The sequence below is a fragment of the Puma concolor genome, chromosome C1 (genome assembly GCF_028749965.1).
Source record: "Puma concolor isolate L17-30 chromosome C1, mPumCon1.1.hap2, whole genome shotgun sequence".
In the NCBI taxonomy this organism is placed as follows: Eukaryota; Metazoa; Chordata; class Mammalia; order Carnivora; family Felidae; genus Puma; species Puma concolor.
In genome coordinates this window covers 202507965-202579169 of record NC_141674.1, presented here as the reverse complement: position 1 = coordinate 202579169, position 71205 = coordinate 202507965, and the positions used below count along the sequence as shown (strand labels likewise).

The window sequence follows — 71205 nt, the reverse complement described above, 5'->3', positions numbered from 1 at the left end:
CTGCCCCTCCCTTACTCGCACTCTCTCTCTCTCTCTCTCTCAGAATATATAAATAAACATTTAAAAAAAAAAAAGAAATGAAGTTATTAGGGAAGAGAAAATCAGTATGGGATGCCCGTTTAACTGGAGCCGGCTGTGGCTGCGGCCTCCTGATTCAGCAGGTAGGTTTCCGAGCCGAGCAGAGGCAAGAGCTCCCGCTGGGGCCCAGTTCTGCCGTATGGTTGCAGGAGCCGTTCCCGGAAGCTCATCCTAGAGCGTTTTCCCTCTGCCCTCCCAGTTGGTCTGTGATACATCCACACCTCTTAACAAACCCCTCAGCCTACACTAGCTGAAGCGGACTCCATTATCAGCAACTGAAAGCGGGACACCCTACCCAGAGCCGACCACCCGTAACAATGTAATTATGATTGAACCAAGGCCTACACCTAATGAGAAAACTATAGTCCCTAAGGTGCCAGGAAGAAGAAGCCACCAGTTTCCTTGCCACTTGGCCGGCACGAACCGCAGGACCAGCCGTGAGAGTCAACAAAGTCCTGCTGGGCAGTTTTTCTCTATAGGAAGCTTGGCAGGATCACCAGGCAGAGACAAAGGTTGAAAGGTTTTGGCCGCAAGGCCACACGTAGGAGAGCAGAGGAGACAGTACACTATATGCTTCGCTGCCTTAGCCCTCAGTCAGACAGGACTTCTTTCTCTCTCTCAAACACAGCAAGTGCATCCCTGCCCCAGGGCCTTTGCCCTTACTGTCCTCTCCGCTGGGAAGTGACTTTCTATCACATTTCCCTATTCTATCTTCTCACCAGCATTGATCAACTATTTTCCTGACTTCTTTGTTTATGTGCATATTACCTGTTTTCTACCATTAGAGCATAAGCTTTCAGAGCCCAGGTGTTCTGACTTGTTCACGCTGACTCCCCAGACTGTAGAACATGCCTGGCACATAGTAGGGGCTCCAAGAAATCTGTTGACTAACTTGTTCGCTGACTCTCATTCTTCAAAACCTACTTCCCGAGATCAGAGGTTTTTGAGCCCACCAAAAAGGCCCGGCCTTTTGGGTACAAATGAAATCCCAAGTACATTTCGAGAACAGAAGGGGCTCATGGGTTAAAACCTGGAGGTCAACGGCAGGGAAATCTTTCTCCCCTGAGAAATTAATAAGTTAAATCAGATGGAAATAAATTTAATCTTCTCCTTCTTCCCCTTATTACCCTAATTGGTTTAATTTTGGGGCAAACTTTTCAGCATTTCTCACAATAGAAAACAACTCCTGTTGCGTTGGTAGAGCCCAGAAAGTAATTATCCTGTGGTTTCGTTCTAATCCACTAACAGACACCCTCTGGCTTTGAGGACCCCTCAGAGTGAAAAAGTAAATAATAAAGGTCAGAACTTGCTTTTTCCATTTCTTATGTTGTTTTTTTTTAATTAAAACCTGTGATAAAATGATTAGGCATGACAATGATCTTCTTTTGCAGTTAAAAAGAAGGTGTGTGATTTAGAGTGCAATGTAAGACACGAATAAACAGAAGCAAAAATCTAAATACAACCGAGCATCTCATTCACTAACCTTTAACTGGTTTCAAATATTGCTGAATGCAGCCTTGGTTTTATTCCAGAACTGACTAAATTAAACTCTGTTTGATTATCCTAACTTGGACATCAACTTTCCCCGGGGCTTAGCCCAAGTCTAATGTGCTTTGTGTCTTTTGTAGCAGTTTTTGTTTAAAAAAAAAAAAAAATTGCAAGGAGCTTCTATCAAGCTTTGATCTTTTCCTAACAAGAAAGACCTTTAATGTCTTACTTGCAATTTATTAGAGAAAAGTCCAATTTGTCCTTTTATGTCCCCAAGCTCTTTTTCTGCTTCCTCTCCCACTTTGCTGCCCACCGAAACCCAAGGAAAAAAATCAAACGTTTTCAGCCTTTATACAGCCTCACTCACTGTGAGGTTTCCAACCCAAGAGGTATCTGTAAGTTTGCAGAGTCAAACCAGCTCTCCCAGGAAATGTCTGCCGTGGATACAGACTGTCCTGTTGAGAGAAGCATCAATTATTGCCCCTTGACACCAGACTTATTTTAAACAGGCGAAAATGCTATTTTCAGAAGGTATGGGAACCTATCCATTACACCCAAATTGATGTGCAAAACCTTTTGAAAGTCCGGAACAAAGAGACAAGATAGAAACTAGCACAATTGCCAACAGAAGGGGAAGGTACTGGGGACGGTCACCCAGGTGACACAGGTGCCTCTCCCCCCTCCCCATCCCCTTTGTTCTCCATTTGGTGGCATGAATATGAGATAGAAGCCTCTCCTCTGTCCCCGGGCACCGAAGTTTAATCCAGCACTTGTCAAGCAGCGGAGCAAACTTTCCCAGCTGTCACCATGAGTCAGCTCACTCGAACAGATGTTGACAGTTTGGTTTACAGAGAAGAGAGCCGGAGAAAGAGGGGAGGTGAGGGAGTGGGGGACATGGAAGGGAGAGGGTTATTGCTCAAGGAGTCTGGCTCTCAAGGACCCACAGAGGCTCCAAATTCCCGGGCATCCCTGCGTCTGACCTTTCTCCCTCTCCCTGCACTGGAACATCTATATGTGGTGAACCTTCTTTGTCACGTGGCCTCAACTCTCTGCTCCCCACTCCGTCTCAGCTCTTCCTCCTTCCTGGTGCTTCCTCATGCTTGGACAAACCTCTGAGGATCATCCAATGCGGTGGTTTATAGATTATTCAGGACAGTAAAGTGTCCTCCAAAGTTTGGGGCCAACGTGGGAATAACAACCCTTCATTTTCCAAGAGGGATATTGTGATTTATGAGAAATATATATTTGATCTTTGGGCCCATGTCTGGCGCGATGCTCCTGAAACCTTTGGAATTTCCTAAGCAGTGAGAATGATAAAAGGTGTCCTTTGTTAGGTCAATGAAGTACATTTTGGAAAGAACCTAAGGGTGAGGGCTGGTTGCCAGGAGAACCAACTTGGTATTTAGAGGTCACCATTGACCTCTGATGAAGGGAGACGGGTGGGGGACTGGGGAGGAAGTTCCATCACTAATGGCCAATGATTGAATCAATTATGCCTACTGCGCGAAGCCTCCATAACAACCCGAAGGGACGGGGTTCCGAGAGCACTGAGGCCAGAGAACAGGTGTCGAAGTGGGGAGAGTGGCACGCCTGGAGAGGCCGTGAGGCTCTCAGCCATTTTCCCCATACCTTGCCCTACACATTTCTTCCTCTTGGCTGTTCCTGAGCTACATCCTTTTAAATTTCTTTTTTTAACGTTTATTTATTTTTGAGACAGAGAGAGACAGAGCATGAATGGGGGAGGGTCAGAGAGAGAGGGAGACACAGAATCCGAAACAGGCTCCAGGCTCTGAGCGGTCAGCACAGAGCCCGACGCGGGGCTCAAACTCACGGACCGCGAGATCATGACCCGAACCGAAGTCGGACGCTTAACCGACTGAGCCACCCAGGCGCCCCAGCTACATCCTTTTATAATAAACAGGTGATCTAGTGAGTAAAATGTATCTTTGAGTCCTGTGAGCAGGTCCAGCAAATTAATTGAACCCAAGGAGGGGGAGGGGGGCACCTCCAATCTTTGGTAGGTCAGAAGCACAGGTGGTAACCCGGGCTTGCAACTGGCCCCCTGGAGTCAGTGGGGACAGCGGTCCGGTAGGACTGAGCGCTTGACCTGTGGGATCTGAAACTACGTCCAGGTAGCGTCAGAATTGATTTCATTGCTTGGTGGCATCGGAAGACCCACACGCATGCTGGAATCGGGTGTAGAATTATACCAAGTAAGTGTTATATCAATTAAGGGGGTTTTCAGAGGCAGGTAACAGAGAACCAACTCGAACTGAACCCAACATTGAGGAGATTTCATTCCTCTTGTCTCTGGAAGGGCCCAGAGTGGCTTCATACAAGGTCACTTCAGCCTCCAGACCCTGAGGCCCTTCCCTTTCCCCGAGAGCTACCCACAGCATCCATATTTTCCCACATGGTTGCAAGAGGCTACCAGTGGCAACGGAGCCTACGAGTTTTCACATCCGATGAGAAAAAGCAGAGACATCTCTGCCCCAGACCTGAAATATAAATCTTTCCGTGAGCAAATCTGATTGGGTTAATTTGGGTCACTGACGTAACCGATAACGGTCACCGGATTCAACCAGTGGTTCTCAAATTTTTCCAACTTGGGATCCTTTTAAAATTCTAGAAGTTACTGGGGACCCCAGAGAGCTTTTGTGTAGGTGGGTTATCTACTTATGTGTATTGCATAAAAAATTAACACTAAGAAGTTTTAAAAATACGTATTTATCAATTCATTTTAAAATAACAATAAGAAACTCACTACATGTTACCATAAATAACATTTGTTATGAAAAATAACTATTTTTTAAAGTTTAGTGAGAAGTATGGCATTGTTCCATGTTTTTGCAGATCTCTTTAATTTCTAGTTTAATAGAAGACAGCTGGGTTCTCATATCTGCTTCTGCATTCAATCTGCTGCAAGATCACATGACAGTTAGCCTCTGGAAAAATCCAGTGTACTCCATAAAAGAATAAGAGTGAAAAAGGCAAATAATGGCTTAGTCTAAAAATAGTTTTGACCTCCCAGACACCCTGGAAGAGTTTCATGGCCACACTTTGAAAACTTCTGGCTTAGACTTATCAGAATTGCCCTCTAATAAGGGGGATGGGGTGGACCCCTGCCCAAAACTGGATCCAGACAGAAAAGGGCAAGGGGTCTGGATTTCAGGGTCAATCAATTGTGTCACCTTCCCTGACACTAAAAGCATACAAACAGGAAAAAGAAAACAACCGCCATCTATCATCTCCTACATTTCTTTGTTTCTTTTAAGAGCATTCTGATACAAAAGACATCGGATGAGCATAATTTCAAAATGAAGGGTACTAGTTTTGATTGACTACATAAATTTTTATAAAAAATGTACCACGCTGATTGGACATGGAAGGAGGGGCGAAGAGACGGATGATCTATAGCCTGAGAAGCCGGTGGAAGAGAATGGTGTTTCCTGAATGAAATAGAGGGCCAGATGGGAGGAGCAGGTTTGGGGCAGAAATGATGACTTCCACGTTGGCCGTGTTGAACTTGACGGGGCCTGGGAGGCAATAAGTGGAGAGATCAGGGGTGAGGGCAGAGATCTGGAGCCCAGGAAAGGGTCACGGTTACAGGAAAAGCTTTGGGAGTCCTAGGTATGCGAGTGGCAACTGAAGGCCCTGCAGGAAAGGAGGTGGCCCTGGGCTGGGGGGGGGTGGGGTGGGGGGGTGGGGCTGGATAAGCAAGAGGTGAGAGGTGGCCAAGGGGGAGCACTAAGGGGCACCTGTCTTTAAAAGTGGGTAGGAGAGGAAAAACAGGCAGAGGATACTGAAGAGGAGTTGCCAGGAAATCTAGGAAAGCATGTTCCAATCGACCGTCTTGAGAGTTTCAGGAAGAGAACAAGGATGGTGAAGCAAATGTGCGCGAGCTGGGTTCTAGAAGACTGTGTATGGGGGCTTGGAGCTGATTCGCCGGCGCCGGCTGCCTTCACGGCTAGCCTCTTGCCTCCAGGGCCTGCAGCCTCAAGCTTTCTCCCTACTTAAAAACAAAAACAGGGGCGCCTGGGTGGCGGTTAAGCATCCAACTCTCGATTTGGGCTCGGGTCACAACCTCAAGGTTTGTGAGTTCGAGCCCCACATTGAGCTCTGCACTGACAGTGCAAAGCTTCCTTGGAATTCTGCCTCTCCTTCACTCTGTCCCTCACCTGCTTGTGCTTGCTCTCTCTCTCTCTCTCTCTCTCAAAACAAATACACTTAAAAGTAAGTAAATAAAAACGAAAGCAAAAACAAAGAACAAGAAAACTAGAATCAGAAAAGAATCTCTAAAAATTATTTTTAATGACTATATAGTATTCCCCCATTTGGATAAGCCATACATGATGGTAAGTGCTCATGGTAGGTATACTGGCAAAAAAAAAAAAGCAAAAAAAAAAAAGCAAGACACCAAACAGAATATGAAGCGTGATTCCATTTGGGGAGGTCTACCTGGGTGCATCAATATGAACTTGTACATGCATGTAAATTGACCTACACATGGTTAAATGAAATGAGGCCCCCGGGGTGTGGTTGGGATTTGGCTCTTTAGTTCTACTGAGTGCAGCTGCTAGCATTGTGAGCTGATGAGATTCCAAAGGGGTGGGAAGGTTTCAGTGCCAGGTGGCTGGAGAGGCTGAGGAAGAGTTTCTTGGGAAAGAGAGAGAAGAGACCATGAGACAATTTCCACCAGGATTAAAATGTCAGAGAAAGCATACAGATGTTTAAAGCGTATGGGAGAAAGACAGGATTTGTTGCATAGAGTGATATAAACATCTCCATCATCTCCCAAGAAATTCTAGAACAATCTACATTGCCCAGCAAGGATTTAGAAGTTGGAATGGGTAGGACTAGGGGGCCCAGGGAGGCTTAGCTACTTATGAGTTACCAAACAATACCAACAGCAGTAATAACCTGGATGGCTCTCATTTCTTGAACTGGGCAGTGCTCGCTGAATCTTCAAAACAGCCTTATAGCATAGGCACCATGATTATCCCCATTTTACAGACTGAAACAACTGAGGCAGGGAGAAGTCCATCGTTGTCGAAAGTCACAGAGCTAGTAACTGGTTGGCACCTGCCCAGAGATCTTGCTTTTAGCCTCTGCACACCGCTATGCCTCTCAGTAAACTAAGCATTACACCTATTTGAAACCAGAACAAATGCTCCACAGTTGTCTCTGAGTTATACAAGCACAGGGTGGTGTGGGTTTCCTTGTTGATGCATTTTCTATATATTTCATATTTCCCGCAGTGACCAGGTGTTACTTTTATAATCGTATGAAAATAACAAAAAAGATCTTATTACATCATCAGTTATATAAACATCAGTTACAACTGATCAGAGCATAAATGAGACCTCTCTTAGAAGGATTTACCTTTTGGGTCACCTGGGTGGCTCAGCGTGTCAAGCGTCTGACTCTTGACTGTTGCTCAGGTTATGATCTCAACCGTTGCACGAGTTCAAGCCCCATGTCAGGCTCTGTACTGACAGCTCAGAACCTGCTTGGGATTTTCTCTCTCTCTCTCTCTCTCTCTCTCTCTTTCTGCTCCTCCCTTCCTTAAGCTCCCTCTTTCTCAAAATAAATAAATAAACTTTTAAAAATTATTTTAAAAAAGAAGGATTCACCTTTTAATAAGAAGCAAATTCCTAGCCGAAAGGAGACAGACTTCTCATCAGCAAGCAGACTGGGACACACTCTAGCACTGCAGATTCTGAAGTCACCCTACCACTCACTCATACCTGGCCACAACAGTGCTCCCTAGAGCAGCACCCTGGAAAGAAGGGAACTGGAGGGATAGTGACCCCCCCAAACATAAGTCAGAGCTTAAAGAATGTGTGAGCCCCTGACTTCTTCTTCGAGGTGCCCCCCTGAAATTAGCATGATATTATACAGCAAGTGCTCAACAAATGCTTATTAATTCATGCGATTTTCATGTTCCCACATGACCTACCAAAAAAAAGGAATGCAAACTGCCCTCAAGAAGGAAGTTTAAGAGGGCTTCTGAAACCAAGGCATGGGGCCCCACGAAGACCAAATTTGCTACCCTGGAGATACTGCCCAACATGACAGACTTAGTTCAGCCTAGGAACATTAACGAGGCAGAGGGATGGCCACGGGGACTTTTGAGGACTTTAATCACCTTAGCACAGGCAGCATGCCCCACCTGAAAAACACCAACACAAATGACACAACACCTCCAGGCCTGAGTTCGAGTCCCAGCTCACAGAGGTTTGTAGAATCCAGGGTGTGATGGGACCTCACGGATCTTCCCATCCCCCCCAGCCACGTGCAAAGCCCTCCTACCATCTCGCCTCCTGGTGACTGGCCACTCTCCCTCTGACCACTCCTCCCTGGGTCCCCAAAGAGCCCACTCTATGAACAATCCTCAGAAAGACACAAACGGCTCCAGAAATGTGGATCACATGAGGGGCAGATGCCCTGAGTTACCCTAGGATGTGGAACATGGTTGATAGCCAAACCACAATGTTCATGAGACTCAACTCTGCCTTCTCTCACACCCTCCAGGCCACAGTTTGTCATCAGAATAAACCGACCCACCCACCAATGCCCTCAGAATTCTGGATTCCTTTCTTCAAGCCGTATTTCCAGATAAGACAAGTCACTGCTCACTCTGCGAGCCTGATCATATCTCCAACTGTTCTTAGGCCTCCATTTGCTCATCTGGAAAATGAGGAAGTTAGATAAGATGATCTCTCACTGAAATCTAAGGCTAACACTGCGATCCTGTGATTCCTCTTGAGGGTAACTTGGCAGGTGGGGAGAAAGTACTCAGGATTCATGTGGGACTCACACATGAACACCAGGTAGAAACAGCCTTGGCAATTAGCAAAGGCTCAGCCATGAAAAGTGGATATATTCACACGTGAGAGCTAGACGACTCCCAAGGTCCAGGTACACAGAGCAAGGGCAGAGTCTTAAGTCCCCTGAGGGGAGGGCCCCACCCGCCCAGCATCTGTGGGCTGCAAGAGATCTCAAGCCAAATCTCCAAAAGCACACCCACCTAGCATGGCTCCGGGCCTACTGGGCGTGGGGAGATGGGGTCTTTTCCAGATAAGGCTTCCAAAACTAGCTCGCAGGGCTGGGGAAACCCCCGGGGTAAGAGAGAAGGGGTAAGCCAGCAGAGAAAGCAGGCAAAAATAAGAATGTGTATATCCAGAGTCACTGCCCAGAAGGACTCTTCCGTTGCATAGACAGGATGGGGTGGTACCAAGATGTTCCCACTGTATTCCTCAGCCCTGTTCTGGCACAGGCAGGCTGGCAGGGTGGCAGGGTGAAGACACAAGCTGTGGCTAAGACTGCCTGGCTCCCAGCCCCACGCCACCCCCTGATTCACAGCTGTGCTCCTTGGATCCAGTAATTCACCTTTTAAGCTCGGTGTCCTCATCTGTATAATGGGGACACTACTAACCTTTTCATAAGGTTCTTATGGGGATTAAGTGAGTTGATTGGTTTTTAAGCAAGATGATATTAGTAAGTGCTCAATGAAGAATCCGGAACCTAAGACACAATAGGGTTACTTAGCAGCAAGTACTCCTCGCTGTGCATCCTTAGACCTGCCCTCTCCCAGCCCCGTCCCAGTGATGGAGCTACTGCCCTCTCCTGAAGTTCCTGAGTTTGGGAGAGACGGCGAAAGGGAGGAGGCAGGAAGGAAACCGACCCCCAGTGATAGAGCAGAGGAAAAAGTTTTCCCTTCTCTGTGGTCCACCCCCAGGGTGCCCCTGTAGCTCCTGGTGGGGGGAGCGGGGGGGCTGCGAAGGCAGCAGCTGTACCCACAGGTCAAATGGACTCTGGCCCAGAAGCACGGGTGGCAGATAGGGCCTAAGGGACAGAGGTGAGCAAGTGGGCCATGGCACATGGTGGAGAGACAGGGGAAGGAATGTTTCACAGTGATGCGAACGGGGAGAAATGGGATAATCAGGGGCCAAACCCCAGTGGGGAGAGGAGAACAAGGAAAATTTTCACACGACAAGTATGTGCAAATACTGTATGGGGCACACGTACACCAGAAAAAAATTGTTGTTTATCTGAAATGCAGATTTAACTGGACGGCCTATATTTTTATTTGCTAGATCTCACAGTGTTGGTAGGAAGGACTAGGACAGCAGGCTGGAGAGGCTCCTGTGGACGGGAAGAGGGGAGCTGGGCTCAGCTGAGGAGGAGGAGGGAAGGAGGAAGAACGCGGACAAGCAGGGCATACAGGAAGGGTCGAGGGAGACCCCCTTGCTTAGACTATGGAAGGTGACAAGCTGGCCAGGCGTAAGGGAGAAGAGAGAGCACTCAGGCCTCACGTGCAAAGGCCCAGGGTCTGAAACAGCACGTGTTCTGAGAACTGATGGCGTCTAGTGTCACTGGTGGGACTGGGGCAAAGGGCATGAGGGAGGGAGGGCGGGCCCCCACCTCAGGAGGCGATCCTTATCAGAACGCATTCATGCACAACCCTGTGGGCAGCTCCAGCCTGCGAGGCTCTCTTCCTGGGATAGCTAGTGAGCAGACAGACGCCCTCACCGCTCCCGTGGGAGCCCCCCTCAGTTTTCCCCGGGTGTGACACTTAGCACACAGTGTTGAACGGAGTGTTCCCTCCTCTGTGCCACACACTAGAACAGGGAGCTCCCTAAGGAAAGAGCCTTGGATTAAATCTCTAGTACCCAGCATGGTGACTGGTACCCAGCACCTGTTGAAGAAATTTATAGGCTTGGGGTATAAGACCTGGCTATGTGCATCCTGGTGGAGAAGTCTAGTCCAGTTGGAATTTTGGATCTGGAAATGGGGAAAGGATCAGATGCTTACGATCAGATTTTTCTAGTCCAATATATGGACGGTATGTAAATACCCTTGTCTAGGGAAAGTATAAACATCGTCAAGTTAAATAAGTTGCCTTGGTTAGCCATGAATAGAACTCACCCTGACCGACTTGAAGGAAAACACAAGATGTACCACACAAACAATGACAAAACCCACTGCGGGGGGGGGGGGGGGGTGGGGAGTAGGGATTATTTGGGGGCTAACATAGGGACTCAGAGGAACAAACAAACAAAAAAGCTGGAAGTCAAGTTTAGAAAGGCTGGATCCAGGGTAGGTCAGGGCATCTCTGTGGAGCAGAAAGGAAAGTCCGTGTGCTCAGGATCCCACTGTGGGGCCCCCCAGTGTGGTTCAGCTTGCTTACTCACTTCAGCTAATTCTCAGGAGAGACAATCTGGCTGGCATAGCCTGGTCCTGGACCCACCTCTTGGTTGAACCAGGACAGGTCACCAACCAAAACAGGACACCTGCGGGTTAGTCAAGGACAAGACTTTATGGAGACCAAGGTGAACCCATGGATAATTACACCACATGAAATTAGGGTGGTGTTATCAGAGAAAAGAGAAAATGGATGCCAAACAGCCCCCACACAAGTGTCCTTATAATTATGAAGCTTTGCCAAACTGTCAGGATGTAGAGTACTTGAACAAGTGAGCCAAGAACACCACAAAGCCTCCTTCTATGGTAATTTCTACGGAAGATCATATACAAACTCCCTCCTGAGATTATCTGAATGGAGCATTGACTGGAAATAGGAGAATAAAATTGGTAATGTCTTTAGCTGTTTCTGGGTCTACAAGAATCAATATTTCAGGATGTCCAGGGGAGCCTGGAAGGTTTGATATCATCTATTGTGTGTCTTTTATACATGAGAGAGTACGAAATCACGCTATTTCATTTTTGGTGCGGTGGCGATGGGGGCGGCCAGGGTGCAGTGGAGGAAGCTGTTGGAATAACCAACTTCAGTGTGAATCGGTAATGTCTCATTTACGTGCCTCCAGTATTGCAGGTGCACGTGTCAAGATAGACACCCAGATACGTTGCCGTGCTGCAGGCAAGCTGCCCGCCCTGTTGGAGCACCTGGGATTTGCAGATTTGGAGGAGCCTCCCTGTGCAAACAACTGTCAAGAATGATGGATGCTGAAGTCTCGGGTAGAAGGAAAGCATACGCAAGAGACCCGAGCTCTGGGAATCTGTCAGAACTTGGTTCCATTCTCTTCATCCTTGACTATCAAGGACCAATGATTGGTGATTCTTTCCAGGTTGCCCAGAAGACGTTGGAAGCAAGGCACCAGAGAAGTGATATCTGAGCAGAGTGGAGGAGAGAGAAGGAGAGGAGAGCAAGAATGGTAATAGGGGAGAGAGATGCTGGGGCAGTGAGCCAATGGGGGAGACCAGGAGGTGATTTCCTATGTCGGTTAGAAACTGGATGAGTTTTCCCTTGAAACTATTATTTTGGACAAGGAATCCTATTCTCCAGCTGAAATATCAATCCCCTTTCTCCTAATTTTTAAAGCTCAAGAGTCTTTCCATGACCTTCTTAAACTGCCCTGCTCAGTTGATCTGTCCCTACACCTCGCATTTCCCTGTTTCCTACCCACAACCTAGAGGACATCTCGTATAACAATTACTCAGGTTGTTAAAACCCACAGACCCTCTTCCCAGGTTTTAAAATAAATAACAGGGGCGCCTGGGTGGCTCAGTTGGTTAAGCGTCCCGCTTCGTCTCAGGTCATGGTCTCGCAGTCCATGAGTTCAAGCCCTGCATCGGACTCTGTGCTGACAGCTAGGGGCCTGGAGCCTGCTTCGGATTCTGTGTATCCCTTTCTGCCCCTCCCCCAATCTCTCTCTCTCTCTGTCTCTCTGTCTCTCTCTCCCTCCCCCATCAAAAAAAATAGACATTAAAAAATTAAATAACAGCAGTCCTGTTCGTGTATATCGTCCTGTCCAGGCTGCAAATCATACTCACTCACGCAATCCTCCCAGTGACATAGGGAGGGTTGGCATTATTTTTCTTCCAAGCTAAGAAAACAGCCATAGAGAAAGATACGTGTCCAAGATGACGTAGCTGGGATGGGGCAAAGTGGGGAGGTTAATCCCACACTTCTCTTTCCCTTGCTCTCAGAAACATCTTTTATACACGTGTTTGTAACACTACTGGCAAGTTTCACAGTGTGGCAGTTACGTTCATTCACTAAAATAACACTCACCTGAAATCTGTACACGAGCAGTTCACAGAGAATCATCTCTTTAAAATGCCAGCTTTATTGAGGATGGCTGACAAACAAAAATTGCATGTATTTCAGGTGTACAATGTGGTGGCTTGACAGAGGGACGCACTGTGTGGCCATGACCACAATCGAGCTATTTAACGCATCCATGACTTCACACAGTTACCGTTTGTGTGTCTGGGGTGAGAACACTCAGGAACTCTTTCAGCAAATTTCAAGTATACGGTGCAGTATTACGAAGTGTGGTCCCCATGCCGTGCATTCAATCCCCAGAATACTATTCATCTTATAACTGGAAGTTTCTAGATTCTGACCGTGTCCCCACTTCCCCCAGCCCCCAGCCCCTGGCAACCCCCATTCTAGTCTCTATTTCTCTGAGTGTTACTTTTGTAGATCCTACATATAAGGGACATCATGCGATGTTGGCCTTTTTGTGTCCGGCTTATTTCACTTAGCATAACGTCCTCCAAGTTCATCCACATCGTCACAAATGGCAGAATTCGCTTCCTTTTGAAGCCTGAACAATACTATGTTGTGTGTGTGTGTGTGTGTGTGTGTGTGTGTGTACATGTGCGGGTGTACGTATCCCACGGTTCTTTATCCGTTCATCAGTCAACATCGCCTTAGGTTGTTTCCCTGTCTTGGCTACTATGAATAATGTTGCAATGAACACGGGAGTGCAGATTTCATTTCCTTTGGCTATACACCCAGGAGTGTGAATTCAGAGCTCCTTCCATAACCCCACACTGCCTGAAATCAAGGCTCTTCTCAGCCCGCCAGAAGGAAGCATGATTTGCTCTGGAGAAGACAGAGAAAGTGAGGAGAAAGCAGCGAGGCTGCTTCTTAGGATGGGAACCCCCTTCAGATGTTCCTCTGGAAGGGAGATACTGTCTGATCCGCCCATTCTGAAACCAGGCACAGAGCCGCTGATAACTCGGTTGACATGTGGCTGCCTCTCCTCTCCTCTTTTCTTTTTTTTTTTTTTTAATTTTTTTAACGTTTATTTATTTTTGAGAGAGAGACAGAGACAGAGTGTGACAGGGGAGGGGCAGAGAGAGAGGGAGACACAGAATCTGAAGCCGGCTCCAGGCACACAGAGCCTGATGTGGGGCTGGAACCCATGAGCCATCAGATCATGACTGAGCTGAAGTCGGACACCTAACCAGCTGAGCCACCCAGCCTCCCCTCTCCTCTTTTCTTTTGTAGCACTTCTGGTTGGGTACAATATGACCTGACCTGAACTCCAAAGATGGACCCTGATTGGTCTAAGCCAATCAGATAATTCCATCCAATTTACCATAAAAGTTAGCCCAAGGACGAGCAATAAGCAATAATCCACATTTAAGCCAATCAGCTCACGGTGTTCCCCTGGGAATTATAGTGCTTAGTTCACGTTGGCCCAATGAGAGAAAGTGCAGGACCGGTGCTGATTTCATGGGCATGTGACCCGTACTCACACAGTCCTACACTTACGAAGGCCCCGTACGTGGTTTAATGCTCTGGGTTTGCCTTCTTGAAGTTCTTAGTAATTGTTGAACATGACACGCATTTTCCTTCACATTGGTCCCCACAAATTATGTGGCTGGTCCTGCACAGGACTGGTTTGTTGGCTGAGGGTGGAACAAGGAAGCATGCAGCCATGCTTGCCGTAGGCTGCTATCTTGCAACCATGAGAAAAGCCAGCCTGAGGACAAAGACGACACTTCGAGGAGGGCAGAAGTGAGAGAATCCTAGAGAGCAGGAGCTCTGATTGAATCATGCGTTAAGTCCATCACTCAGCTGGACTCCTTGATCACATAAGCTAAAACATCGCCGTCTCAGTGGAAGCAGATTTCAGGGTAATTTTCTGTTACTTCCAACTGAGCAGATCCTAACTGATAGAACAAAGGATGATTGTCAATGCATTAACTTAGACACTTAGAGCCACATCTGTAGGACAGGAATGGGTGACCTCAGCTACCTCCCCCTACATATACTGCACTCCAGTCGCATCTTCCTTATGCAGTCTGTCCTGCCCACTCACTCGGTCCCTGGGGTCACTTGCTCTTCAGGACCCCTGAAGCAGCTCAATCAAAACTTGAAGACTTGGCTTAGGAAGTGCTGAGCACTGAGCTGAGCAGAACCGTTCATGTGCCTTATAGTGTTTATAAAAGAGGCATAAAGCCTCTAGCATTTAGAGCTGGACAAGACCCAAGAGGTTGAGCCCAACACCCCTTCATTTTCCAGATGAAACAAAGCCTGAAGGGAAAATGACTTGTCCAAGGACATATAGCACATCAAAGGCTGATTCAAGCCTTGGCCACTATCCCTTGACCCCCACTCTACCTCAGGAACAATCCTGGTATTTTTACATATGAGTTGAAAAATTGAATCTTCATAAGTGCTCACTAAAAATGAGCTACTTTTATAATACTCTTCCTCGAGATACTGCTTATGGTTATTTTGCACGGACATTTAGCTCTTAAGTTGACGTTTGGCTTTTGGTGGACATATGCTTTACCACCTTCCAAAGACTCCTTCGTGACAGGGACCGTGTCACAACCGATTAACACCTTCCAGAGCACCTAGGGCAGGGCTCTGCACTCAGAGAGAACTCAACAAAGAACCGTTGACTCACTGGCTCGCCTCCTCTAGCAGGTAGGATGTGAGAATTTCCACTTTGTCAGCTTTGGAAAAGCCTGGCTTGCTGGTTTGCAAGACAGAGGATCTCACCAATGAATGTTAAAGATCGGCCAGTCAAGGGAAGGTTCCAGGGACTTCTTGAAGTGATGGGGACAATATACCTGTTCTTTATGCCAGCTGTTGACAAGATCCAAAAGAATGGGGGCTGTACCGCAGCTGAAGATATTTGAGTTAGGTACTGAGAAGAACTTCTCTCTGTGGGGACTCTGATACAGTTTCAAAGAAAGTCATGGTGTTTTCTGGACACTTCTAGAAAAGGGGACACTGATTGCTAGTATGGTTGGCCTGAGGTGCCCCCAGTGGCTAAGTGGACGGATGTCTGGTATTCTTTGGCAGTCTTGGGGTGGGACGAGAGCACAGACAGCAGAGCCTTGGGACCTGAGTCCTGGAGGTCAAGCCTGAGCATCCAACAGTCCCCCTGGTGCACCATGTCGGCTCCAGAAGCTGTACCCAGGGCCTCACCTTTCTCTCCAGGATGTGCCAGGAGGGAATGGTCTGGGGCAAAGCAGTGTGAGGCAGGGATTAGGTTGTGAGGAATTAGAGCCATAATTCTCCTCCAGCAATCTGAGCTCTTGGGAGAAAGGTATGGCATAAACCGGGGCTTATAATTACAAATCAGAATTTTTTCTCTTGAAATCCCTTCTTCACTTAATATTCTTAATAATGAACCATTCCTAGGAAAAGGGAACATGAGACCTGAGAGGTGGTTTTCCAACTGAGCTGAGTGTTTTGGATCCTTTTGACTCGGCTTCCCAAATGTTTTTTAATTTTTTTCCTCTTGGGATCAGATGTCACAGACTGACCAGACACTATTCTGTCTAAACAGGAAATTCCCTATCTCCAACCCCAGCCTGCTCCTCCCTTCTCCCCCTCTTTTATTTACCCTTTGACCTGAGCATAATATAAATATTTAATCTCCTTTATTACCTGAAAATTATCTGTATTTATTCTGTTTGTTTAGTGATGGTTACTTGAAAACAAAACAAAAACTATAGGATTGGGCTAAACAACCAGTTTCTTGATTTTTCCACTGAGGTAATCCCTGCTGGTATTTAATTTCAATAATTGACTGGTTGCTCCCCAAACACAGCTCAGGTTTTCCCAGTCTTCTTGCTTTGGCCTCTTTGCCTGGCAAAATTCCACTCACCTCGCAAAACCTATTTCCAACACCCCCTCCCCTGGGAAGACGCCCCCGACCATCTCGCCGCCTCTGCAGCTGGACCGGCACTCCGGTCTCTGTGCTCCCAGAATGCCCTGGGTGTCGTCACAGCCGGCCACCCCCTGGACCCACTGGAAGGCAACAAAATGGAGCTGTCTCAGTAGGACTCTAGAACAAACTTCCCAACTTCAGATACAGACCCTACCGCTTTCTAGTTCTAAAACCTGAGGCAAGTGTCCTAACTTTTCTGTGGACCAGGCAGCCATCTTTCCAGGTTTTGCTCAATTCTCTTCTGGCTTTTAAGAGACAGATGTAAGCCTCAGAGGATGGACAGATAAGGAAGAAAAGGGAACTAAACAGTGGAATAAACACGGGGATGCAGACCATCAGACGGAAGCGGTGTGAAAAGAGAAGGATTTTTCTGGAGAGGAAAGAACAGGTCATCTGGAAGCGGCTGAGACACCAAACATCTAGCCCCGAAGTTAATATCCACACGTTCACTTAGCAGCCGCTGTGGCCTACTGTTTGGGAGGTGTGGGTGAATTTGTCAGTAGCCCTGTGTTCCTGCACACCGGTGAGTCTGTGACGGAGGCTCAGGTGCAGTGACAGGATGAGACCTGAGCAGGCAGGTCCCAGCAGTCTGTCCTGGCACAGATCACAAAGTCTGCCTCTCGGGCAGGACCTAGCTTTGGGATCATCCCAGCCCGCCCCTGCCAAGCCAGAACTGCTTAGCCTAGGGCTAAGAGAAGCCCATGGCTGTATAACTCAGGCATCAATGTACCTTTTTTTTTTTTTTAATGTTTATTTATTTTTGAGAGAAAGCATAAGCCAGGGAGGGACAGAGAGAGAAAGGGAGACACAGAATCTGGAGGCAGGCTCCACGCCGTCAGTGCAAAGCCCAATGCGGGGCTCGAACTCACCAACTGTGACATCATGACCTGAGCCAAAGTTGGATGCTTAACCAACTGAGCTACCCAGGCGCCCCCAATGTACCCTCTTAACACACAAGTAAGCCCGTGCCAGACCCTGGCTTTCAGTGTCCTGATGGCTTTCCCAGTCGCTCAGGCTATATTCTGGGGTCCTCACCATGGTCTGGCCCCCTGCTTACTTCTCTGTGCTCTGTCCCCATCTGGCCTCATTGTGGTCTCTTAAATACACCAAACCGGTCCCTTTCTAAGGGCCTTGGCACTTGCTGTCCCTCTCCTGAGGATCCACTCCTCCAGACACATGCATGGACTGTCCTCTCCTTTTGTTCGGGGGTCTGCTCGAATGTCAGCTCTTGGGTGATGTCTGCCGTGCTGACCTTACCTAAGGGAGGTCCTATCCTTCGCTCCCCACTTACCTGCTGTACTTAGCTTTTGCACACTCACCTCACCTGCATTACATCTGTTACCTACTTGCTCGCTGCCTTATTTGGTTTTTGTCAGCCTCCCCATCTGTGTATGCTCTGCAGCTGCAGAAACTCTATTTTGTTCGCTGCTGCATCACTGCATACCTGAGCAGGAATGGCAGTTAAGTGGATAAACAGAATGCAAGGCCCCCAACCCCCTCGTTCCCAGGGAGGAACCCAGGCCAGGGCCCAGAGCAGAAAGAACCTGTTCAAGGTCACACTCACTGGCTGGCGTGTCACAGATTCCAAATTCAGCCCACGTCTCCTGGCTCCCAGATGGAGATTTACGGTGCCACTCCATGTGATCTGAGGACCGGCCTTGTCACCCTCACAGTTCCTAGACACACACAGCAGGCTGGACTCTGAAAGGGAGGCTGGGTGCAAAAGGCTTCCTCTGCTGTACTTGAGTCTCTTTGTAGGTCTTACTCCAAGTAAGCTATGAATCTGAATGGAAAGGTTCTTTAAGAATCCGGGTGGGGGGGTGGTGCACCTGGGTGGCTCAGTCGGTTGAGCGTCTGACTTCAGCTCAGGTCACGATCTCACCGTCTGTGAGTTCGAGCCCTGCGTCAGGCTCTGGGCTGATGGCTCAGAGCCTGGAGCCTGCTTCCGATTCTGTGTCTCCCTCTCTCTCTGCCCCTCCCCCGTTCATGCTCTGTCTCTCTCTGTCTCAAAAATAAATAAATGTTAAAAAAAAAATTAAAAAAAAAAAAAAGAGAATCCGGGTCAGGGGCACCCGGGTGGCTCAGCCGGTTGAGCGACTGACTTCAGCTCAGGTCACGATCTCACGGTTTGTGAGTTCAAGCCCTGCGTTGGGCTCTGTGCTGACAGCTCGGAGCCTGGAGCCTGCTTTGGATTCTGTGTTTCCTTCTCTCTCTGTTCTTGCCCCACTCATGCTCTGTCTCTCTCTGTCTCAGAAATAAATAAACCTTAAAAATTAAAAAAAGAAAGAAAGAAAGAAAGAAAGAAAGAAAGAAAGAAAGAAAGAAAGAAAGAATGAATCTGGGTCAGAGGCGCCTGGATGGCTCAGTCGGTTAAGCATCTGACTCTTAATTTTGGCTCAGGTCATGATCTCATGGTTCACGAGATCGAGCCCCGAGTCAGGTTCTGCGCTGAGCATGAAGCCTGCTTGAGATTCTCTCTCCTACTCTCTCTGTCCTTCTCCCACTTGTGTCCTCTCTGTCTTTCTCTGTCTCTCTCTCTCTAAAATAAATAAATAAACGTTCAAAAAATAAATTAAAAAAAAACCCAGGTCAAGCTCTCTCGGGTCCTCACTTCCAAGATGACCAAGGAAAGAAGGAGTAACAGTCATGCCACAAAGGACTATGCCATGTGCAGCCTACTCACTGCACCAGCTGTGCCCGTTGCGTGGCCAAAGACAAGGCCATTAACAAGTTCATTATTCAGAACACGGTGGAGGCCACCTTGGTCAAGGACATTTCTAAAGTGAGTGTCTTCAACACCTGTGTGCTTCCCGAGCTGCATGTGACACTCCATTACTGTGTTACCCTGTGAGCGGTCCCATTCCCAGCAAGGTACTCAGGACTCAAGAACCACTCTTGTGAGGCACAAAAGGACCAGAACACCCACACCCTGATTTAGACCCACGGGTCCTGCCCCATGACCTCCACCAAAGCCCATGGAAAGAGCTAAGTCCTTAAAGACTGAAGAACAATGGCTCTCTAGAAAAAAATAAAATGGAGATTAGGCTTTAAAAAAAAAGAAGAAAAGAAAAAAGAACCCAAGTCAAGATGATGCTGGGGGAGCCGGTCACGAACTATGTCCACAGAGGGCAGGTCAAGAGTCTACTGGATTTGGTTGGGTTGGAAGACAGAAGGATTCCCAACAAGGTAAAATGGAACTGGAGTGGGTGTCCAAGACAAGTGAAACAGAATCAGAGCCCAGCAGAGAGAGAAGAAAGACACAGCTACCCATTCATATAACGTTCACTCAGTCAGTCAGCAAATATTGAGTACCTACTGGAGTATTTTGATATCTCTAAGGATGGGTGCATGGACAAGACAACCTGTGCGACCTTACAGCCCAAGGAACCTGATCCTGTATGACTTTGTCTTCAGAGGACCTCTTTGTAGAATGGTTTCTTCATCAACAGAAGCCCTGAGTACTCAGGACAAGAAGTATCCACAAAAGAAAGAGGCACAAGCTTTTTCCTCTTCTTTCCTCTCCATCAGCAGCATGGATACCAATGATAACCATATCATGGAGTCATGGATGCTGGGCCACCCAGGGCCTCCATGGCTCATTTTGTCCATCCTCCTGCCCCTAAGAATAAACAATACTTTCTTGGACCCAGGTGAGGGTGGGCCATTTTTAGAGATTCCCAGCATAGTTAATTCCATAGCTTCCCTTGGTCTACTTTCCTTGACTATTGGCCTTTTCCATATGAAGTCTGCCCTCATACCTTGCTGCTATACCTATTTAAGTTCTTTTGTAAAGTTCGTCTCAGTTATCACAGGCGATTCCATAGACACCAGACCCCCTTTTGCACCACTTACTAAAGACTACATTAAAATCTTAATCAATCAGCCAACAAATAAATATGCATTGGGCATCAATTATATGCAAAAATCTATGGTAGGTTTAGGGAGAAGTACAAAAAGAAGGCAGAAGAAAGAGCCATGGATCTGGAGACGTAAGTGAGAATCACAGCTCTGACACTTGTTCCCATGAGGACAAATCTTCTTCCTCACGTCAAATTTATCATCTGTGAAATGGGGCGGCCAATTCTTGCTCCATCTATCACACTGGGTTGTTGTGAGTTTCAATAAAAATTACAACAAGCAGGGGCTTTATAAACTGTAAAATTCCATAGAAATAATGAGTCAGATGTAAGACGATGCAGTGGAAAAACACTGAACTTACAGCCACAGGGCTGAGTGGGCCTGACTCCATCATTTACTTCCCTTGGGACTTCGGGCAGCTCATTTAACCTGTTTGCCTCTCTGTAAAAATGGCTTGTTGTGCAGATTGAGACACTGAACATAGAAGCATCCATCATTAGCCTCTGGTACCTTAGCAGATCTCACATCTGTATTTGTTCATTCATTTGCAGGTGACCAGGGGCAAGAAGGGCATGCAGGCAGACCAAGAAGAGATTGCAATTGTGGTGAACACCTCGGTTCAGCCAGGCACAAAGGGTCAGCCTGGGAGCAATGAGAAACGAGACTGGAAGGGTTGTGGAGGGGGTAGGGAGGGTGAATGTCAGACTAAGGAGTCTCAACTTGACAGAACCATTTGTAGCCATTAAGGAACCATTGATGGTTTTAGAACAGCAAGGTAGCAGATGGCGGATATTTCTGTTCTTTGTGGAAAGTGGCTCAGGAATGGGGAGTCTTCTGGAATTGTTGGGTTCTCCACTCAAGGGCTGAGTGGCTAACCTGCTGGCATGCAACATGGGCTTCAGAGGGTCAAGGCCTGGCTAGCACCTCTTTTGACATAGCTAGGGCTCAGAGCAAAACCTGCCCAGGGCCTTGTATTCATCACATACAGCTACATAACAAATGACTTCAAGAAGTAGTGGTTAAAGCCAATTAAGAAATATGTATGTATTTATTAAATATTTAAAATAGTAAAGACGTATTAAATAATTATTCTTATCTCACAGTTTCTGTGGGTTAAAAATTTGAGAGCGTGTTAGCTGGGGTGGCTTAGAGTCTGGGTCTTTCATGAAGTTGCAATCAAGATGTCAGTCAGCCCAGCCTGGAGTCATCTGAGGGCCTGACTGGAACTATCGTATCCACTTCCAAGATGGCGTACTCATATGGCTGACAAGTTGGTGCTGGTTGTTGGCAGGAAGCCTCGTGACTCAGCACATGAACCTCTTCACAGGGCTGCTTGAGGGTGGTCATGACATGGCAACGGATTCCCCAGAGCAAGTGTCCAAGAGAGAGCAAGGCAAAGGCTACAATGTCTTTGATGCACTAGCTTCAGAAGACACACACCCTCACCTTCATGATATTCCATTGGTCATACTGGTTTATTCTGGTTCAATGTGGGAGGGAACCTACAAAGGGATTGATCAAGGATCATTGGGGCCTTCTTAGGGGCTGGCTACCATGGCAGGGAGAGTGGGATGTCAAAGAGAATGATCTTGGAATCAAATAGATTGGGTTCAAATTTTAGGTCCTTGACTTACACCCTGTGTGACTTCAAGCAAGTCACATATCACAAGCTTCAGTTTTGTCCCTCTGAAACGAGAATAAAATTAGCAGTAGCAGCGTCATAGAGCGTTGTAAGGAGCCAGCAAGGTGAAGCACATAGGGTGCTTGGTCCAGCTCCAAGCCCAGAGTCCATATTTGGTAGATAGTAGCTTTATGTGCTGGTATAATGCACAGACAGGTAGGTAGAGAGTTGTTCTAGAAGCACAAAGTGTCCCTGTGGTAGGCTGAATAATGCTGCCTAAGGATGTCCATGCACTAATCTCCATAATTTACGAAAATGAGACCATATATGGCAAAAGGGATTTTACAGATGGAAGCCAGTGATCTTGGGGTGGGGAGATCATCCTGGATTAGCTGAACGGATGCAATGATGCCATCACATGGGTCTTTATGAGAGGCAGGCTGTAGCAATGTGGAGGTGAGAGGGTGAGGTGATGACAGAAGCAGAAACTACAGTCAGGCAGCCACGAGCCAAGAGGCCAACGTATGCTGGCAGCTTGAAACTGGAAGAGGCAAGGAACAGATTCTCCCCTGGAGCTTCCAGAAGGAGCCATCCCTTCTGTCGCCCTGATTTTGGCCCCCTTTGGGCTCATTTCTGACTTCTGACACCAGAACTAGAGGAGAATAAATTTGTGTTGTTTGAATCTACTAAATTTGTGGTAATTTGTTGCAGCAGCAAGTGGGAGCTAATAGGATCCTTTGAGGGGCTTGGGGAGGGGGATGGACAGGGAAAGAAAGGATAAAGGGAGGAGGAGGAGGAGGGTGCACCTTATCAGAACCATTGCTCTCTCACAAGACAGAATGACAGCCCTAATCCTGTAGGTTCTGGAACTATCCAAGCACAAGGCATGGATTCAGGGCCCCAGCAGGGATAGTGGCTATATAGAGAAAGCAAAGAGTAACAGAGCAGTTCTGAAGATGACTGGCCTGGCCTGTCGACTTAAAGTGCCTTTTGTTTAATGCCATACCTGATAAAGGGTTAGTATCCAAAATACATAAAGAACAGATACAACTCAACACCCAAAAAACAAACACTGCAATAAAAAATGGGCAGAAGGGGTGCCTGGGTGGCTCAGTCAGTTGAGCACCAGACTCTTGGTCTCAGCTCAGGTCATGATCTCATGGTTCTTGGGATGGGCTCTGTCAGCGCAGAGCCTGCTTGGGATTCTCTCTCCCCCTCTCTCTCTGCACCTCTCACTCTCTTGCTCGCTCTCTCAAAATAAATAAATAAACTTTTTTTTTTTAAAAATGGGCAGAAGACACGAATAGACATTTCTCCAAAGGAGACTTCCAGATGACCGACAGACACATGAAAAGATGCGCAACATCACTCATCATCAGGAAAATGCAAATCACAACTACAGTAAGATATCACTTCATACCTGTCAGAATGGTCAAAGTCAAAAGCACAAGAAACAAGTGTTGGCGAGGATGTGGAGAAAAAGGAACACATTACAGCTGGTGCGAATGCCAACTAGTTCAGGCACGGTGGAAAACAGGATGGAGGTTCCTCAAAGAGTTAAAAATGGAACTGTCCTAAGACCCAGTAGTTGCACTACTAGGTATTAACCCAAATAATAGAAAAACACGAATTCAAAGGGATACATGCACCCCTATGTTTACTGCAGCATTGTTTACAATAGCCATACTATGGAAGCAGCCCAAGTGTCCGTCAATAAATGAATGGATAAAGAGAAGGTGGTGTATATATATATATGGTATATATATGGTATATATGGTATATATATGGTATATATATGGTATATATGGTATATATATGGTGTATATATATATATGGTATATATATGGTATATATATATGGTATATATGGTATATATATGGTATATATATATGGTATATATATGGTATATATATGGTATATATATATATGGTATATATATGTGTATATATATATGGTATATTTATATGGTATATATATAATATATATATACACACTATTATATATATAATATATATTATATTATATAAGAAGGTGGTATGTGTATATATGTATATATACATATGTATATATGTATATATACATATGTATATATGTATATATACATATATATGTATATATAATGTGTATATATATATACATTATGCAACCATAAAAAAGAATAAAATTTTACCATTTGCAACAATATGAATGGAGCTAAGAGTATAATGCTAAGTGAAATAAGTCAGAGAAAGAAAAATACCTCTGATCTCACTCATATATGGACTTTAAGAAACAAAGCAAATGAGCAAAGGGAAAAAAGAGAGAAAGAGGCAAACCAAGAAACAGACTCTTAGCTCTAGAGAAGAAACCAATGGTTACCAGAGGGGAGGCAGGTGAGGGTGGGGGAGATAGGTGCTGGGGATGAAAAGTACACTTACCACAGTAAACACTGAGCAACGTATAGAGTTGTTGAATCACTCTATTATATATACACCTGAAACTAATATAATATGTCACGCTATGTTAACTATACAGGAATTAAGATTTAAAACTCAATAATAGGGCGCCTGGGTGGCTCAGTAGGTTGGGCGTCCAACTTCAGCTCACGTCATGATCTCCCCATTCGTGAGTTTGAGCCCCACGTCAGGCTCTGTGCTGACGGCTCAGAGCCTGGAGACTGCTTTGGATTCTGTGTCTCCCTCTCTCTCTGCCTGTCCCCTGCTCATGCTCGCTCTCTCTCAAAAATAAATGAATGTTAAAAAAAAAATTTTTTAATAAAAATTTTAAAAACTCAACAATAAAAAATGAGTAAATACACAAAATGCCTTTTGCTTGACAAGAAGTAAAATTGGGTGGGCTGGTTCCTGAGGACCTCAGTGGCCCTGCTCCGAGATGGACACTGGGCAAACTTCTCTCTCCCCTCAGAAAGGGGACAGAGACAGGGACTAGGAGAAACTGTCTCCTGAAACCCTGGGGAGGTGAGAGAAAGTGGGGGATGCAGGAGGCCGTGGGCAGCTCATCAAGAAAAACAGGATTCGGAACCCCAAGTTCTTCCAACTTGCTGCTCAGTGACACCGAGAAAGTCAGGTTCACTTTTGTCATACGTCAAATGAGATTGCTGTAAGAATCGCATAGGTGAAGCCGTGTATTGTATTCTACACAACAGGCATATGGGACGCGATCAATAAATGTTAGCTATTATTACAGCGACCCGAACGTCTGGTCTGACCTCCCCACCCACAACACCCCCATCTGTAAGAGAGGCACGGCTCCGTGTGTGGTGTTAAATCGTCAGTAAAATCACCCACGTAGCAGGGGCTCTGTTAACGTCAGTTACTCTTAACATTATTAGGAACCCAAGCTTGGGAATCCTACAATTCATCCTCATGCTCACGGAGCACTTAGGAGCAGCCTGACCTTGGATGATCAGTTGGTCATCTCCGACCTAGGAATGACTATCCCTTCTTTCAGGGTAGATGTGAGGACAAGAGACATGAACCGATCGCAGTGCGCAGGGCGCTGAGTAGATCCCCCGTAAACGACAGCTATTGCGATGGCCGGTGGCCAGGCCCATCAGCAGGGAGAAGCGTCTCCCACCAAAGGCAAATCAGATGACATTGAAGAATCTTTCTGTTCCCCTGTGACCCTTGCCACTCACCTGGCTGACACGTGATGACGAAGGCACTCAGCTCTTGCCGCCCGACACGGCCAGCTGGATAAGCGGGAGAGGAGCGATTAGCAAGCCGGGAGCAGAGCCGACCACATCACCCTCAGGGTCCCGTGTTTCCCACGCAGTCACCTCCAGGCAGCCCCACCAGCAGCCCTGCTCTGGTCCAATGCAAAGGCAGTGCCTCCACTTCCAGGGGCCATACCGACTGGTTATAGATAGAAGTTCTCACTGGCACAGCGTCTCGATTCCTGCTGCCGGGTGGGGTCCAAAGGTGGGTGTGCCCTGTCCCTAAGCAAAATCCTTGTGGCCTCCTGCGAGAACAGTAATAATAGAAGCTTATAACCGTGCTTGTGCACCAGGGGCTCTGCTGAGCACCCTTCTTAAGGAGGTAGATTACCTTCTACCCACTTGACAGGTGAGAAAACTGAGACACAAGGAAATTAAGCAACTGGCTGCAAGTTATTCAAGTTATTCAAGTGGTAAGCAGAGAATCAGGATTCAAATCCAGTCATCTGTCTTTGGAGGCCCTGCTCTCCCCAACAGGCCACTCAAGCGCACTACCCTGGGCACCCGTAGTCATAAAGGTTGCCCTCGTTGATGGCCTTGGAGCCTGCAATGCAGAGAGGAGGCAGACGCTGGCACCACACTCCCGGGATCGCAAGAGGATCCCTGCCTGGGAGGAACCAACCAGACCGCACTTGCCCTACTGGAGCTCGGCCCCCTCCCTGTTCCTTCGCTACCCTCTGTACTGCTCCTCTGAGACCTTGAGACCTTTGCGGAGTCGGCTCCCAGATCCCTGGTGGAGGGAATCCGGTTTCACCCAGGTCCTCCCCAGCGCCTCCAGGTCAGCCCTAGGTAGAAGGCTTCCTGGCCAAGACACTAGAAAGTTTCCAACCCTTCACAAACCCCCTCTGGGTGGGGAGTTGAAATAAAAAGACAGAGAGGGAGGAGGGGCCATCTGAGAACTGAGTTTTCCCCAGACACTGAGCAAGCCTTCAACATCCTGAGGACTGGAGTCCAACAAGTTGCAACTCACCAAAACGTCTTCCCCTCCAGCTGCACCGACTAATTACAAGAGAAAGGCTGAAAGGGAAGGTTCAAGCTTTCCATGACAGTGTGGTTTTTCTCTCTTACTCTCCTTTCTCCCCCTCCTCCATGCTTCCTTTCCCACTCTCACTCCTCTTCTTCCTCCCGCTCTGGCTCCTGGCAACATGCTCCTGCAGAGAGGTACGAGTTAGCTGTGTGCACTGAGCACAGACTCATCTGTCATAAGGGTCTTCCAGAGGCCACAGAATCGAACCCCTGGCTCCTAACACACACACAAAAAAATCTGCTCACCTGTCAGCATCCTCCAGAAAAGGGGTAGCAAAGGGGAGGCTGGATGGCTCCCCTCAAGACAGCCTTCCAAAGTAATGCTTACTTCTCTTTGCACAAGTGATGCCCACTCATGCAGAAGATACAAATGCTTAAGATTAGCCCCGACCCCAGCCACCGGCGATAACACATTATCGATACTTTGCTATGCACTAAATCCTTGACATTTCCAAGAATTATACCTCAAGATCTCCATGACTCTCCAAATTTAAGAAGATGGATATGTTAGGGGCAAACCCCAAGAGCCTTTGCAAAGAGATCCTTACTCTACATCTAAACCGTATCATTATAGGCTTTAGGAAGGGAATGTCCTAGTTTGAGACCGGGAGTGGATGTGGTACCACCCACTTTACAGATAAGGAAACTGAGTCCAAAGGGATGTATCCGTTTTTCTGTGGCCCTCAATTAAATGGGAGTCAAAGATGCAAAGAGAAGGCAACTTCTTGGCAGAGTCTGCAGAGTCTGGTGCCCGTGTTGGCCAGGAACTTGGGAGGCACAGGGAAGCCAGTAGGAATCTTGTCCTCCACCTGCACTAACAGGTTGAGTCTCCAGCTTGACCAAACCCGAGTTTTCCAGAATTTGCCACCCGGTGTGTTGTCTGGGTCTGGGAAATGAGACATTGGTGGGTCTGAACGACCACCCTGTGGCCCCAGGTGGCCCCATGCTGACACAGGGTGTGTGCTCCCAGGTAGCAGAACTGGGACCAGCGTATCCCCAGAGAAGGCCACCAAGGAGAGGTGCTCGCATTGGATGTCACAGGAACACTCGGTTCCAGAGAGCGTGTCCTACCCAGGCATTCAGGGAGAGCTTGCCAGGACAGGAAACCTGGGACCAGCCCGCCTCCTCACCCCTGTCCCGCACTTAACACTACTTAACCCTGGCCAAGTCCTCTGACAACCGGCATCAAACAGGGGCAAATCCGCCTTGAACAAAAAGATCCAGATACCCCAGACTGGCGGTTGAGCTTACCCCTCTATTCCAGGGCAACCAAAAAGCTCTGGGCAATGCTTTGGAGTTAGTTGCAACCTGTAATGTTGCCTGCCCCTCCCCTTCCTCCTCCAGGATTGAGCCTGGAGCTAAAAGCCCTCACTCGCCACTCCCTTTGCACAGCCCAGAGCCAGCCGCGGAGAGTCTTCCATTCCTAGACCTGCTACGGATTGACTCATCCCCTGCCAGCTTTCCCTGAGTCCTAGCCCAGAGTCTGTTCTCGCCGCACCCACAAAGCCCTCGCTGGATGCCCCTCTTTCTTGCGCCGGAATCTCTAAGAAGAGTCCATTTATTTTTTCCCCCAGCCGTGCCCAAGCTCCTACAGCTTCTGTCTTCATATTTCATCTCTCTGGTGGCTCATCACAGAGAAGAAAGAGGGGTTTAATGAGAACAATTCTAGATAATGATAAAAAGAGGAAGGAAAGATCCACACGCTAAGAATCCCAGCTAGCTCATTCTTCCAAATGACCTCGTGGAGAAGTTTAATGGAGGAGACCCATTGCCCAAGTTTCACGAGGGCCTTTGGAGCACTCCAAGGATCTCTAAGTTCTTGGGAAGTGTTTGGAAATAGAAAATTAATAATTTTGGAACCATTCAAGAGCCAAAAAAATAAAAATAAAAACACTCATATGACTTCTGACCCAGATACTGTTTCCTCCCAAGATACAGACACACCCTTCTTATGTGCTTTGGTACCCATGCCTCCTACGTGTAAACATCCACACACACCACCTCCACACAAACCTGGAGATGCCGGGGATTTGATCTGCCCCAGGTAGAGCAGGTAGAGCTGTCAGATAAAAATAAAAACGTAGGCTACTTGGTTAAATTTGAATTTCGGAGAAACAACAAATTTCAATGTAAGTATGTCTCAAATATTGCATGGGACATTCTTATGCTAAACTCTATTCATTGTTTATCTGAAACTTTAATTTAACTGACCATCTTATGCTTTATCTGACATCCTTAACCCTAAGTAAGGCATCTACCCTAGGCCCCCCACAGAAACACTACTACCCAGCCCCACATAGACCCTCTACCATAAACGTGAACCTTGATCCTTTATGAATTCTATTTTCGTATAACTGTCTGAAAATTACTAGGGCTGAGGATCTAGGGCAGAGCAAGTTGCTTTAAGGCCCCTCACCATCTGCCTTAATCCTGCTCCCACTCAGGAATATGCCCATGATTAAATGTTAAGAGTGTAGGGATGCTCAAACTCACCAAATGTCAAAGACCTTTGGTATCCCAAAAGGCTATTTTCTCTCTCATTCTAAATTTTCCCTCCACAACAGTACTGGTTTGGATTAAGAAACGGCTGAAAATATTGGTCCGGGTGAAGAGTTTAATTCTCAGGTGCTAGAGAAAATCAAAGAAGTGGCTTAGCTGGTCTCTAAGGTAACATCACAGAGATGCCCAGGACAGCAGTCGTGCTGTCTTAGCAGATCTATTGTTAAAGGACTAGATGTATATTGAGCCTATCATGAAGGCTACAACTCTGTACTCCATAAACACTGACCATGACAATGAAGACAGGGTCTTAGGGCATCCCTAAGTTCTTCCCCTGCTCATCTCCCGGATAGCTCTGCACCCTCCAATTTGATGAGCTCTCTCTCTCTCTCCTAGAGTAGAGCAAAGATCTCCCAAATTTCTGATAGAGCTCTTTGAAACATCTCTGTTGGGGGCCTTTCCCTTGTTAGGCATGTGTGGACAAGATTCCCTCACGCTTTTGACTCACCCTGAAACGAGGTCTGCCCAAGGCTCAGGTCTCTAGCTGGCAGCTTGGCAGTGAGCCTGTGATGGTTGGGAAAAGAAGCATTCTATTCGGCTTTCCAATGCTGGCTTGCCTCAGAGATCGATACTGCCAACCGGCCCTCCTGCGGCTTCTATTTCCAGGCTGGTAGAATGGGTTCACGTAACTAACCAGATATTGTCAGAAGGACCAAAGAGATGATGTCTGTGAACATTTGGTGAATTCTCAGAAGGACATGGTCAGGTTCTGAAACATAAGGCATCCTTCAAGGATAAGATATGGCTTAAAGCTTCCAAAGAGATTTTTCTATCTCCAGGACATCTCCCGTGAGAAACTCAGAGTTTTTAGGTGCAGAAAAAACATCTCTGGTCTCCTAGAACCCGTACAATTTTTTGGAAAAAGAAAGAGCTACAGGGCTCCCAGAGGGAATACAAAGCATAATGGAAGAGGGGTTCAACCTTCAGCGAGAGGACCAGCGTCGGAGCTTCCTAAGAGTGGGAGATTTCTGCTCCTGAAAGCTGACAAAACAATGAGCTCTTACCACACAGCATCTTGCAGAGTCAACGTACCATAAACATACACAATCCCAACACTCTTCGAGGTGGCAGAAGAAGACGTCAGGGACCGCCCGGCGCCACTCCAAATCCAAAAATCCACGAAGACGTTGTAGTGAAAGTCCTTTTGATCGCAAAGAACAGAAACCCTCTCGGACGAGTTCAAGGAGTGACAGGGGCTGTTGAGAGGGAATACTGGAATCATGTCACGGAGTGTCATGGAATCGTGGGGAAAACATCAGAGGATCCAAGAAAACCAGGGTGACTCTCACTTGTCTCCAGCTTATCAGCCGCATCCTCCTCACTTGCCACTGAGTGCCTGTTCACCTTGTTGCCCAATATCCCAGCCTCCGCTAAGACTTCAGCTCCCGTGACCACGACCAATTCTTCCATCTGTACCTTTCGCTCACATGTCTGAACGAGGGTCTAGTGGGCCCAGCTCACTGAGGAATGAGTCTTGACGGGGTCAGGTGTCCTTCCCTGAGCCAATCACTGTGATGGGATAGGGAGGGTTCAAGGCACTGAGACTTGCTCCCCGTGAGCAGAGGCAGAACAACCATCATGATGCCTGGTAAGACGGGAACGATGAATACACTGACGGGGGGAGTTAAGGCCAAGAGGAAATACTCTCCTTGTCCACAGTGAATTGAGACTTCAGGCCAAAAGACCATCCATTTAGTGGGCAGTATGCTAAGAAGTTTACATATGTTGTCCTGTTTCGTACTCCCGTCAACCCTGCACAGGGGCATAATTATTCCCATTTCACAAGCAAGGAAAACTGAAGCTCAGCAAGGTCACACACCAAGGTCCCTGAGCTAATGGGTGGAGGCGCTATGGTCCAACCCAGGCCTGTATGACTTCCGACTAGTGCGTCTGCAGAACAGTCCTCCATGGAACAAGGTTCTGCCTCTGTACATGGACTCAAATGAAATGCAGACAATGAAAGGGATTTTTCACCCCAAATCACCCTGAGTGAGGAAGAACGGGAAGGGACAGGGAGACCAAGAAAAAAAAAATGATGTGTTTTTCCTGAGTAAACAAGGACAAAATGGTAGAAAGGTGGAAGAAGGCTGGCCTATATAAGGATCTCGGGTGTGAAACAAAGGGTAGCAGAGAAAAATGAAAGCCAAGGCCATAGAAGAGTACTTACTTGAAAGGAGTGATTTTTTGCTGCTGATCTTTGTTCCTGTACCAGAAGTGCCTATTAAAAAAAAAAAAAAAAATGCCGTTGCTTCAGCAACAGACGGAACCGGAGGCCCCACAAGGCCTTTGCCAGGTCAAGAGCTTTTTCTATTCCCCCGGCCCCCATCATTTCCATTGTCAAGACGAGGGGCAGAGGCTTGCTGAGGCACACTGCTCAGAAGGTGTGGCAGAAACCCAGACCTCATCTGAACCGAAGAAGAAGTTAAAGAAGCCTTGAGGGGCAGGGGCACCTACTATGGGCTCTGCCCAGTCATACCTGAAGACAGTGACTGAAGCTGAGACCAAAAGCAAGTCCTGAAGCGGATCCCCACAGGAAGTAAGAGGAAGGGGGACGGAGAAATGATCAAAACTAACACACACACCCCTAAGATCCAGAAACGGACACATACACACTCGCACAGAAACAGGGAAACGGAGACCGCAGAGAGCAGGCTGCCTTGTTTATTCTCCTGAAAGGCATCTGGATTTCTCAGTGAGATCCTGATTTGGGTCTTTTCCTCATTTTCCATCTGGACTGAATGGTGAAACGGCCTGGCACGAGAGGTGCCGTGAGTCAGCTACAGATTCAGGCTTGGTCCCTCTGCCCCTCCGCTCTGCTCTTTGCCAGACCACACAACCTCCCTCCCTCCTGCCAAGCGTGGCTTAGCTCACCATCCAGGTAGCGCACTTCAAAGACTTGGGGGTGAGGTGGGCTGGGCTGGGCCAGCCTCGGGAGGGGAGCAGAGTCCACTCCCAGCCCAAACACTCTTCGTCAGTTCTCTTGAACGCCTTCCGCTCCTCTCACACCCCTGGAATAACCCCTGGAAGTTAGAGCTGGAAAACCCGACTTTTCACTGGAGCGGTCTGTCTCTTCCACACTGCAGGTCTGTGCAGCTTTATGACTGTGGGGTTGACCAGATGTCAGCCAAAGCCCAAGCACCACCTGGCACCAACAGTCTGTGTGTTCCTCCCTGAAGTATACTCCCCAGGGTGATCCAAAGACCAGGGGTGCTTGAGTGACCAGAAACCACAGGACATCTTGCAAGGTGTGTGGATCATCAGGGTGTGGTCTGCCTCCTACATCTTCTAAGGTATGACCTTTACGCCACTTTGTATCAAGAGTAGGGGTGCGATCTCCCACAGAAAACTGTAAAGACCTCTGCGATCAGGAAACACACTCATCTCATCTTCGTGTCCCCGGCAACACAAAGTGAAGGGCAGTGCCTCGTGCTCTCACTAATTGTCTGCTGACCGGTAGCCTCCTCTGACTTTTTTTTGAAACACGGCAGAACCGGAGCAGCATGAAAACAACATGACGTTTCTTCCTTTCTCAAATCTGTTCTCTCCTGACGCTTGGGTCTATGCATGAGCCTGAGCGCTGGTCCAAGGACTCAGTGTCCTATTGTTTCACTAGTGGAAAACCTGAGGACAAAAATGTCTTTGACATAAAAAAGTAAAACAAAATAAAAGCTTTTAACACTCAGTGATCTGTCAGGCATGGTGGCGGTGGGCAGAAGACGACCCCCCATGACCCGTGTGCTCTCGTATAAAGTCCTCCCCCTGAGTGTTAGTGGGACATGTAATTTGCTTTCAACCACTAGAATATGGCAAAGGTGACGGGGCATCACTTCTATGATTGTGGTACCTCATACGGCAAAGGTGAAGGGACTTTGCCGATGTAATTAATTTGCAGTTGACTGAGTCAATTCCAAGGGAGGTTTTCCTGGGTGAGCCTGAACTAATCCGGGGAGCTTTAAAAAAAAAAAAGAGGGTCTAGATGTTCCCTGAAGTTAGAAATTTAAACCTGCAGAGGTGCTCCCTGCCCACGCATACCCTGTCTCTCTGTCTCTGTCCCTACTGTCTCTCTCTCTCTCTCTCTCTTTTTCTCTCGGCTAGAATGACACTTTCTGATGTGGGTAGAGGGGCTTGGTTTCTGGATAGGCAGACAGCCACCCCTCTCTCCATTCCCCCACCCCAGTCCATCCTAACCCATTTCCCTCGACACATCCCAGTCTCTTCCTGCCGTGACGTGATGACCAGCTCTTGACGTCTTGCAGCAAGATCTAGTCAAATCAAACAGGTGGCCTCCACCTGCCCTTCCTCCCCAGCACCTCCTTTCTGCCTTCCTGCAAAATGGAGCATGATTGCCCAGAAAACGTGAGTTCTCCTCCCAAGCCCAGACCGTGGTGTTCTATTCCGCACAGAGCCTTCCCTCTGGGAGTCCGTACTTTCACTGCCACGTTTTTGTGGATGATTCCCCAGATCTCTACCACCAGCCCTGCCGTGCTGTCTGTGCTGAGGCTGGCTTCCGCCAGACGTTGCCCACGTCCGCCTCCTACTCTCCACTTTTCCTCAGTGCTTCCTCTGCCCGGATCATCTGCCTCCCACCCCATCCTCTCAGATGTCCAGCCTCTAGAACCTCAAACTCACATACCCTCCACACACCCGCCTTCCTCAAATATTCCTTTACTGGCCACCGAATTCTGCCTCCGTAATATAGAAGAAAATCATCTGTCGTCCTACTTATTATTCGGGAATGTTCAGGTGAATGTTCAGGGTATGAGAACAAAGAAGCTCCATAAATTTAACAGCGTACCTGAGGCAGAACACTTACACTTTCATTCTGTGTTAACATTCAGTCTGTAGAAACAGCGGAAGCGGGTAGAGCCATGTACGTGGGGCCGGACGGCCGTGGAATAATGATTGTCCAGGCTGAGGGATGGGTTCGTGGGGATGATTACACTCCCCTATTTGCTTCTGCGTATTTTTGAGATGCTCCACCATAAAAACGTTTTTAAGTCGAGTTCAATACCCAGTTAAATCCTTAATTAAAAAAGAAGTGGGCAAGGATGAGCCCACACTGTTTTCATTGGTCCCAAGTGGTAACAGTAGCCTGAAAGTATATCACTGCTTTGCTATTGCCTCTCCTGAACCCCAGCCCCCACCCGGCTGGATCCTTCCTGTTTCTTGCCAGGGGCTGTGTGCATGTGCAACATCTGTTCTACAGCGGTGAGAAGCTGGCTGGGCAGATGGATAGATGCATTTGTACCGTGATGATGCCAGCACACTATTAGGGTGTTTTCACTGTTTTCTCTCACCGGAAGGTTGGGGGTGGGGGTTGAGTCCGGGCACCAGTACAGAGCTACTTAGCTTACAACAGTCCGTCTCTGGGTCTCTCGAATACACAGCATGGTCTGTCGGCGTTTCACACTCCACTTCCTGTCCAAGTCCAAGATTCACACAACTCCTGACCTGTTTTCAGACCAGGAGCCATCAGACACAGGTGGCCACATCTTTTGGGCCCGCACTGGTGGTGTGCGGACAGAGAATCATTGCACCAGATGCGGGGGGCATCCATCACACCTTTCTGAGGACCAGATAAAGTCCCTGTACCTTTCCAGGCCTGTGGCTCTTCATTTTGACTTTGACTTTCAACCTGTAGAGCCAATATTGACCTCACTGGTTTCTTCCCAGACTCTCAGAGTAGAGTTGGGCCACATGCATTCCAAATACCCAGCTCTGGCCAAAATCAAGCACCCGGGAAGTGCCCAGAATGGCCTCTAAGTGTCCCCAACACAGGCACTTCACTCCCCCCACCTCCAGCAACACTTCTGTTGCCTTCTGCCATCTGGCTGGGTTTCTCACTGGCTGCAGGAAACAAGTGATTATGGAGGATTTAATAATTATCAACAAAGGAAATTAAAATGTGTTTGGTTTCATGTCTTTTGCCTTTAATGCTTTCGCAATCTAGAAAAGGTAACTAAGGTGGAAGGCTGGCCATTGAGAAATAAAAAATAAGTAAATAGAAAGGAGGAGAGAAACAGACCTCATTCATTAATCTGTAGACATTCCGTGGGGCTTCCAGGGGGCCCACTGCTGCCTAGACCCTAGACAGCACAGGACTGAACCCCACGGTCAAATCACCTGCTCTCAGGGCACTTTCTTTCTAGGCATAATGAAGGCCTGGAAAGACAATGAGAAAAAGATGCAAACCTGGCTACAAAAATACCCCCATGAAAACGTGTTTGAAGAAGGTATTGTGAATAATAACTACCACTTGAGTGTTTACTATGTGTTATGAATTGAATTCTGCCCCTGCCCAAATTCCTGTGTTGAACTCCTAACTTCACGTCCCTCACAAGGTGAACATATTTGGAAACAGGGCCACGGAGGGGGCACCTGGGTGGCTCAGTTGGTTGGGCGTCTGACTTCGATTCAGGTCATGATCTCACAGTTCATGGGTTCAAGTCCCGTGGGAGCCTGCTTTGGGTTCTGTGTGTGTTTCTCTCGCTGTCTGCCCCTCCCCCACTCATACTTTCTCTGTCCCAAAAATAAATAAAAACATTTAAAAAGTTTTTTACAAAATAATAACAAAATTAAATAAATAAAAAGGAAATAGGGCCATTACAAGTGTAATCAGTTAAGATGAGGTCATATTGGAGTAAAGTGGCCCCTAATCCAATATGACTGGGGTCCTTTTGAACAGGGACATCAGGACACAGACACACACAAGGGGTACGTCATTCACAGACCACAGCTAGGCTATTCCCAAGGAACTACCAGAAACTGGGAGAGAAGCCTGGAACACATCCTTCCCTGGCACCTCCCAAGGGAGCCCCGCCCTGCCAACGACACCTTGGTCTTGAACTCATAGCCTCCCGAAGCATGAGACAATGAACTTCTGTTGTCACAGCAGCCCTAGCAAATTAATACACTGTGTAACAGGTGCTGTGCTATGTGATTTAGAGATGATCTCATTTAACCCTTGTGCCAACCCATTGGTAGGTACCATAGCCCATTTTACAGCAGAATAAACTGAGCCAGGGGAAGGTTAAGTAACTTCCTCAAGATTGGGCTGCTTTAATCTGAAGGGACCGTGTTATTCAAAACTCAGGGCTCAGGAGCAGCTGGGTGGCTCGGTTGGTTAAGCGTCCGACTCTTGGTTTCAGCTCAGGTCATGATCTCACAGTTCCTGGGATCTGCCAGTGCGTGAAATCTGACAGTGCTGGGCCTGCTTGGGATTCTCTCTCTCCCTCTCTCTCTCTCTCTCTCTGCCCCTCACCAGCTCGTTCTCTCTCACTCCTTGGTTCAGACTGCATGAGAGATGGAAGTGTTGAATCACTATATTGTACACCTGAAACTAATATAACACTGTATGCTAACTATACTGGAATTAAAATAAAATGTGAGGGGCGCCTGGGTGGCTCAGTCGGTTAAGCGTCCGACTTTGGCTCAGGTCATGATCTCACGGTCCGTGAGTTCGAGCCCCGCGTCGGGCTCTGTGCTGACAGCTCAGAGCCTGGAGCCTGTTTCTGTGTCTCCCTCTCTCTGACCCTCCCCCGTTCATGCTCTGTCTCTCTCTGTCTCAAAAATAAATAAACGTTAAAAAAATAAATAAAATAAAATAAAATTTGAAAAATAAAGTTATCATCAAAACAAAATGAAAACAGGGGCACGTGGATGGCTCAGTCGGCTAAGTGGCTGATTTTGGCTCAGGTCATCATCTCACGGTTCATGAATTCAAGTGCCACATCAGGTTCTCTGCTGTCGGCACAGAGCCCACTTCGGATCCTCTGTCCCCTTTTCTCTCTGTCCCTCTCCTGCCTGATGTCTCTCTTTCAAAATAAATAAATAAACTTAAAAGAAAAAAAAAAAGCATGGGGCCCAGGGAAACCAAACCCACCCTCCACACCCAGTGTCGCCTCACTGGGTAAACCCCCCATCTTTCTCCCCTCAGCCTTTCAATCCTTACTCCAGACAGATGTTGTCTCTTTGGCTGGCTTATGGTTAAGATGCTTCCCTGTCCTGCTGGGTGGTCGAGTTGGTGCCTTCACCTGTTCTAAGTCTATACAAGTGGAAGGGCCTAGTGAGACGGAATATTCGTGCTGCGTGTGATACCTCAACTCAAGCACCCTCGTTCACCAGCAGATCGGTAGCCATCTCTCTGGGAACTGCTCCATCTGTGCGGGCAGCCTCTGACACATGCCTCCCAGCCATCAGAATACAGACCGTTCACGTTCTTTATATGTGTTTAATACGCGTCTTTGTCTAAGGCTTGTCACTCCGTGGTGTGCGGATTCCTTCTGTCACACAGCCTCCCATGCAGCTCTGGAAGACACGTCCCATTTTCAAAGGCATGACAGCCAAGTAGCACTACTGTCTTCATCACGGGCCACTAGGCTAACAGGTGGACGCGAGCCTGACCCTGAGACAGTGCACCAGCGCCGACTGGGGCGACGTGATGCTGTCTCATAAAAGTGAAGATGTCACGGGACCATTTTGTTTTGCAGGTGATTTAAGGGAGTTTTCACGGGTGATTTTGACTCTACTCAATTTGTGTATTTCAAGCTGATTTCAGTCACTACATAAGCCATGACTCCATTGTAGTTTTTAAAAAAACAGTGAGGATGGGGCGCCCGGGAGGTTCAGTCAGTTAAGTGTCGGACTCAATTTTGGCTAAGGTCATGAACTCATGGTTCATGAGATCAAACCCCTGCATCAGGTTCTGTGCTGACAGAGTACAGCCTGCTTGCAATTCCCTCTCTCTCTCTCTCTCTCTCTCTCTCTCTCTGCCCCTCCTCTGCTCATGCTTGCTCTCTCTCTCTCTCAAAATAAATAAATAAATTTAAGTAAATATATAAATAAATAATAAAAGCACAGTGAGAGAGGGACACCTGGGTGGCTCAGTTGGCTCAGTCAGTTGAGCCTCTGACTTCAGCTCAGGTCATGATCTCATGGTTCATGAATTCAAGCTCTGCATGGGGCTCTCTGCGCCCATGTGGAGCCGGCTTCAGATCCTCTGTCCTGCTCTGTCTCTGCCCCTCCCCAACTTGTGCTCGCTCTAGTGCTCTCTCTCTCTCAAAACTAAACATAAAAAAAAAAAATAGCGAGAGGATTCTGTCAGCAAAGAAGACATCATACAAGCCAAAACATCTTGTACCATAACAATTAAAGCATAATCAAGACAGGAGTGATTTATTTCCAGCAGAACATCAAGTAAACATCAACCAACACACTAAGTTAATGTTGTCATTTTGTGTTTTGTTGGGTTTGTAGTTTTGATCGAGTTTATTGACACATTTGTTGGATTTTACAATGAGATAAGCTTATGGAACTTAGGCCTTATTGTGTTTGTACATATTTAAGTTATACTACAAGTAACATATTTTAAGTCCAACAGAAGGAGTATATTGGAATTTATTGATATTTTAAAAGATTTTAAGTAAAACGAGACTATTTCAATTATTCACATTTGAGACACAAAGGGTTGAGCAGACTAGTAGATAAAGGGACAAAATAGAAACACATCAACAGTGACATGACCAATAGTCAGAATGATGCAGCAATAAAACCAGGTGATTAACAAAATGCTGGAATAATTAGGGAATGGTAAATAGTTTTCATTCAAAAGTAATTTATTAAGGGCCTTCCGTGCCAGGAACTGTCCTGGGGACTCCTGGCCAAGAAGGAGGGAAAGAAGGAAAAGTGGAAATAATATATGAAAATGAGTATGGCCTTGGGTCCTTCAAAACATTCTGTCCAAAGGGAAAGATTCGGTCTAGTAGGTAATAATGATCAAGCACTAATGAGGCTCACATCGACTGCCTCATTTAAGGCTCACAAAAACCACATGGGGTAGACAGTAAACTCCCTCCATTTTACTGATGAGGACAGAGGACCACATAGGATAAACACAGCTACATAGCTAGGTGTCTTTAGGAAATTACACATGTGAGTCAGGGAAACCTTTCAAAGTAGATGTGATTTCATTTGGGTCTTTAATAATGACTAATTCACTAGTCAGAACAAAGGGGAAAGGCATTCTTGTCAGAATGAATAGTTTGTGCAAAGATATGGGAGCATGGAAAGGCATAGCTTCTCTACGGAATGGCACAAAGGTGCAGACTGGCCCAGCTGAGAACATGGCCAGAGTCAGCTGCTGTGAAGGGGTTCAGGCCCATTCCTCAACTCTGGTAATGGATCAAACCATGTCACTGGACCAATCCTTTCCACGCTAGTAGAAAAATAGTGTTTCCTGATGGCTCAACTTTTCCAACCAGGGCTACCACATACCATTGCATAGGTTGTGCACTGCACAATAAAGAGCCCCATCTAAGTGGCACTATTCACATATCAGACATCATAGATATGTACATTCATTATGACAATTTCCTGGAAGCGGGAGTAAAGTTTCTCATTCTAACAAAGTCTGTATTTCACGACAATTTTCTGACAAATAGATGTATCCTGAGGAAGAGTATCTTTTTCTAAATCACATAAATTTGCCCTATAGGCTGGTGGTGGTAAGCTAGCTCTTATGGTTTCTTTCCCTTTAATTGCAAAGGAACCTAGATTCCAACCATGCCCTGAAGTTTTATTTGGCCTTTTCATGGCTCAAATGCATCTGCTTCAGAAAGTTAACACACTCTCTGTCCTCCTGTCCCATGTGATTTCATCTTCCCTAACTCACCCACCCCTCTTCTTCCTAGATCTGAATCTACCAACACTGTTTTGTTTGTTTTTTTTAATCACACCAGATCACTCTTTACGGTTAATCTCATTTTTCCAAAATTGAAACGCAGCTCTAGGGCTGTCCATTGTACAAACATGTCAGACCCCGTGATCCAAGAAGGCCTCCAACCAGAAACTGGATTTATGGAGCCATCCCTATTCTGTCATATCTCTCTGGAATGGTTCCAGTAGCCTTCTAAACATCAATTCTTAAAACTATGAACTTCAATCTTGCTCACATAGTCACTCTGAGTCACAGTTGGCTCCAGCTCCTTCAAAAGGAGCCTGGGGTCAACGTGGACTGTAGTTAACTCGTCACCATAGCAGGCACCACTGCAGAATTAACTCCAAGGAGCTCGTGGCCTCACCCTCAAAATTGTCCTAATCCTGTTCTGTAAGAAACTTCTAGTAAAACCTAGAAAAACACTGTGCAAAAAGGATTCAAAGCTAGTTCAGACGAGTGCCTAGCTCTGCAGAGAAAAGAAGCAGGGGCGGGAGCAGGCAGTGAGCTGTTCTCTGCAACACTGTCTTTTTAACAAAGTCTCAAACCAGGATGGCAAAACTGTAACGTGTTCAGCCCGGTTAGTTAGTACAGGGTATGTTCTACTATCTTCTGCTCTTTGAATGGCTGAAATATACCGTAATTAACACTTAAAAAAAAATTCGAGGACTTTCTTTATGCACTTTGGCTGAAGGTCATATTCTAATTATTCATCAGAGAAGCTTTAGGGCATTCTTTGATGAACCCAAAGTAATCAAGTTCTGACCTGGCCGAACCTGTCTCCAAGGTACAGTGATCACCAACGTAGCTGCTGGTGGGACTTGGAAGGTGTCCCACCTCCCCTGTATCGGCGCTGTCATGGCAAAGGGGCAGTGCCCAGGCTCCGGGGACATACAGATGACCCACGGGGTGTGGCTGGGGCCCTCCACCGGTGCCTTTGCTACCCCCACCCCCATCCCCGTGGCTAAAGACCTCCACCAGTGTCTGCTTCTTTCCCTTCCAGAAAGGAGGCGGGTGTGAAATGATGTATCCACTCTGCCACCTAGCCTCCGGCCCCATCACTACAACACAGCTGCCTTGAGCCATTCTGCACAGACCTCAATGTCGCTGAACTTCCCTCATCTGGGGAGGGACCTGAGCGACTGGGTACTTCATTTCCTAAAGGTCACCATACCTTAGTTTCAGGCTGAGATGAAGTGGCAGGACTAATATGCCTGCCGTGTGCTGGCCTCCGGAAAAGGGACTGGTGTCAATCTCATAGGATCTTTAAAATAGAGTAATTACTCACAGTAGGGAGTGGTTTAGGCAAGTCTGTCTGTCTAAGACAGTGAGGAGAGTAACGCAAAGGAAAGAATGAAGACAAGACCCTCCAGCTGACAGTTTCCCTTTCCAGCCGGGAGGAACCAATGATACTTTTGTTTTGTTTTGTTTTCATATGAAATTTATTGTCAAATTGGTTTCCATACGACACCCAGGGCTCATCCCAACAGGTGTCCTCCTCAATGCCCATCACCCACCCCCCCATCAACCCTCAGTTTATTCTCAGTTTTTAAGAGTCTCTTATGGTTTGGCTCCCTCCCTCTCTAACTTTTTTTTTCCTTCCCCTCCCCCATGGTCTTCTTCTTCTTCTTCTTCTTCTTCTTCTTCTTCTTCTTCTTCTTCTTTTTTTAATATGAAATTTATTGTCAAATTGGTTTCCAGGAACCAATGATACTTTATGTCTTATTAAAAGTCCAGCTTTCCCAACCATGTTAGCAGCTTCCACCCTGGCCTTGAAAACCACTTAGAAACTCACAGAAAATGATCAGAGGAAAAGATTCAAGCTTCATAAAACACAAATGTTAGGTGCCCTTTGAAAAGTTGTCCATATAAACACATAAATCTATGTTGTACTTCTTGGAGCCAGGTTTTGATAAGCAGTGAGTCTTTTAAAGGAATAGGGAGGAGTGAGCTCCAGGGGGATAAGACACAAGTGGATGATATTTAACTTCTTACTTCTCCAAGAAAAATGTGGTTGAAAGACATCAAAACTTGGACATGCCAGGGTGGGAAGCAGAGTTGGGAAGCGAATGGCAAGGAAAGCAAGTCAGCAAGAAAGGAGGGAAGGGAACCTGGCCTCTGACATTTGCATCTGACAGGAATAAATGAGCCCCTCCCAACTAAAGTCATTGATGCAAACTTTTTTTTTTTTTTTTTTTTTTTTGCTCCAAAAGCAATCTTCTAAAGGTGACTGTGAATAGATGTAGGTCTTCAGAGTGGAGGGGAAGGGGTAACAGAATCAAGAAAAGCTCATCGGCATGCCCCACAATCCAACATCGTGCACCAGCCCTTCCCTTCTGCTGTCATATGTAAGTATGGAAGCAGACCCATCTGGCCAGTCCCGCCTTTGGACCTAACCACTACAGACAGCCCCAGGCTCCTGAGAATTCTTTCTCTCGTGCTCTCTAAAGAAGCCTACCCGAGGTTCCTGGGAGAGCAACTTAAACTCTTTTGAAGCGAGACCCGTGATGATCACTTAATGTTAACAGAATCACTTAATGTTTACAGTGTATCCACTCTCCATGGCCCCTCTGTGCCCTACCCCAAGGACCAGCCCCAGCCACCTCCTTCTCCTCCTCCTCCTCTCCACAGGCTTTTCGTCCTCTCCATGAATCATTCCCCTCTTCCTTCTACCTGTCCTCACACATTTTCTTTTCCAGCCACTGGAAGTCGGCTAGACAAAAAGACGTGTCACCGGAGGCCGTCTCTCTCGGAATAGAGGGTGGCTGGAAGCAGCAACTCATGTTTCTCTGGAAGGAGCGCCACAGTTTCCCTGTTCATCTTAAATGCTACCAGTGTGCTTGGAGGATCTTTGCTGCGAGCTGGTGCAGACAGAGGAGCAGGGGTCAGAACGCACACCGCACCGCTGGGCCACCCTTCTAGTCTGAACTTGACACAAAAGGGAAAATAACACATGATCTCCCCGGTTCCTCAAATATTTCAACCAAATTTTGGATATTAATTTTCCCCCTACCTTCCCAAGTCCCCAGATGGACGGGGAAATGCAATGCAAACAGGTCTTGTAGTTGGAGGGTTTTTTTGTTTGCTTGTTTGGGATTTTTTTTTTTTTTAACCTTTACACACACAACTCCTCCCCCTCCTCCCAGCTAATACCTACACCCCCTCTGGCAATTCAAACAAAAGCACAACTTTAAACTTTAGCCTTGTTTTAAAATGTGGCTTTCAGCTAATAGATAATCAAGAAGAAAGATCAGGATCTGGGAAAGTTAATAGCATACCATGAGATGCTCCTGAACCACACCAGCAAAAGAAATCTTTTCTTAAGAGCAGTCCTACGCAAAGAATTCTTATCACAGATAAGGGTGCAGTCTAGTGGCAAACTTCATGAAATGCAGCCCCTTTTCCAAAGGAAAGTGAGAGCACTTGGAAAGGGCTGAAGGAAATGTAAAAGGGATGAGTCCAACCCAGGACCGTCCTCTCAGATGGGGCAGCAATGACCGGCTGTGCGTTTCTCTCTGATCTGGTTGCGAAGTCTGCAGCCCAGCCGTGTCAATTTCAGAAGCAAAGTTGAAATCGCCACCTTCCTTCTTGGAAGAACTTAGCTTTCTTTCATTTTACTAAGGAAGGAAGGGATCCAGTAGTGTCTGAATAGATTGCCTGAGGTTGCAGATAGAATAGTAATATTCTTGGTCAGGATCTCTTCAGAGCAGGTCCTACGGCTGTCAGCTCACAGTCCTGAGATGTGCCTGTTAGCCTTATAACAAGGTGTTCCTCTGGTCTGTCCGTCACCCATCCCCTCCAGAGATGTGGCCCTATCCCATAAAAATGCCCCCTGTGAAAGAACGTGGAGGGAAAGTATCACTCCAATCTGCCTTCTTCCATCTGAAAACTCCACACCAGGACACATTAGATCACCAGCAAGATTTTCAGACTTAGCATCTTCTGGAAAGTGCCAGTCTCTGTAACTCACTGCTCCCCACAATGCCGTTGTATGAATGTCCCTTCCTGCACGTACACACAGCACAGATACCCACAAGCATGTGTGCACGTGCATGCATACACACACACACACACACACACACACACACACACAGCTTCCCTGGGCCAACAATGGAGCTGAAGGAAAGTGGCCACCTCTTGATCATATGACCAAAGACAGTCAGTCCACCAGCAAGAGAAATGCTCTTAATTAAATCCCCTTGCCCAGACTTTTAAGGGGGGAAATCCAGTTTTTCTTTTCTTTTTCTTTCTTTTTCATTCAGCTCACTACCCTCTCAGCTGGCCATCCTACACTAACACTCCCCCATCAAACACACACTCAAACACACACTCAAACACACACACACACACACACACACACACAGTAACTTAAACACTAGCAGACAGCCATTTCCCAAAGCTTGGGAAGAATTTCTTGGGCACTGTATATATCCACTTGGCTAATAAGAAAATGCTTCTCCAGGCAGCCTGAGCCTTGGCTAGTTGAGGGGTGGGAGGGAGGGGGAGACCGGGTTACTCTTCATTGTGTCCACCACCTCCTTGAATTCTCTCTTCCACTCGCCCCCCCCCCCCACCTCCTCCCCCTGTAGGCAGCCCAGCCCTGTCCCCCATGCCCCTTTCTTACATTCCGGGGGGAGGAGGGCACTGTTCCGGGAGCTCAGGGGAGCCCCCGTGTGTCTAGAAGGCCTCTCCCCACCCCCACCCCGTGTGAGTTTGTACTGCAAAGCTCCTTGGCACCCTCGCCTGGGTTGGGTGTTGGGGAGCTCAAATAGCAGCTACAAACTGGCTGGCAGCCAGGGGCCGTCTATTTAAAAGCGCCTGCTCCACCGGAGCCCGTAGTCTCTTTGGAAACTTCTGCCGGGGGAAAGAGCTAGGAAAGAGCTGCAAATCGGTGTAGGGTTTTTTCTCCTTTTTTGCTCCTTTTAATTCCCCCCTCCTCCGTTTGCACCCTTCTCCGAGCTTCACGCGGAACCTGCGAATTTCGAAGAGGTGGTGGCAGAGTGGGAGCAAAGAGGTGTTAGGGTTTTGGATTGGGGGCTTTTTTTCTTTTAATTTCTTGATTTCAACATTTTCCCCCCACCCTCGCGGCCACAGCCGCCGCCTCTTACCTGTTCCGCGGCAGCCGCGCGCCGCAGGCAGCTGAAGGGTAGAGAGGAGCAGGGTATTACTTCAGATTTTAAACAAAATTTTTGAAGGCAGACCCATTTTTCTCCCCCACCCCCACCCCCTTCTCCTCCACAGCCTCCGAGCGCACTATTCCGGTGGTTGTTTGGGGGTGAACAATTTTTGGCTTTTTCCTCCCTGTAATTCTGACCGGGTCCCGCCGAGCGCGGGGGGGTGTTGTTTCTCCGGCCTCCACTCCCTCCGCGTGCACCTGGCGCAGCTCTTCTCCCCCCAACCTGTTGCAAGTCCTTTAATCCTTGCATTGGGGACTTGATCGTGGGCGCCTCAGCCCTCCATCTCTCCCTACATTTTGCAATTGTCTGGGGGAGGGCACCTGCTCTACCTGCCAGAAAAAAAAATTTTTTTTTTTTTAATTTCTCCGGGCGCCCCCCTGGCCCCTTTCTCCCTACACTCTCGCTCTCGTGCCCCGCCCCAAGGTAAAGGGGAAGACACGGAGAAGATGGTGCTCACCGCGGTCCTCCTGCTGCTGGCCTCCTGTGCGGGGCTGGCCCAGGGCCTGGGCTCCTTCGTGCACTGCGAGCCCTGCGACGAGAAAGCCCTCTCCATGTGCCCCCCCAGCCCCCTGGGCTGCGAGCTGGTCAAAGAGCCGGGCTGCGGTTGCTGCACTACTTGCGCCCTGGCCGAGGGGCAGTCGTGCGGCGTCTACACTGAGCGCTGCGCCCAGGGGCTGCGCTGCCTCCCCCGGCAGGACGAGGAGAAGCCGCTGCACGCCCTGCTGCACGGTCGCGGGGTTTGCCTCAACGAAAAGAGCTACCGCGAGCAAGCCAAGATCGGTGAGCGCGCTCGGTGTGCCAGTCAGTTACACGGCGCACGGCCGGGGGACACGGGACAAGCTGGCCCCGCGCGCTTGGCCCAGCAAGTGGCTTAGAGCCGGGGTGTAGCCGGGGAGGAGGGTGGGGAGGGTCCGGGCACCTCGGAATTGGAGCCTGGCCGATCCAGCTACCCCGGGCTGCTTTCTAGCCGAGCTTCTCTCGCGGTTTTCGCTCCTTCTCCTCGCCCCTACCCCCACCCTTCTCACCCTCCCCCTTCTTCCCGAATACTGACTCTGAGCTGCTGTTCAGTCTCCCGGTCCAAACCGCCGGGTACTCAGTCTCCAATCTGAGAGGGTGCATGTTACATTATCGATTCCCTCCTCCATCCCCCACCCCCACCCAATACGGTTTTTTTCTGGACTTGATAAAGAAAATCTCTTTTGTTAAAATATTGCTTTGACTGGGGACCTGGAGAGAGAGGCGTTACGGGTCTGCTGTGGTAATTCCACCTTTGTGCCTCCCAGTCCCTGCCCTCCCCCCCCCCTCCCCAGTCCGTCCTGACATTTCTATCCTCTACGCCTGCACACACTCGCGCGCACACACAACGCTCGCACGCTTGGAAGCTAACGCCTTTAGGGTGGGGGCTTTGATGCCCCTCCCACGTGCACACCATTGCTCTTGACTTGGTTTGACTGTTTGTGGTAGATGGTGAAACATAGTACAATGCAAAATACCTTCTTTCCTCCTGGGAAAGGAAAAATTACAATAGCTCGCTCCGCGGCGGTGGGGAGGGGGGGGCGGCGGGGGGCGGGGAGGAACGGGTAAGGTTTAGGTTCCTGTGCTGAGTATTCGTCCCCCGAATCTAATTCCTTTTTCCCCGCCCAAATTCCGATTTCACCTAGGAAGAAAGGTGGGTAGAGGGACAAGAAGGGATGGAAAACTCAGACATCACAACTTGCCCGCCAGTGCTAATCTCCCCACCACCACCACCACCTCAATCTTTCAAATCGGATCTCAAGTGGGTGTGGTGTAAATGCAAGAGGGGCCCTGGAAACGCAGAATGCAAAATCAAGTGGGCGGAGACTGAAAAGCCGCGCTCAGGGAGCCTCCCCTCCGCCTCCAGTAGCCCCGCCCCCTGGTTGCCCCGCCCCCAACTTCTCTGTGTCTGGCGTCTAGGGTTTAAAAGGTTGACAGAGCTACTTCTTCAATCAGTTCAGTCAGAACAGTTCTGCCTCCTTACCCCCAGCCCCCACCACCAGACGGGGTTTCCGTTTGGACTTAGACCTGATTTTACTTTTTTTCTTAAACTCCAGTGAATTGGACACAAAAATCTGGGTTCTGAAACATCAACCTGGTTATTCTCTCCAAAAGGGGTTAAGACTTGGCTAAATGATTTTTTTTTTCTGTGTAGTTTCTTACTGAGACCATGCCCTTCCCTCCTATCTCGTCCATTAGGGCACCCAACGTGAGTTTTCCTAACTGCAAACTACAGACATTATCATACAGGAAAGGAGTCCGCTCCTGAGAAGCGGCAGGAGAACTTTCCTGGGTTCTTCCTGGATCCCTGCAAAGTTTGCAGGTTTCGCCTGTCGCCCGCGGCTGCCCCTCCACTTTGCGAGAGGCTGTCGTTCTCCGGATTGCAGCCTGCAAAAAGGAACAGAGGGCAACACGCAGGCCCCGGAGGCCCTAGAGGCCCGTTTGTGAAGTTATTTTTATTAGGAGCCACTTTCCAAGGCGGTCCTGGCCGCCTTCATCTTGGGGGATGTGGATTTGGAAAATCTTAGCACGGGGGAAGAAAAGGTATGAATCGATTTCCTGGCTTGGAAGCCAGCGCTCTGGGTAAAAATCCGGTCACATCGAAAGTATGCAGGGTATCACTCAGCCGCATTCTGGGCCGGCTTTTATTTGCCCAACCGTGTGGTTGGTGTGATGCGGTTGGTGTGAAAGTTGTGCGCGCAGGGCGCGCGCACACGCGCGCGCAATTGCTGGAAGAGCAAATTGGCTCATCAGCCAACTTTCCAGTTCAACGTAATACGCAAGCGCGTGCGCGCGCGCGCACACACACACACAGACACACACACACACACTGGCTTTTGTCCCAAGCAAGATGCCCTTTAGAATTCTCTGCAGCCCATTCCTCAACCCCCACCCAAAAGGTGCCTCTCGGCGAACACGTAGCACCCTCCACGCCCCACCCTAGACTTTGCGACTCCACCCCACCTTCTGCAGGTGCCTGACCCACCTCAGTTTCGGAATGGCTACAAGAACTGACCCCCTTCCTTCCGGACGATAGTACGCTAGTGGGCGCTCCTGGCTAGCGCCTTTCAACTCGAAAACCGCTGAGTGGGTCCCCAAAAAGTTGGAGACAGGGCAGAGACGGTTCATAAAAAGAGGGAAAAGAACAGAGAGCGGGAGGAGAGTGTCGGCTCCTTTGGCCAAAAATCTTGTTCCCCAACACCCCACCGCCATGTCCCCCTCCCAAAATCAGCAATGAGAACTTGGATTTGCCTCTCCCTCCTGCGGTTGCCATACAGATATAGATTATGCACACACACACCCATAAATCAAAAGATACATGCGCATGTAAAGAAAGATACAGATACAGATATATATATATATATATATATATATATATATATATATATATATTTTTTTTTTTTTTTTTTTTTTTTTTTTTTTTTTTTTCACCAAAAGAAAAAGTGCATCTCCAGAATCCGAAATGGAGAGCTGAGGAGAGCGAGGTGGCAGGCAGCCAAAGCTGCTGGGAGGAAGAGCCGAGGGCGGGCGGGCGGAGACTGGTGTTTTGCTGGGCGCGTTGCTGAGCAACCGGAGAGCCGAGTCCGCCCGCGAACTGGGTGCTGGGAGCGCGCCGGGCCCTACATTTTATTTTGGCCAGTTCTGGGGCAAAGATAGATACAGAAACAGAGGGCAGTGTGTGTGAAGGCTGGAGGGAGGCGGGAGACGGGAGCTATTTATTGAGCCAGGCTCAATAAATATCGGTGAGCTGGGTCGAGTCAAGGAAGCACCGGGCTTTTGCTTGGGCATTGTTTGGAGAAGGAGCCCTGTGGCTTTCTGGGAGGGAGGGCAGGCCACATATTTGCCCGGGTCTGGGAGATCTTTCTTGAGCCTGGGGACATTAAGCTTGGGATACAGGGAGAAAAGGGTTTTGAGTTTCAGTTCTGTCATTGAGAAATAAGAGAGGACAGAAATTATGCTCTGGGAAAGAAAAAATAAAATTACCTAAATAAAAATAAATTTGACCTTTGCTGCTTTGAGGGGTTTGGCCTCCATCACCCTGGCTTCCACTCCAAACCTGGTCCGAATGCCATGTTGAAATCAAGTTCCAGAGTTAGGTTTATTGGCCAAATTTGTGTCTGGGTTGAACAAGATCATGGAAAACTGAAGGAGCCAGATTCCTTTCCCACCCGCATCCCCTCCCTTTGAAACAAGTCTTTGAGAGGCTGGCTGTGCCCTGAGCCAACCAAAATGGGAGTCAGGAAGACAGGAGATGGTGCTTTTAACTGGACTTTTCTTACCTCCCGCCCCTTCTTTCTGCTGTGTCAGCTCACGCTGGAAGAGTATGGACAGTTGGCCACAGTGAGAGCTCATTTTCTTTCCATATTTTTTTTCTCTCTTCTTACCCCTCCTTCCCACTCCGCCCCCACCCCCAGCCCCTAGTTCCCAGCAATCCCTGAGGGCTTCCCCGAGGGTTCCAGTTTTTTTTTAATTTTTTTTTTAACATTTATTTTTGAGACAGAGAGAGACAGAGCATGAATGGGGGAGGGTCAGAGAGAGGGGGACACAGAATCTGAAACAGGCTCCAGGCTCCGAGCTGTCAGCACAGAGCCCGACGCGGGGCTCGAACCCACGGACCACGAGATCATGAGCTGAGCCGAAGTCAGCTGCTTAACCTACTGAGCCACCCAGGCGCCCCTGAGGGCTCCAGTTTTAAGTCCACGCAGCTGCCAGTTAGCCTGGGGCTTGGGTGGTTGGTTTTGAGCAGCAAGTGGGCTTAAAGCTGCAGAGGGAGGACCAGGCGGACCTAGGAGGCAGAGGTCACCTCGAGGGTTCCAGCAAAGGGTATGAGAGCAGGATTCCCAACAGAAGTCCGGGTCCCCTTAATGGGGGATGGGGGGAAGGGAGATAGGGGGAGGTGGCTAGTGGGGTAAAGAAGGTGATTTTTGTCTAAAGTTTTTGCTTTGTACCTGAGCAATGCCTTTGCAACCTTGGGCTATTTAATGTGTAAGAACGTAGAACTTGAGAAAAGGGATCTGCACACTCCAAGCCCACGGCATCCAGAAACTGGAAGAATGCCATAAAACAGAGCAGGTACCAGTGAGGGACCAACACGGGGTACAAGTGAAGAGGGCGGGAGAATGCACTCGGTGAGAGACGAGGAGGCAGTTCAGAGGGGTTTTGTTAGGGTTTTTGTTTTGCGTTTTGCAGTTGGTCTAAAAGTTGCAGTCCCCAGAGACCATCCTTAAATTGCCATCTGAATATGTTTTCCAAAACAATAAGATTTGTTACCTATTTGCAAAAACAAATAAGCAAATCTACAAGGAGGCCAGTTCTAAGCTTCTCCTCCCCACTGCCCCACATACAGAGGTTCCTCCACTTTTGTTTCCTGTTCCATTTCTTTCCATGATTTCTGTTATGATGTCCTTTTTTTTTTTTTTTTCTTTTCTTTTTTGTTTAATATAAATCCAGAGAGACAAAGTGGCTCTTCCTGTCTGGCCACTTGGCTTAGCTAGGTCCTAGTGTGCCCCCGGGAATTGTCTGGGTATTGGCCAAAAAGTGCTGATGCTGGAAGGAACCCACAGATCACAGCAATCAAAGCAATGGTTTTACAGATGAGACGCTGAGGCTGAAGGTGTTGAGTCACTTGCCCAAAATTAGGCGCGGAGTTGGCAGCAGAGTCGGGTGGATAGAACTCAGTCTTACAGTCCTGTTGATTCTATACTCCATTCTGCCATTCCGGGCTCTTCACTAGTCCCTGGGGCCTGGCCCAACCTGCAGCGAGGCTGTGGCAAGTACAGCCCAATGGTGGGGGGTGTGAAGGTGAATGGAGGGCTCAGAACTTGGGGGTGCTCTGTTTTATGGGAAGTGAAGTGGCCCCAAAGCAGAGAATGCAACACCCCTTTTATTTGCAATCCCACTCGGTCGCATTCCTTTCTCTACCTGGTCTTGGGAACAAGGCTGGCTTAGGCCAGTGGTCTGGTGAGGGACAGGCAGGGGCAAGGAGAGTGGAAAGGGGCAGTGCTGAGCCCAAACTTCGGATCCATGTACCAAACCTCATTTCCTGAACTGCAGGGCGCTCTCCGGCTGCGGGAAGCCAGGCAGGCAGGCCCTCGCTTCCCCTTGGCTGTGCCTTGGCCCACAGGGGCCAAGGAGAATGTGCCCAGAAGCAGCCGGCTTCCTGTGGCCACCAGCCTCCGCCAGCACAGGCCTTTTGTGGAGTCAGGCAAGCAGGATGGGGAGACCAGAGCTGGCAAGCTCTGCGGGGCAGGATGGGAGGAGGGAGAGAAAACCACAAGCCACAAGAGTTGATAAGGAGGAGAACAAGTCACCAGATTTTGAGCGTATACAAGTATGTCAGACGATCTTTCCCAATGAGAAGAGAGAGAGAGAGAGAGAGGCCTCCTGATTACAGCTGGGGGCCTCAGATTGATCTGAGGAATTGCCAAAGGCCATGCTAAAACATCCTGGAGCTGTGGCATCCTGTCCCTTGTCTCTTGGGGGATTGATTCTTGAGGACCAGACAGATAAGTTAAAGCCCTCTTCCCGGTAGGTTACACCTGCCAGGTGCGCCTACAAATAGGTTACCTCATTTTCCATCCCTCAACCTCAACCATCAGATGTGGGCCTTCCCTGGCTAAATCCTGAAGCTGAATTTGCACTCAAAACCTGGGCTCCTTTGACCTTTGCTGGTTTGCAACAATGTCTTGCAACGATGCTCCAGTTATCCCAAACCATTCAGATTGTTCCGTCCCAGCTGAACTGAGCATATATGCTCCACAGTCTCTTTGTCACCCACCGAAGAAGATGACTGTCCTTCCAGACCCTTTAGGACAACACTGGCCAATTGAAATATAATACAAGCCACCTACGTCAGTTCAAATTTTCTACTAACCACATTTTTTAAAAAGGCAAAAGAAATGGGCGAAATTAATTTTAACCATGTATTTTAATTCAATATATCCAAAATATTATCATTTCAACATACGCCCAAACAGTTATAATGAGGGATTTTATGTTCTTTCTTTCACATTAAATCTTTGAAATCTGAGGTGCAGTTGACATCTACAGCCCATCTCAATTGGGACACTACATTTTCACTAGAAATACTTGATCTGTAGTTTTAAGTTTCGTAAAAGTTACAGTTGAAAAACTGGATTCACATACCTGAGTTGTTCCAAACATGCTCAAAAATTGTCCAATAACGAGTATTCGTTTTTAAATTTAAATTAATGTAGGGGTAGGGGCGCCTGGGTGACTCAGTCGGTTAGGCGTCCGACTTCAGCTCAGGTCATGATCTCACGGCTTGTGAGTTCGAGCCCCATATTGGACTCGGTGCTGACAGCTCGGAGCCTGGAAACTGCTTCGGATTCTGTGTCTCCCTCTCTCTCTGCCCCTCCCCTGCTCACGCTATGTCTCTTGCTCTCAAAAACAAAAATTAAAAAAAAATTTTTAATTTAATTTAAATGAAATACATTCTTGAATTCAGCCCCACTAGCCACATTTCAACCTTCAGTAGCCACATGTGGCTAGCGGCCCTGTAACTGGACAGCATAGAGGCCACCACAAGCCCCTCCCCAACCTGAGGAAGGAAATAACGTCCCTACTCTCCTCCGGCATCCAAGGAGTCCAAAAGGAAGAGTCTTGAGTCTGGATTGCCAGACACAACAGGACTCTTCTCTGACCCCTAGCCACTCTATTCTTAGGGGGACCAGAGAGAATTCTCGCTGTCTGTTTGCTCCCTGCCACCCCCTTCTGGCCATCCAGGACCATTTTGAGGGAATGTGGCTGCTTAATTGTAAGGTTCTGAATGGACTGTGATGAGTCATGAGTGGAAGTGTAGCCAGGTCAGAGAAATGGCCAAGTGTCTCCTCCCCGCCTCCCCCCTTTTCCATTCAGAGGCTGCTTTCCACCTGGCCCCTCCTCTCCCTTCTGGTTTGGGATGTCTGTAGGGAACAGACATTTCTACTGAGCATGCTCCACCTTCGCCAGCTCCAGAGAAACCTGGCAAGAGATCTTGACGTTGTGCGTAAGTGTGTATTTCTTCTTTTTTTTTTAATTTTTTTTAAATCTTTATTTATTTTTGAGAGACAGAGTGTGAGCAGGGGAGGAGCAGAGAGAGGGGGAGACACAGAATCCGAAGCAGGCTCCAGGCCCCGAGCTGTCAGCACAGAGCCCGACGCGGGGCTCAAACTCACGAACCATGGGATCGTGACCTGAGCTGAAGTCGGACGCTCAACCGACTGAGCCACCCAGGCACCCCAAGGCTCAGTGTGCATAAGTGTGTGTTTCTTATATGTACAGTTACCACCAGCTGCCTTCCAGGGATCAAGAAATGTGTACCGGAGCTGCAGCCCTGAATCCTACTTGGGCCCTAGGGGAAGTGAAATGAGGGGCGTTTTTTCTTTACCTCTGATCCCAGGACGGTGGAAGATGTGTGAGGGAGACCTTGGCCTTTCATTCTGGGGAGTGTTACCAACTTGACACCAGCCACATCTGTGCCATCTAGGCAACCTAGGTGCAATTAGGAATTAGGAATGCAATTAGACAAGGGGAAACTTCTGGAGGGAGTTCTCGAGGTAGGGACTGGTTTCTCTTACCTGGGCTTGGTGATCAGACTTTCTGGCAGTCTGACTCTTGTTCTGACTGCTTACCCGCTACGCTAGATGCTGTCTTTATTTCTCTGCTTAGATGTCACATATCCCTGTTGACCAACTTGGCCATTGGCTTAGAGCACCTGAGTACTTTAGTTTTCCTGGCCTGAAATGGGGCAGGGGCTGTCAAGGAGCTCAGCGGGGTAAGCCTAATGGCCTCCCTGTCTATTCACAGACTCTCTGAACCTGCTCCCCGCCTCTGTCACTCACCCCAGGTCAAAGTTCCCCTCCAGTGTCTTCTGCAACTGTCCCTTAGGATGACGGTTGTTTGGGTTTGTTTTCCTCTTGAAAAGACAGTGCTTTTGTCGTTCTCAGACCATAATTCAGGTTAAAAAGAGCCCAGAACATGCACGTCTGTTGCTGACCACAGAGGAAAAGAAAACAGTGTCTTCCAGGAGAGACTAGGGCAAGGCAGACACGGGCCAGGGATGGAATGGGTAGGAGGAGGGACACTGCAATTCCCCAGGAAGGTTCAGCAGCCTCTCCCTACCGCCATGTCCCCTTTCTGTTTATGCAAGGGCATGCGCACACAGTGTGATTGATTCATATGGCATCCACAGCTGGGAAACGGTCAGACTTCAGGAGACTGAAACGCGTCTCACGGTTTTTTAAACAGTGAGCCGCCGATCCATCATTTCCCCATAAGCCTCCTGTCCTCGCAAAAAGCAGGAGGATGTGGGCTGGCTGCGAAACAGGGTAAGGTTGGGAGGGGGCTCAAAGCATCTAGCCACACCCAGGCACAGATCAGTGCCCTCAGACCAGCTGTCCAGTAGAACTGTCTGCGATGATGAAAATGCCCTATACGTGCACTGTCCAACACAGTAGCCATTCACCGCTGTGGCTACTGAGTCCTCGAAATGTGGATAGAGTAACTGAGGAGCTGAATTCGTGATCTGATTTAATATTTATGTATTTAAGTAGCCACATGTGGCTAGTGAGTACTGTATTGGAGAGCACAACCTTAGATCAAAGAAGCCCAGTGAATCCGGGGATCCCTCCTTGTTCCCGTTCCTCTAAGACTAATTCCTCGGCTTTCTGGCTCCCTCTGCAGCAGCTTCAATGCTTAAAGGCAGGGGCCTGAGTGATGTGACCTCTCAAGGCATCCAAGGAACCCTAACATGCCTGAGTTTATGTTACAGAAGCACTTCTAGACCCACTTCTCTTTAACTCTTGGGGAAATCTGTGCCTGTCTCTATTTAAAGATTATATACCGGGTACCATATAATCGAGGGAAAAAGATAAATGACAAAGCTGTGTGCTTAAGAAATGTACTGCTTAAATTCCACAGAAGGAGTTAGAGTGAGGGCCAGAGGAAACCCCGCTCCCCCTTTCATTCCTTGTAGAGATTCTGGGCAAACCCATCTTGTCTCCTGGCTAGAAAAAGAGACTTTCCCTTCCCCAGGTCCAGGTGGCCTAGCAAAGCCCTACATTCTTCCGGAGCTGTGAATTCCAAATACGCCTCGGTTTCTTCAATTTCCGCAAGCAAAGTCGCAATATCTGGGCCACCCCATTTTCTCTTAAGTTCGATTATGAGGTTAAGATAGGTTGGGAAACTACCGCCGGCCCAGGAGCAGGGAGTTAATGATGCCAGGGCATGACTAGGAGCCCCAGGATGGAGGGTTAGATTGCAGGGAGCAGCAGGTCCCCGACACCTCCGTCACCGGGCTGGGGAGAAGGATGGAATCAGAATGCACCTGCTGGTGCACCGTCCGGCCCCTGCGAGAGAGCAGAGGCAGCCAGAGGTTGGATGTGGACAGCGCGGTGGCATTTGGGTAGGAAGCATGCATCGTATACTCCGCTGTGAGTAGATCTGCCCACCCTAGGGTGCCTCCGGGTGCATAGCAGCTGGGCCTACAGCCAGACACCCTCTATGACTGCTGGGCCGTGGAAATGGCACAGCCCTCCAGGAGGTGTTCCTGTCGGTGCAGGAACGGCCGTGTTGTGTCCCTGGATGCCGGGGCAGTGCTCTGAACCGGGAGCGCCTTATGAATGGAAAAGGAACGGAGTTGGCCACCCTGACTTGGCAGGGGCTGGGGCCATCAGGGAGCTGGTTGGAATGACTGAGCTTGGAAGGCAGACCAGACTCAGAACCCACCTGAAAGGCAACCATCAGGATGACGGGATAGCCCTCACTCCCTCAGTCGTTGGGTGAGATTGCGGAATCAAAGGGCCCTGCCTCCACCATCCCGTGGAGGAGCGAACAATAACCGAACATGCCGCTTTTCCATCTGCTGCAGAATCCTTTCAAAATGACATCCAGAGATGCGAAGGGAGGCCCTGGGCATGTCTCTCTTCCACCCCAGATCACTTGTCAGCTGCAGATTAGAGAAGCAACATGGGCTTATGCACAGGTCGGCCTTGTCCGTCCCCCCCTCCCCAACAAGCCTCCCACTCTCCCACTGTGTCCACAGGTGGGTTTTTTTCCAGTTCCTCACTGGCCATCCCCATGACTCCTCAAATGCATGCTGCAGACACACAGAGAGAAGGAGAGGACTTGGGTAGCTGTCACAGAAGTAGAGGAGGAAAGCACCCAAATCCCAGATTTTCAAATTGCTTGCAGTCCTTGGAAGCACTGGAAACATGTTGTGTGGCCGTCAGTCTCCTCCGCCATCTACTGGCCATGCAGAGGTATTGACCTGTTTTTGGACCAGCTTCCAGAACCCCCTGCCCCTTGAAGTTCCCTTGCCTTTCAGGGCCCCCCCCCCCCCCCCCCCCCCGGGCAATTCACCAGGAAGTCTTCCCCTAAATCCCCTCTGCAGCTTTGGTCCATATCCTCTGGATGAAAAAGTGCAGGAGCAGCCAGCTACCTGTGCCTGCCTGTCTCACCCAAAACTTAAACCCTTCCCAAATTGAACGCCTATTTATGACTTGGCCGGGAAGCAGCTGAGTAGGGCTAGCCGGCTCTGCCATTCCAGCTCCGGTCTTACTTTCCAGCTTTTTAATCTTCATAGCTCTGCGCTGGCTTGGTGCCACGTTTCCGCTGTCTCTGGAGACTGCAGGTGACCACAAGACCCTGATTAGTATCTTTGATACTCGACTGTCCTGCTGCCTAAGAGGTCCCGTGGGGTTAAGTGGCACCAAAAACCAGGAGGCACATCAAAACTTAAAGTTCAGAAGCAGCCAAAGAGCCTGTGCGCTGGGGAGGGTGTGCCCTCGGGAACCCCGCCTTGGTGAGCCCGGAGAAGGAGAGAGGGCTTGCAGGAGTGTTTTGAGTTCCTCAGAGAACTTACAGGGATCTGCATCATTTTCCTATATCAACATGTGCCTAGCCCCGAGGCCGTATTTGAACACCTTCAGAGAAAGGACTAAGGTCAAGGAAAATTCGCTCGGAAGTTTATGGAACCACTGTTAGCCGCCCTGTCCTCCTGCCAGGAAGAGTGAGTCCAGGGTAAGAGTGGCCCATAGCACTTCCTAGAAAAAGTCCTAAGAGGCGAAGAGTCTTGAGAAAAGCTGTCGATATATGGAGTGCTGTGAGCCAACATGCTGCCAGGCCCACAAGGCAGAGAGAGGAGCTCCGTGAGAGGTGACACGAAATCTGGAGGATGACAACCTCTGACCAAAGGGACGGAGGGGCCCCTGCAAAACAGGTGGCCAGAGGAGGATGGGTGGCGATCCCGTCCCAGATGTCTTCAGGAAGTAGAAAAAGCACCCTGAGACAATGTGGGTGTACTTGTTCGTGCTTGGACACAGGGACGTGGACCCGGGGGTCCGTTGGAAGGGTTCCAGGAGCTGGTACAGGCAGCCCCTGGAGGTAAGCAGCTTCCTGGGGTCTCTCCCATGAAAGAGGTGACTCCCGGAGCCCGGCCCTGCAGGTGCCCCTGAGGACAAGTTGCTGGTCCTGCAGCCCAGGCTGGAGCAGTTTCTGAAGGAGACACTCAGCCTTCTGCCAGGTGCCGGTCGGCATCTGGCCCACCCACCACCCACCCACCCTCCCTCACTTCACGTGGTTATCCTCTCAGTTAGGAAAAGGGTGTGGCCATGCACCCCAGAACGCCCCCAACCTTTCAGTGGCAACCATCTCTTGTCCTCTCTCCTACCTCAGCTGTCAACTGCTTGTTAAAAGTCCGAATGCTTGGTGATGCCCAGAGAGGTTGAGTGAAGTGTCTCAGATCACCCAGCAAGATGGGCTCAGCAACCCTCTGTGCCACAGTTGGCTTTTCCTTTCCACGCATCTCTCCCCAAGACCTGAGCCTCGGGTTTGGGACTAAGTTACTAGATAACAGAGCCCTAGCCTTTCAATGTGTACAGAGTCCCCCCCCTCCACCCCAAGCCGGCTCTGCTCCTCCTTGTGCTGCACCCCATTCTAACTTGTCCTGCAACCAAGAAAAGTTGGTTTGCTCCAAACCCCACTCCTTAGGCATCCTCCATCTGCCAGGCACATCACCATGCCAGTTAGTCATCACAGCAGGTTTGCTTGACTCCACTGAGTCAAGCCGAGGTGGGAAGAGGGAGGGAAAGACCAAAAGTGGGGGATGGGGACCTGGCACTGAGTTTTCTGCTCAGAGGAAGCCCGCCTGTTGCTCCGCCATTTGCTCTCTTCCTGTCCTCTTCCTCTCCGGTGACTACTTCCCTGCCTATGGATAAATACCCAAATCAGCTAACCCCCACCCAAAACACTGCAAACCTGTGGAGGCTTCTTCAGGGCGGGGAACTTCCCTGCCAGGGCCTTAAAGACCGGATACCTAGTCACTTAAGTTTGACAAATCCCAAGCCAAGAGACAAACAGGTGCCCAGGTGCTTCCTGCCACCTGCCGTCCTGACCGGGTTAGGCCGGGTCCCCAAACGCCTTCCTTACCCCACACCTGGAACTCCCCCTGGGAAGAGGGCCTCTGCCCGGGGGACACAAAACAGTGTCTTCCCACCAAGGTTCTCCTTCCCTGTGCATCCCTTCATCCGCACCTCCTTGGAGTCCTCTCCCTCCATTTCCCATCCCGGTGCCTTGTCCTCACGGCTCCTGGGGAGCCCAGTGACGGTGGAGTGGGCAGGGGACCGGATCTTCCCTCTCCTCATTTGAGTCAGTCTGGGTCACTCCAGAGCCCTGTCTTCTCTTTCTAAAATTTGAAAAGAAAAGAGGCGTTGTAGACGGGGCCTCCCTGCCCCCACCCGCCCCACCTTGTACCTGGTCTTGCTCTGGGCATCCTAGCCACGCCCTGACCGACTGGGAAGAGCGGCTCTGTGTCTGCCGAGGCTGGTGGGGTCAAAGAGCTGAGAGGAGACGTGGGGACCCAGAGAAGGGTGCCTAGGAGAGAGGAATGTACTGGAAGTCTGTGGAGGGAGAAAAGGCTAGGGGTAGAATTAACAGATCAACAAATAAATGAACAAAGTCCTGCTTCTTTTAAAGGTCATAAGTCAGCTAAGTATAGACTGTCACCAAGTCTCTCCTATATATAACTTCTCCAGCCCCAGCCAGCTGTCAGCCTCTCTTGGCCTGGAGCTGACTTATGTTCCAGCCTCCCAGGGCCCAGAGCACAGAGCCAGCTCAAAGGTTCCAGGTCCCCCCACCCCGCCACCAGCACTGCCCCCCTCCAAGCCCCACACGTCTGGCTCTCTCAGATCTCCTCCTCTTCGTGATGGTCCCCACCACCACCCTGCTAGCCTAGATCCCGAGGACTGTCCTACTCCTATCCCGGTTGCCCAAGTCAGAATCCATCCCAGCTCCAACAGTCCCGGAGGCACAAAGACCCCACATAGGATAGACTTGGCCTTTCCTGTCCATGCTGGGCTGTCACCTATTCTCCCCCAACAGCCTGCACCTCACCCCTGAGGCTGATCCTCTGCCTCCTTCTCCTGCAGAGAGAGACTCCCGTGAGCACGAGGAACCAACCACCTCCGAGATGGCTGAGGAGACCTACTCGCCCAAGATCTTCCGGCCCAAGCACACCCGCATCTCTGAGCTGAAGGCCGAGGCCGTGAAGAAGGACCGCAGAAAGAAGCTGACCCAGTCCAAGTTTGTGGGGGGCGCTGAGAACACTGCCCACCCCCGGGTCATCTCTGCACCTGAGATGAGACAGGAATCCGAGCAGGTGAGTCTCGAGGATTCTCTCCTCATCTCTGTCGGCATCCGCACCTGGCCACCGCTGCCACTCCCCTGACTTTTGACCTTCCCCTGCTTCTAAACGAGCATCCGTGGGCAGCAGGTGCTTTGGCTGGGCCTAGCTGAGGGCCTACCGCTCAGATCAGCTTGGGATTCAGGAGGATTTTCACAGCCTACGTTTATCAGGCCTCGGGGCTTGACCGAGGGACCCCGGGAGTAGAGGTGGTGCTCATTCAAGGAAGGTGCTGGGCTGCCACAGCAAACACACCAGGAGCTGTGACGTCACCTGGGCAGAGGCTGCACGTTCCCCTAGGGCATCTGCCGACGACCACCCCGGATGTGATCAGGGCAGAGCGGAAGAGCTGAGGGTGGGTGTTGTGGGAGGTAAGTGGGAGCATGTGTCTTCCTGTCTAGTCACACGCAGGCTCCTCCCAGAGGAGGAAAGATCTTAGGTAGCAAGTAATCGGAGCGACAGTCTCGACAGACCCTTTAGCCCCCGTGCCCTCGGCCACGCGCTCTGCGTATACAGGTGGTTTCTCCATTTGGGTGCCGCCGTGTCCCTCACCCCTGCTGTCCTCACACAGGGCCCCTGCCGCAGACACATGGAAGCTTCCCTGCAGGAGCTCAAAGGTAGCCCACGCATGGTGCCCCGCGCCGTCTACCTGCCCAATTGTGACCGCAAAGGATTCTACAAGAGGAAGCAGGTACGCCACCCGCCCCGCCCCTGCTCCCAGGTTCAGAGGGCTCCTGAAATGGCACTTGCCAGAAATTTTTTTTACCTCTGAATGCTTAAGATTTCCGTCATTAACAATAGTGTTTCCTGAGCCTCCGGTCTCCGTGCAGGTACCCCGGTCGTCGGGCTCCCCGTTCCCTCCTGTGCTATGATCTACTTAAGTTTTAACGATCCACCTTGTTTCCATGAATCCATTTAAAAAGGAAGCTTTATATCACTATGTCATATCGCACGTTGTACCTACTATTTTCTGACAGCCCCACACACAGAAATACATATGTCCAGCAGATGATGACTTCAAAACCTATTTTCAGCAGGTCCCCCCCCCCCCCGAGATAATTTACATCCCATTCGCAGCCAGCCTGCCCTTTGGGCAACATGGACTATTGAGCCTATTCAAGTGGTACCCATTACCTCAGGCCGGTGGTTCTCACACTTCCTGGGAAGTGGCTTATTAAAACACCAATTGCTGACCAGAGTTTTCCGGGATGGAACTCTGGGAATTTTGCATTGCTAACACGTTCCCTCCCAGGTGACTGACACTGATGGTCCACAAGGGTCGGGGGTCAAGAGCCAGGTGGCCTTGGGTCAATTCTTGGCTCTCCCGCTTATGAGCTGTGTCCCCCTTACCTAGTCATTTAATGTCTCTGCCTCCAGCTTCTCGTGCAAAATGATGACTGCACCCATTGTCCTTACGCAGTTATGAGGGATAATGGACTCTTCTTTGTGAAACCCTTAGAACAGTACCTTCTATGTAGTAAGTGTTCAGCAGTTCAGTCTGCTACATGATGAAGCTGTGCAAGTGATGCCCGGTACCATCACCACCACCGCCTTCGTCATCATGTAGCCGCCTGGAGAACACCGCGGCGGAGGACCCTGAATGGGTGACATAAAAAAGAGCTTGTAAGAGCTAATCAAGGGCCGACTGTCTAAGTTAGCATCTTCCCTGGGGCCATCCCCGTGCAGGGGGCTTACTGGATCCCCACGGCTGAGGTCGGGGTTGAGAATCTGTCTGGGGGCAGGGAAGACAAGGGCCAGACAGGAGCAGAGCCTCCGGGGACAGCCACCCTCACTGCCTGTCGCTCTCCCCACCCCAGTGCAAGCCTTCCCGCGGCCGCAAACGTGGCATCTGCTGGTGCGTGGACAAGTACGGGATGAAGCTGCCAGGCATGGAGTATGTCGATGGGGACTTTCAGTGCCACACCTTCGACAGCAGCAACGTTGAGTGATGCGTCCCCTCCCCATCCTTCCCTCGCCCCGTCCCACCCCCAGCCCCGACTCAAGCCAGCACCTCCCTCCACCCCAGGACGCCACTCATTTCATCTCATTTAAGGGAAAAAAAAATACATATATCTATCTATTTGAGGAAACTGAGGACCTCGGAATCTCTAGCAAGGTCTCAACTTTCAAACCGGCAACAGCGGAGATGCAAAAAGCTAAGAGACCCCCCCCCTTTGAAAATGGTTTTCTTTTTGAAGCAAGTTGAATGGACAGGGAGGGGAAGGGAGGAGGAACATGAGAGAGAAAGGAAGAAAGTGCACGTGTAGAAGAGAGGGGGAGACAAACCGAGTTTGGAAAAAGGAAAGAAGAATGTGGGCAGGAAGGAAAGATCACCGGGACCATGGCTGGATCCACCTGTCATATCCAGCCCTGGCCTGAGTTGGGAGACGTTTGGGCACTAGAAGGTATGGCCCAAGGTGTGGCATTCGATGACACCCTTGGGGGTTTTCCCGACTGGATTGGATGCAGGGGGAGAAAGGAAAAGACAGAAGGGGTCAGTGCCTCTCCTGGATCTGTCTCCACCTCCAGCCAGCGAGCTGCATGGCTCCCACCCGCCCCTCCTCCCCTCTCACCCGGCAGAGGGTTCTCCCTCCCCAAAACTTCTAAAAACTAAAATGCATTCCATTCTTCTCCAAACAGAGCAAATGAATAACCGAGTGTCATTAGAGAGATAGATTTTTCCTAAGCAGATACATAAAGATTGTGTGTACGTCTTTCACTCCCCGTGCAGACGTTTAGAACCCAGTACACGCGCCCAGAGTGGACAGACTTGCCCTTCCAGGGTGACTAGATCATGCCGACACGCACGGTGATTTCAGCCCCTCATTGCACTCAATTCACCATTAGCACGGCCTCTGTGGGGGAGGATAGGCTGAAAACAATGTGGCCTCGTATTTATCTACGAGGCTCCATGTAGTGATCTATAAGGCATATAAATCTATTCTCTTTCTTTTTTTTTCTTCTTTCCTTTCTTTCAAAGGTTTGCATTAACTTTTCAAAGGAGTTCCTCTGGGGGCACTGAGGAACTTCCTCATTTGGGGAAAAACCAAGAAAACCCAAATTCTTCTAACACAACCCTTAACTCTGGTTTGGCCAGCCTCCCTCGAGGGGCAAACACAACCTTGGGCGGGCCACGGTGTTGGATTTTTTCACGATTCCCCGTACGCGTGTGTCCATAGGTACCACCGAGCCAGGTAGATGAGGGCCCTCGATGGTGCGTTGCCCCTGCGTGCACCGCCCCCCCTCCCCCCCCCCAGCACATCCTTTGGACCCTCCAGAAGTAACCGGCTCTGGGCCCTGCACCAGTCGCGCACACCAGCTCCAAGTTGGACCCCCTGGTCCTGCCCAGCCTTTTCATTTCATCCGGGCAGAGCCTGCATTTTGAAAGCCTCTCTGGGCCTTCACGCTGGCAGAGCGGGAGAGAGACTGAAGTGAGAGGTGGCAGCAGGGGCGATGGAAGTGAACCGGTTTAAATACAGGGAAACAGTAAAAGTGATTGCATTGCGCAGGCCCACGTAGAGGGCACATGGAGGGACGGGGGCTGGAGGGACGGGGGTAGTGGGCAGGGGGACTGCCCTGTTTTAGCTTTGGAGCAAAGCAACAGAAAGGAGGACAGAGCCAAGAGAAGCCTCCCTGGCTCCCCACCCTCTACACCCTTTGGGATTCGAGAGGAAAGAAAGAGGAAGATGGGGGCACAGTTTCTCAGAGAGAAATGAGCTTAATCCAGGCCTGAGGGCCAGTAAGGTGGGCAGCTTTAGGCAGGTTCTAGACCCTCGCTGCTGGACAGGAGCAAGGATCGGCAGAGACTGGCTGTGCTTTTGAAGGGACAAGACCATGCGCTCACGTGGCTACCTTCAACCCGCAAGGGGGACTGAGGCCAGAGTCTTTCGAGCTCTCCACCCACACGGGCCGGTGTAGGCTTTGTCCTCGGTGTGGAGGATGGACGAGAGGCCAAGACGACCAGGAAATGGATGCTCTAAGGGTGCTGTCATTTGGCAGCCAGATTTTGAACCAGGAAAATTCCCATTCCTGTTGACTTCCTCCACGGATTGGCAGCCGTGGGGCTGTCCTCTGAGGCTCAAGAAGACCTGCCAGGAAAGGGCAGGAAACTGGCAAAGGAGACCCCTTCTTGCCGTGAACACAGCTCTCTCCACTCTCTCCCGATGGCGTGGCACCATGAAGGCCACCCCAACACCGAACTTGGGGCAGTGAAGAGGGACAGCAGAGAAGCAGATAGATTTCAGCTGGTGGGAAACTTGTAGCTATGGAACTCGGGGAGTGGGGGGTCTCCTGCCCCCCCAACTGGACAGTTGGCTGGGACAGGAAAGATGGTCGATTGTCATAGGACAGAGGGCCCTACGGGGATGGCAGCCGTGAGGACTCACTTGACCTGCTGCATCCGTGCGCCCCATCTCTCTGCACAACTGTCCCCAAACCCCCGACTCACGTTTCTGTGTCTTAGGCCAGTATTGTAAACCTTTCCCACCTCACTCTTCTGTCTGCCCTTTCTTTCTGTGGATCTTGAGCAGTCTTCTAACTGGGATCTGCCAAGTGGATACTGGGGTGCCGTTGCCCCTAAGAAAAGACTGAGCCAGGGATTGCATACCCCTTCCCACACCCCTCCCAAGACCTGGACCTGGTTCCTGAGAGGGGCCCCCTCTTTTCCCCCTGCTGTTTACTGGACTCTGAACGGGCGTCTGCCCCTGATCTCGGCTCTTTGCTGTCGGCCACGAGGTGGGGGAGGATGGTCTGGTTTCACTCCACCAGCGTCTTCGGGTTTCTGCCGTTCAGGCCGCCTCACCCGAACCTGTGAGGCCAGTGCTTTTGCAGAGGGTGACTCTGGTCAGCTGGCCACTCCCCGGAGGATGCTGGACCTTCGTGACGGATGAGAGTGACCTCCCAGGATGAGAGGGAGGCCTGGCCTGCAAAGGCAGTCATCGAGGAAGATGTCCCCATCGAGGAGCGTGCCCGGGGCAGGGCAGGAGGAGAGGCAGGTGGGCAACGCCACCAGCTGGGATCCTGAGCAGGAATCTTCTTGACTCCAGGCTGCCTGACGGCTGCTGTTTATCCACCTAGAGGCCTTAGGCTCCGGGTTTTCTGTGGCCTCAAGACTCAGTGTTGCCCCCGCCCCACCCACCCACCCAACAGCGGGCCTCTTCCCATCCCCCTCTGACTCATGCCTCACTCTAGCAGCGAGAGGATATCCGTCATTTCCACTGGTTCCCGCTGACTGAGGGAGGCCTAGCCAGGACTGAGCCTCCTTCCCCCAGAGCTTCCCCACCCACCTGAGCAAAGCAGGGCATCTGGGACGGAAGAGACTCGAAAGTTTCTCAGACAGCCAGGCCTGGACAGGCAGGCCTGGAGACATTCAACTCCCCACAGGGGAGGACGGGAGGCCCAGGAGGCCGTGGGGTCTACCTCCTGTCTCCTCACCCATTTCCCACCCCCCCCACACCCCCCCCCCTGCTGTCACCACCTCATTGGTCTCCATGGTAACCGCAGGGTCAGCCTCCCCTGGGGGAGGGGGGCCTGACCTCTGCTCTCCCACCACCCAGCCTGGTGGCAGCCACACGGCTACCCCACTCAACCCCCCAAGGTGGCCCACAGCTGCCCCTCTCCCTCTGCTCGGCCCCCCGAGAGGGCTGCCGTGCCCGTGGAACTCTAGAGGGGAGTGGGCCAAGGAGAAGCAATCCTTGGGCTCAAAGAGGACATTTTTGGCTTCTGAGAGAAAGGAGGCTGGGTTTGGAGAAGTGGTGGCACGAGGGGACGGGGACCTGCCAGCCGGCCACCTGGGTGTTGTACTGTCTTTATTTTTAAAACCACTAAGTGCAAGACTTATTTTTGCACTTTTCTCCACTTTTTTTTTTCCTCCTAGGTTTTTGTTTCTTTTTTTAAACATACTTTCTTGGTTTTCTAATGGAGTATATAGGTTAGCCATTTTCACAGACTCTGGCCCCCTCTCCAATGGGGGAAGGGAAGGTGGGGAGCACCGGCCACCCGTGCCTGTCCCCCCCCCTACTCCCTGGTCCCCGGCCACCAGCCTGAGTCCCCAATCTCCCACCACCACCACCACCACCGCATAGTAGCCCACACGGATAGACAGTTGTCAGACAAGATTCCTTCAGATTCCGAGTTGCCTACCGTTTTTTTTTCTTCTTTTAAGACAGCAATAACCACAGCACATATTACTGTAGTTCTTTGTAGTTTTACGTACGTACATACCATAACTCTCTCTCTCCCCTTGTTTTGTTTTCAACTTTTTTTTTTTTTTAAATAAATGCTCATAATCTTTACTGGTGAAAAGGATGAAAAAATAAATCGGCAAATAAAACCAGGCTGAGGGGCTCGCCTCCTGTTTAAGCATTTTGTACCTGAGGAAATAAAACAAACAAAAACAAAAACAAAAAGCCAGAGGATCTCACGTTTTATTAAAAAAGTGAAGATTGCTGTATACTATTTATTCAACTTATAATTTATGTTACTCCTTGATCTTTGTCTTTGTCATGACAAAGCATTTATTTAATAAAGTTATGCATTCAGTTAGCCTGCGTCAGCGTCCTCCGAGGGCCCAGGGAGGCAGGTGAAGGGTGAGAGGCACACAGGGGTCCCCTCAGGCCACATTCCAGAGGGCAAGGAGAAAGGGCCAGGCAGAGGAAAGGCTGACGGGCCTGCTCCCTCCACAGAGGAGCCCCCAGACCCAGCCTCCCATCCAAACCTGAGCGCCCCCTTCTCCATCCGTTCAAAACATTCCAATGAGTTAACGGACACAACGTGCTTAGAGCAATTAGGCAATGTGCGCTCAGCTACTGTTTTTTACCGTTATTATCATCATTGAATCTCAGCCCCTGCTATTACGTAAAGTGGCCTTAATCTACCCTTTAGCAAATGACGGGTCCCTTTTCCTTGGAGAGGATTTTCAGGAAGGCATTTCTAGAATGTTCCTCAGTCGCTGATTCTGGTGCCTCATATAAGCTCTTAACTCCTGGGAACCTCTGGCCAACGTGAATCCTACCTCCTGCTCCTGCCCAGCCCCCAGCTGTCTCCGCCCAGTGAAGAAGAAAGCCATAAAATGGCTAATGACTCAGATTTTAACCTTACAGCCGTTGAAAGAGCACAATTCCTACATTGCCCCACTATCTGTCTTTCCTTCCTCCTGGGTCCCTTCTTCCTAATATCCATGCCCCCCCTTCACGTGTGAGGTGCACAGGAGCTTACTGCCCTTCGTGCATCCCACTGACGGCGCCCGATGGCTTCCCAGTCCTCGGGCACCACATAGACAGAGTTGGTGGCATCCCCACTCTGCCCAGCCCAAACCCCGGTACCTCCGCCCCATCCGAGTCATGTGGCCGATGGAGTGATTAGGAGCATCCTGCCTGGTGAAGAGGTTGGCCTGTCACTGGCCATGCATCCTGAAGGTCGCTGAAACTCTCTTCCCTGGGACCCTTCAGACATGTGGTCATTCAGACAGCGCCCAGCAGCAAAGGCAAAGATAGAGCAGGCCCCTCGGCCTTGCCTCTGCCTAGATGCACAAGGAGGTACAGAGAGCGATGGGGTATCTATTCACCTCCCTTTGCAGGGGGGTTGATGAGGGAGCCCAGGGAGAGTAGTGCTTGGGAAGGCTCTGCCGGTCCAGCCACATGGTACCCCTGCCCCGGGACTGTCTCCTGGCGTCTCCATTGGCAGCCGCTCACCCTCCTGTCACCCCCCATGCTGCTGGGGGTGGGGGTATGTGAACCCGGAGTCTTCTCCCCACTGCTCCTCCCTCCACCAGGCTCCGCTGCTGCCCGTGGGCCTCCCCCCTGCCCTGACAACCCTCCTCTGCGAACTTCCTGCTCACCCACGAGGTCACCTAGGATTCTGGCTCCCGGCTGCTCCAGTCCTGGCCCCGCCCCACCCCACCCTGCACAATTCAGGGGTCATCGGGACAACCCCCACAGCACCCCAGTGATCAGACACTCACGGGGTCCTTGTGACCCAGTAGGACTGGGCTGGCGCCTCCCTCACTGCCAGCCGGCCGCGCTGGTCCATGGCCACGCTTCCAGAGACACTGCTCGCTGTGCTGTCGACTTCAACAGTCTCGCCTCTAAACACTCAAAGCTCAGAAGGCACGCTCTGAGCCTCAGGACCCCGAAGGGCTCCACACGGAGAATCCCAACACCCCGCTCCCCACTCCACTCGTACTCTGTATCTCAGGGAGGAAACAGGTGGGGGCTGCAAGGCCGGCATCTTACTCGGGGGAGAGTGAGTCTTTGGTCTCCCCATTCTATTTTCCAAGCCATCGAGCCTCTCCGGCTTTGCCTCCTTCCCTGAGGAGACTAGACCCACGGGTCCACTGTTACCTCTACTTTTCTGGGTCCCACCTGCCCTGCAGCACCTCAGCCCTGGAGAAGCCTCACCAGCCAACAGTGGCACTCCCGTTCAGCCCTGCTGAGCCCAGCTGGAGAAGGTCCCTCCGCGGTGTGGGCTGGCATCACCACAGAATCCCCAGGCTCCAAATCCTGCTAGCCTTGCCTCCCTCCCACGCTCCCCCGTGTCTACAACACCCTTTCGTGCTCCTCTCCGTACCCCCTGCTCGCCATCAGAGAAAAGCAAGACCAGCCTGTGAGAATGTCTTACCTTCGCATCCAAACCCCCGTGGAGTTAGCCAGAAAGCCACCGCCCCATTCCCCTCCCTCCTGAACCCTTCTTCTTGCTTCCAAAGGACAGCCGCCTTCCTGTGCCCTGCACACCTGCGGCTCCCATCCTTCGCCATTAACCACCCCTCTCCTGCCGTGGAGGTGACGGTGGAGAAGGAGCAAAAGGGGCACATATGAACAGTGTCTTGTGGATAGAACCCAATGGGTCTTGTTCATGAATTGGATGTCAAGATGAGGGTGATGGGAAAGTCAAGAGAGTCTTCTTGGCACTCCGGGCAGCTCCAATACAGTGTGCCCAAAATCGAATTCATCCTGTACGCTCAGGTACCTTGCCCATCTTATTTTATCTTACACCTTACACACTGCAAGTTCAAGAACAAGAACGCCATTTGAACTCATCACGTTCCCTCCTAAACCACCCTCTCCTCCTCCCCAAATCCTTCCTCCCTTTCCGGCTGCTGTCCCAGAGAATGGTACCGCCATCTACCCAGTTGCCTTAGCCTGACCCCCAGTGTCATTGCTGACTCCTCATTCACCTCCTACGTCCCCACGTCCCAGGAATTGGCTACCTCATCGAAAACTCTCAAATCTGGGGCGTCTGGGTGGCTCAGTCGGTTGAGCATCTGACTCTTGATTTCGGCTCAGGTTATGAGCCCAAGTTCATGAGATCAAGCCCCACGTCGAGCTCCACCCTGAGCCTGCTTGAGACTCTCTCTCTCTCTCTCCCTCTGCCCCTCTCCCCTGCACTCTCTTCTCTGTCTCTCTCTCAAATAAAAAATTAAAAAAAAAAAAATCACACATCCAGTCATGCCCATCCTCTGCTTAAACACTTTCCTTTCAGTCCAAAGCTGAAATCCCTCAGCAAGACCCCCAAAATCCTTCCTGACGAGCTCTCCTCTGACTTCCTCCCCAGCTGCTCCTGTATCTACACCCTCTCTTGACCACAGGGAGCCTCAAGCCTCCACGTAGCTCATGCTATTCTCTCGGCTGAACACCCCCCCCCACACACACACCACATCTTCCTCTGAAACTCCTACCTCCTTACAACTGTTCCTGTGGGACATACATTCCTCCCAAATGCACTCGGGCACACCTCTGTCCCTCCCATGGACGTCACAGACTCCTGTGGTTGTTTCCATCCACTGCAGTGTCAACCCTTAGGGACAGGGGCCGTAATCTGTCTCATCTTCACCTCCGAGAACCCTAACCCTGAGCCCAGGATGCAGCACTAACTACACGTCAGCCGCACTTCCTATATGACAGAAATGATTTTATATTCTCAAAACAATTCTTTGAAAAAGAAATCATCCCAGTATTTAAAAGGGAAATAAATAAAGCTCAGAGGTTAGGAATGTGTCCAAAGTCCCGTATGTCATAAGTGGTAGAGTCCAAATTCCGTTCAAAAACTGCCTCACCCCCCGGGGGCGCTCTCACCCACCACATCCTATGGAGCCGGTCCAGTCTCTACAGCAGTGGCCGTCCAGATTCAGAGGGCTTAACAACAAGGCCAGCTTCCCAGGCACGAAGGCTGTGTGGTCACACAGGGCCTGGGCCTGGCTTGATCCTCTGCCATAACTGTCTTGAAATTCTGTTTTTTCAAATGTTTATTTTTCAGAGAGACAGAGAGGGAGAGAGAGAACATGCAGGGGAGGGGCAGAAAGAGAGGGAGACAGAGGATCCGAAAAGCGGGCTCTGTGTTGACAACAGAGAATCCGACGCAGGGCTCGAACTCACGAACCGCAAGATCATGACCCGAGCCCAAGGCAGACGCTTAACCAACTGAGCCACCCAGGCGCCCCTTGAAATTCTTAATAATTTCTAAACCAGGGGCTCTGAATCTGCCCCAAATTGTACAAATTAGGTCACCGAGAAACTAGGTGACTCTATGAATTAGAATCGCCCAGGGGGCGTGTTTCAATGCAGATTCCCAGATCCCTTCCCAGGCTTCTAGCTCAGGCGGTCTTCGACAATGGGTCCCCCTGTTTCTGCGAGGTTAACAAGCACCCAAGCTCCCAAATGGACTCCTGGGACCACCGCTTAAGCAAAATCACCCTCCGAAACCCAGCAGCAGTTTCCTGTGCTGCCCCCACGGTGGCAGTATAGCCCCAGTGTTTGTCAACAGCCCAGGAGTTCCAGGAGGTGAGCAACCAGCTTGCAATCCTCAAGATCCCTCCCCCCCAACTCCTCCCAGCCATCTTCCCACTTGGGAGCAATTATACTTTCCCTCAGCAAAGGTTTCTAGGGCATACTATCCATCCATCCATCAGGGGGTTCCTGTAGCTAGAGCCACAGTGGGGGTGTGGCTCACCCATAAAATCCTCTTCAGAGGGTTTAGAGCACAGGGAGGCTGTGAGCAAGTGACGTGGAAATGAGCACTCTGCAAAAATACTACAGAAAGGGCCCGAGTCGGCAGCCTTGGGGTATGGCGGGGGCGGGGGCAGGGGAGGGGGTCTGGCGTGAGCGTTAACTCCAGCGATGGCCCCTTCATAATCCACCCCAATTTATATGGTTTTCACATCCATGGTCTCACATTGCTACCACCCAGTTATTTGAGGCTGAGATCATCCCCATGAGATGCAGAAAACTTGAGTCTCAGAGGAGGCGAGTAGCTCCAGGGCAATAAAACAGTAAGTGGTGGGACAGGATTCAAACCCAGGTGTCCTGACTCCAGCTTTCTTTTTGCCCAGCTC

General features: G+C 49.6%; 1 protein-coding gene and 1 pseudogene across 1 annotated transcript; both read left to right on the top strand.

Moving 5' to 3' along the window:
* Window positions 1–19135: 19135 nt before the first annotated feature.
* Window positions 19136–19549, top strand: LOC112866926 (small ribosomal subunit protein eS26 pseudogene; annotated as a pseudogene).
* Window positions 19550–44836: 25287 nt separating this feature from the next.
* IGFBP5 (insulin like growth factor binding protein 5) lies at window positions 44837–66422 on the top strand. The gene is made up of 4 exons (XM_025935229.2): window positions 44837–45964; window positions 59626–59855; window positions 60451–60570; window positions 61697–66422. Exons 1-4 carry the CDS (start codon window positions 45631–45633, stop codon window positions 61826–61828), a joined length of 816 nt encoding a protein of 271 aa, XP_025791014.1. The 5' UTR covers window positions 44837–45630; the 3' UTR covers window positions 61829–66422.
* The last annotated feature ends 4783 nt before the right edge of the window (window positions 66423–71205 follow it).

What these genes read in the sequence shown, in the direction of transcription:
- IGFBP5 (XM_025935229.2), top strand. Translation starts at nt 45,631, where the DNA reads ATGGTGCTCACCGCGGTCCTCCTGCTGCTGGCCTCCTGTGCGGGGCTG. An exon ending in CCGCGAGCAAGCCAAGATCG is followed by an intron (nt 45,965 to 59,625) that starts GTGAGCGCGCTC and finishes CTTCTCCTGCAG; the next exon opens with AGAGAGACTCCCGTGAGCAC. An exon ending in GATTCTACAAGAGGAAGCAG is followed by an intron (nt 60,571 to 61,696) that starts GTACGCCACCCG and finishes TCCCCACCCCAG; the next exon opens with TGCAAGCCTTCCCGCGGCCG.